General features: G+C 42.1%; 4 protein-coding genes across 6 annotated transcripts; 3 read left to right on the top strand and 1 right to left on the bottom strand.

Annotated features, from left to right (window-relative positions):
* Positions 1 to 27752: 27752 nt before the first annotated feature.
* On the top strand, positions 27753 to 31785 carry LOC115104788 (potassium channel subfamily K member 13-like). Its single transcript, XM_029626128.2, has 2 exons — positions 27753 to 28092; positions 28675 to 31785. Exons 1-2 carry the CDS (start codon positions 27753 to 27755, stop codon positions 29688 to 29690), a joined length of 1356 nt encoding a protein of 451 aa, XP_029481988.1. The 3' UTR covers positions 29691 to 31785.
* A 5174-nt stretch (positions 31786 to 36959) lies between these two features.
* LOC115105709 (protein phosphatase 1A-like) lies at positions 36960 to 46950 on the bottom strand. 2 transcript variants are annotated; one of them, XM_029628016.2, is made up of 6 exons: positions 46051 to 46949; positions 45070 to 45641; positions 38601 to 38718; positions 38326 to 38440; positions 38133 to 38196; positions 36960 to 38017 (listed from the first exon to the last, which is right to left on the bottom strand). In XM_029628016.2, the coding sequence occupies exons 1-6, from the start codon at positions 46445 to 46447 to the stop codon at positions 37988 to 37990; spliced, it is 1296 nt and encodes a 431-aa protein (XP_029483876.1). In that variant the 5' UTR covers positions 46448 to 46949; the 3' UTR covers positions 36960 to 37987. The 2 variants fall into 2 exon arrangements, 1 of the variants encoding a protein (XP_029483876.1); XR_003859906.2 differs by having other exon boundaries at positions 37998 to 38017; positions 38310 to 38440; positions 46051 to 46950.
* An 8240-nt stretch (positions 46951 to 55190) lies between these two features.
* On the top strand, positions 55191 to 64065 carry LOC115105707 (reticulon-1-A-like). The gene is made up of 7 exons (XM_029628015.2): positions 55191 to 55340; positions 60966 to 61176; positions 61389 to 61527; positions 62221 to 62290; positions 62497 to 62543; positions 62661 to 62719; positions 62961 to 64065. The coding sequence occupies exons 1-7, from the start codon at positions 55328 to 55330 to the stop codon at positions 63061 to 63063; spliced, it is 642 nt and encodes a 213-aa protein (XP_029483875.1). The 5' UTR covers positions 55191 to 55327; the 3' UTR covers positions 63064 to 64065.
* A 711-nt stretch (positions 64066 to 64776) lies between these two features.
* On the top strand, positions 64777 to 71850 carry LOC115105706 (ras-related protein Rab-4B-like). 2 transcript variants are annotated; one of them, XM_029628014.2, is made up of 8 exons: positions 64777 to 64947; positions 65262 to 65342; positions 65620 to 65734; positions 66211 to 66273; positions 66404 to 66558; positions 68086 to 68181; positions 70765 to 70927; positions 71139 to 71850. In XM_029628014.2, the coding sequence occupies exons 1-7, from the start codon at positions 64932 to 64934 to the stop codon at positions 70881 to 70883; spliced, it is 645 nt and encodes a 214-aa protein (XP_029483874.1). In that variant the 5' UTR covers positions 64777 to 64931; the 3' UTR covers positions 70884 to 70927; positions 71139 to 71850. The 2 variants fall into 2 exon arrangements, with proteins under 2 accessions (XP_029483874.1, XP_029483873.1); XM_029628013.2 differs by having other exon boundaries at positions 71096 to 71850.
* Positions 71851 to 72068: the final 218 nt, after the last annotated feature.

The following is a 72068-nucleotide window of genomic DNA, read 5'->3' as shown; positions in this document are numbered from 1 at the left end:
GCCAGCCACTGGGCTTGCTTTTGATCACCATATTTGGTGGTGAGTGGTAACGCCAACCGGATGCTTCAGATTTACACATCTGGTAAAAAGTTTGGCTCATTATGCTCATCTGTGGTAGTGTGTGTTAGCAATATTCTCCTTGTGCTGTTTAAGTTGTAGCTAAATAGGTTATTAATGAAAGGTTCAGAGTTGATATGAGACGCACTTCTTTGTTAAAGACAAGCGAAGCTTTTTTCGAAGTTGACGCTGACTATCAAGGTAGGTCAGCTGGCTAGCTAGCAGTTCTAGCTAATTTACCCCTGTAAGGCTACGCTAACTATCTAGCTAATTGACTTTAACCCATATTGTGGTGTTTCGGGTATCAGTCTATATGTAAAATGTGTTGTAAAGTTTTCCTCTGTTGTTCGTATAGGTCAGTCAGAAAGCGCGCAAGCTAGAAGTTCTCCGATTTTATTGATGTGACTCACTGATATAATACTGTTGCTGTACTGACCATACTTTATTAATCGTCAGGGATAATAAGGTTCATGGGCTGTCATCAAATCAAATTGTATTCCTCACATACTTAATAAACAACAGGTGTGGACTAACAGTGAAATGTTTAGTTATGGGCCCTTCACAACAATGCATAGATATATATTTTTTGGGGAGAATAGAAAAGTAAAACACATTATAAAAGTAATAATCGATAACTTGGCTATATACAAGCGCAGCCCGGTTCAAGACTTTTGGGGACCCTAAGTAAAATGAGGTCGGGGGGCCCTCCACCTCATGATAAAACATTATAGTGGCCCCCTTCTTGACGGTGGAGAGAAATGAATGTTTTCCTGCAATGCTACTCATTTTGCCATCGGGTGGAGAGACATTTTTGCAGTTTTGAAGCTGATTTCCTGCAATTCTACACATTTTGTAATGACTTATGTTAATATGATATCTGTGAGAATGACTTGCAAAAGGAATAGGGGCCCCCTGGAGGTCAGGGCCCTGGGCACTTGCCCTGCGTGTCGGTCGGTATTCGGCCATGAATACTACAAGTTTAGTTAACTGGCTAGACTAACTAACAATCTAAAAGTTGTTAGCTGACATGGCTAATTGAGTGACTGTCAGTGACTGATATAACAAGAGCAAAACTGCTGATGCACAACCAAATTTCAAAATTGCACCTGGTGTATTCTACTATTCTTACTCTAGTCTAAATAGTAAGTTTAGACCCTGACGGAGTTCCTTAGGGTCCCCTAGCAGCTGGGGACCCTAAGCGACTGCTTATGTCGCTTATGCCTGGAACCGACCCTGTACAAAGGGTACCGAGCTAATTGAGGTTGATATGTACATACAGTTAATTCGGAAAGTATTCAACCCCTTCCCTTTTCCACCTTTTGTTACATTACAACCTTATTCAAAAATGTGTTAATTTCCTTCATCAATCTACCGTAATTTACCGCTCATTTTTTTCCCGCGCGCTCAAACTTCCCATCATTCTGATTACGGTAGTCATTTTGTCACCCTCATCATGGCAAAGACACGGAGAAATGCATATGATGCAGCTTTCAAGTTGAAGGCGATCGATCTGGCTGTTGGAAAAGGAAATGGAGCTGCTGACAGCGTGGAGCATTGTCAAAAAATCCACTATCATCAACGGGTTTCGAAAGGCTGGACTGCTGCGTGTTGAAGAGGGCAGCGATCCAACATCGGATGAAGCAATTCTGAGGCTATTCAACTCCGACACCGAAGGAGATGACTTCAGTGGTTTCAGTGCACAGGAGGAGGAAGATAGTGACCATTGACTTTCTCGGTAGGCTACTGTTTAATTTGTTACAAGCCGTGTTTCGTTAAAGCCTATTTATTTTTGTTACAAGCCGTGTTTCGTTTAAAGGCTGTGTAAAGTTAATTTGTTTCAATGTACTGGTAGGCACCTGCGGCTTATAGACATGTGCGGCTTATTTATGTACAAAATACATATTTTTAAATAATTCAGTGGGTGCGGTTTATATTCAGGTGCGCTTAATAGTCCAGCAATTACGGTACATACAATACCCCATAAAGACAAATCAAAAACAGGTTTTTAGAATTTTTTTGCAAATGTATAAAAAACATTACCCTTATTATCATAAGTATTCAGACCCTTTGCTATGAGACTTCAAATTGAGCTCAGGTGCATCCTATTTCCATTGATCATCCTTGGGATGTTTCTACAACTTCATTGGAGTCCACCTGTGATAAATTCAATTGATTGGACATTTTTTTTTAAAATGTTTTATTTCACCTTTATTTAACCAGGTAGGCAAGTTGAGAACAAGTTCTCATTTACAATTGCGACCTGGCCAAGATAAAGCAAAGCAGTTCGACAGATACGACACATGGAGTAAAACAAACATACAGTCAATAATACAGTATAAACAAGTCTATATACAATGTGAGCAAATGAGGTGAGAAGGGAGGTAAAGGCAAAAAAGGCCATGGTGGCAAAGTAAATACAATATAGCAAGTAAAACACTGGAATGGTAGTTTTGCAATGGAAGAATGTGCAAAGTAGAAATACAAATAATGGGGTGCAAAGGAGCAAAATAAATAAATAAATTAAATACAGTTGGGAAAGAGGTAGTTGTTTGGGCTAAATTATAGGTGGGCTATGTACAGGTGCAGTAATCTGTGAACTGCTCTGACAGTTGGTGCTTAAAGCTAGTGAGGGAGATAAGTGTTTCCAGTTTTAGAGATTTTTGTAGTTCGTTCCAGTCATTGGCAGCAGAGAACTGGAAGGAGAGGCGGCCAAAGAAAGAATTGGTTTTGGGGGTGACTAGAGAGATATACCTGCTGGAGCGTGTGCTACAGGTGGGAGATGCTATGGTGACCAGCGAGCTGAGATAAGGGGGGACTTTACCTAGCAGGGTCTTGTAGATGACATGGAGCCAGTGGGTTTGGCGACGAGTATGAAGCGAGGGCCAGCCAACGAGAGCGTACAGGTCGCAATGGTGGGTAGTATATGGGGCTTTGGTGACAAAACGGATTGCACTGTGATAGACTGCATCCAATTTGTTGAGTAGGGTATTGGAGGCTATTTTGTAAATGACATCGCCAAAGTCGAGGATTGGTAGGATGTTCAGTTTTACAAGGGTATGTTTGGCAGCATGAGTGAAGGATGCTTTGTTGCGAAATAGGAAGCCAATTCTAGATTTAACTTTGGATTGGAGATGTTTGATATGGGTCTGGAAGGAGAGTTTACAGTCTAACCAGACACCTAAGTATTTGTAGTTGTCCACGTATTCTAAGTCAGAGCCGTCCAGAGTAGTGATGTTGGACAGGCGGGTAGGTGCAGGTAGCGATCGGTTGAAGAGCATGCATTTAGTTTTACTTGTATTTAAGAGCAATTGGAGGCCACGGAAGGACATGATTTGGAAAGGCACACACCTGTCTATATAAGAACCCACAGTTGACAGTGCATGTCAGAATGCCAAGTGTCACATCTGGAGGAGACCTGGCACCATCCCTGCGATGAAGCATGGTGGTGCCAGCACCATGTTGTGGAGATGTTTTTCAGCGGCAGGGACTGGGAGACTAGTCAGGATCGAGGGAAAGATGAATGGAGCAAAGAGATCCTCAATGAAAACCTGCTCCAGAGTACTCAGGATGTCGGACTGGGGCGAAGGTTCACCTTCCAACAGGACAATGACCCTAAACACACAGCCAAGACAACGCAGGAGTGGCTTCGGGACAAGTCTCTGAATGTCCTTGAGTGGCCCAGCCAGAGCCCGAACTTGAACCTGATCGAACATCTCTGGAGAGACCTGAAAATAGCTGTGCAGCAACGCTTCCCATCCAACCTGACTGAACTTGAGAGGATCTGCAGAGAAGAATGAGAGAAACTCTCCAAATACAGGTGTGCCAAGCTTGTTGCATCATACACAAGAAGAATTGAGGCTGTAATCACTGCCAAAGGTGCTTCAACATAGTATTGAGTAAAGGGTCTGAATACAGTTTTTTTGCTAGGTAAAGCTCCGCCTAATCTCAGCTCACTGGTCACCATAGCAACACCTACCCGTAGCAAGCGCTCCAGCAGGTATATTTCACTGGTCATCCCCAAAGCCAACACCTCCTTTGGCCGCTTTTCCTTCCAGTTCTCTGCTGCCAATGACTGGAAGGAATTGCAAAAGTCACTGAAGTTGGAGACTTACAGTGGGGCAAAAAAGTATTTAGTCAGCCACCAATTGTGCAAGTTCTCCCACTTAAAAAGATGAGGCCTGTAATTTTCATCATAGGTACACTTCAACTATGACAGACAAAATGAGAAAAAAATCCAGAAAATCACATTGTAGGATTTTTAATGAATTTATTTGCAAATTATGTTGGAAAATAAGTATTTGGTCAATAACAAAAGTTTGTCAATACTTTGCTATATACCCTTTGTTGGCAATGACAGAGGTCAAACGTTTTCTGTAAGTCTTCACAAGGTTTTCACACACTGTTGCTGGTATTTTGGCCCATTCCTCCATGCAGATCTCCTCTAGAGCAGTGATGTTTTGGGGCTGTTGCTGGGCAACACGGACTTTCAACTCCCTCCAAAGATTTTCTATGGGGTTGAGATCTGGAGACTGGCTAGGCCACTACAGGACCTTGAAATGCTTCTTACGGGCGTTGTGTTTGGGATCATTGTCATGCTGAAAGACCCAGCCACGTTTCATCTTCAATGCCCTTGCTGATGGTAGGCTTTGTTACTTTGGTCCCAGCTCTCTGCAGGTCATTCACTAGGTCCCCCCGTGTGGTTCTGGGATTTTTGCTCACCGTTCTTGTGATCATTTTGACCCCACGGGGTGAGATCTTGCGTGAAGCCCCAGATCGAGGGAGACTGTCAGTGGTCTTTTATGTCTTCCATTTCCTAATAATTGCTCCCACAGTTGATTTCTTCAAACCAAGCTGCTTACTTATTGCAGATTCAGTCTTCCCAACCATGGTGCAGGTCTACAATTTTGTTTCTGGTGTCCTTTGACAGCTCTTTGGTCTTGGCCATAGTGGAGTTTGGAGTGTACTGTTTGAGGTTTTGGACAGGTGTCTTTTATACTGATAACAAGTTCAAACAGGTGCCATCAATACAGGTAACGAGTGGAGGACAGAGGAGCCTCTTAAAGAATAAGTTACAGGTCTGTGGGAGCCAGAAATCTTGCTTGTTTGTAGGTGACCAAATACGTATTTTCCACCATAATTTGCAAATAAATGAATTAAAAATCCTACAATGTGATTTTTCTGGATTTTTTTTCTCATTTTGTCTGTCATAGTTGAAGTGTACCTATGATGAAAATTACAGGCCTCTCAAGTGGGAGAACTTGCACATATGGTGGCTGACTAAATACTTTTTTGCCCCACTGTATCTCCTTCACTAACTTCAAGCATCGGCTGTCAGAGCAGCATACCGATCGGTATAGCTATACACAGCCCATCTGTAAATAGCCAATAGCCTCCTTACTTAATTTGCACACACTGTATACAGATTTTCTATTGTGTTATTGACCGTATGTTTGTTTATCCCATGTGTAACTCTGTTGTTTTTGTCGCACTGCTTTGCTTTATCTTGGCCAGGTCGCAGTTGTAAATGAGAACTTGTTCTTAACTGGCCTTCCTGGTTAAATAAAGGTGAAATAAAAAATGTAAAACTATGTAAGTGTAATTTTTAATTTTAAAACATTTCTAAAAACCTGTTTTTGCTTTGTCATTATGAGGTATTGTAGATTGATGAAAAAACATTTTTTTAATCCATTTTAGAATAAGGCTGTAACAAAATATGGAAAAAATCAGGGGGTATGAATACTTTCTGAATGCACTGTTTAGCTAGGAATAAAGTGAAAGATAATAAACAGTAGCAGCAGCGTATGTGATGAGTCAGCCTTTTTGCACAAACTTTAAATGCAGGTAGTCCAGGTAGCTATTTGGTTAACTATTTAGCAGTCTTATGGCTTGGGAGTAGAAGCTGTTTTTTATTTATTTAACTAGGCAAGTCAGTTAAGAACAAATTCTTATTTACAGTGACAGCCTAGGAACAGTGGGTCAACTACCTTGTTCAGGGGCAGAACAACAGATTTTTACCTTGTCAGCTCGAGGATTCGATCTAGCAAACTTTCGGTTACTGGCCCAGCGCTCTAACCACGAGGCTACCTGCCGCCCCATTCAGGGTCCTGTTGATTACAGACTTGGTGCATCGGTACCGCTTGCCGTGCGGTAGCAGAGAGAACAGTCTATGACTTGGGTGGCTGGAGTCTTTGATCATTTTAGGGCCTTCCTCTGACACTGCATGGTATAGAGGTCCTGGATGGCAGGGAACTTGGCCCCAGTGATGTACTGGGCCATACTCACTACCATGTGTAGCGCCTTGCAGTCGGATGCCAAGCAGTTGCCATACCAAGCAGTGATGCAGACAGTCAAGATGCTCTCAATGGTGCAGATGTACTACTTTCTGAGGGCCCATGCCAAATCTTTTCAGCCTCCTGAGGGGGAAGAGGCATTGTCATGACGCTAATACATTATTTTGGACAGTAGTTATAGTTGTATCTTAAGCAATACACCTAGCTATAACCATAAGAGAAGATTTATAACATGGCCAGATAAGATCCTTGTTTCACCAGCAACTATGTCTTTCCCCCATAGGTTTAGGAGACACTTCATCTACACTCTGATGCATTTGTGACTTAGTCAACGGTGAGACTGCTTAATCTTTCGGTTAGTCGTCCTCCCTTGTCAACTGTGTTGCTGTTGCCCTGTGTTCCACACCATGGCACGCCACAGTAAGCTGCAAAAACAGGTGTTGTCTCTGTACCGCCAGTTCCTGCGTGCTGGCCAGGACAAACCAGGCTTTCTACCCAGGATCCGGGATGAGTTCCGAGAGAACTCCAGCATCAAGAAGACTGATGTCATGCACATAGAATACCTTTACCGGCGCGGACAGAGACAGCTAGACCAGCTGAAAGATGTGAACACAAAGCAACTAGGAACTTTCTCCAAACCTAAGGCAGAGCGATAACCAGCACTATTTCCGTCTCCACACCCTCTGTTGTAGCTACCTCTAGTTATGTGGATAATACACCGTTATCCATTGTGTTACATTCATCATTCACTAGTCAGATTACTACTTTCAATCTGCAGCTGAGTAAGTGCAGTCATTGTCCTAAGCAATGGCCATTGTTCTGAACTGTATGACAGTACCAATGCACTGTACTCTTTCATAGAGCTGGATACCACTGATGATGATGATGATGATGATAAATGTTTAAGTCAATCTCTGGCCAGTGAGTTTGTTGGGTTGAGCAGACCAGTTGCTCTGGTCATTGTTGTAAAATACTTACTTTCATCTTGCTACATTTACCTGTTGAGTGTTTTGGATTAAAGACTTTTATCATCAGTATGGGAAGTGAATTTGACTATTATGTAAAAGGTACTATAATACTATTATATGCTTACGTGTCACAGGAGGTCAAGTTATGGAATCTTATATTTTATAATACTTTTAAAAATAGAAATGGTGTACTCTTACTGCATTGTTAGGTCGTAACATAAACATTTTTCTGCACCAGCTATAACATCTAATAAACTGTGTATGCGACCAATAAACTTTGATTTGATTTAATGCTCATGAAATATACAGTCAATTAGAAATGCCTGAGTAATTTAGACACTGCCAGTCAGCAACAGACAGTAGACAAATCTAATGGTCCAATCCCAAATTGACCCCTTGACCCTACGCCCTATCAGAGAGGAATAGGTGAAGCAAGAGGTGGTGAATCTCTCGCCAAAATCTGTCCAAAATAGATTTCAAATAGAGCCATGACTACATGGATCTCTGCCACCCCAGGTAACTCAAGCCAGCAATAAAACCAATTTCAAATAACAGATAAAAGAATACCTTACTGCACAAAGGGGACTGTGAAGAGACACAGACATTTTATATACTGTATAATTTATTGTAATTTGCACTGTAATATTAGACTTATATATTTTGTGTAAAATGGTTATGTATGTTGGCCATGTACCCCTGACTGCAATGTGCAGTTTGGGGTGGGGCTCAATGTGGGCGGAGTCAAACATTTGACCCCGCCCACTGTGTTTTTTTAATGTCCTCCACAGGTTTGACAGTCACACACTGAATACAAACACACACGTTTGTGCAAGGAACACGTTGAATACAAACATATTTCCTTTTTGAAGATCGTAAGAAATATTATATAATGTTGTATCAGCACATATGTTGAAACACTTTTTGCTTCATGCTATATTTGAGACAAGCTACTGATATTGTTGCGGTGAACAGACTTGTTATGTACTGTTAAAATTGTGTTGATAAATGTTATAACTTTGTAATTATATTATTTAATTGAGAATAAATATGCAGTTACTAGCTATCCTGATTTATATAATGCTATTTACTTTCCTCATCAGTATGGAGACAGACTATACCATATAGACAAGCTGAATGTGCTTTGTACATGAAGTTATACCAGCTCCAGTAAAGAGATCAGAGACTCGGGGGACTTCTAAGTCATCTTTACTAAACAACATAACACAATTAACAAATGAAACAAATAACACAGCAGACAAAAACAAGGTTTGACCACTCCTCAAAAATTGCTTCACTTCTTCTCCTCAAAAGAGGCAAAGACAGTCATTTTTTTTGTTGTCAACTGCCTCCACATAGAACATCTAATAATCTCTCTGTAACTGGAATGAGAACATGAATGGTTTATTGAGAAGAATATTTTCCTCCTCATCCAGGCCATCATACAACCGTAGTTCTTTAAGGGTTGTAATACGGTCTTCCCCCTCCATCCCAATTACACCAGGGAGGGAAATGGTGCCTTTAAATGTTTGGCGTTCGCACCACCTTGCTGCTTCCTTGATGAAAAAGGAAGAATAAATATTAAGAGTTGTGCCTCATTGGGTGATCAATTAAAGGTTTTACAATACCACCATGCAAACAAAAGCCACTAAACCCCCCTTAAAAGACCTAGATGCACTATTGTAAAGTGGCTGTTCCACTGGATGTCATAAGGTGAAAGCACCAATTTGTAAGTCGCTCTGGATAAGAGCGTCTGCTAAATGACTTAAATGTAAATGTAAATGTATTACTAAAGAGGTTTTCAGTGATATCTATAACTACTCAACAAGTCTATTATATCTTGCCATGCATCAAGCCTTCAGCATTACACACAGTAGACTACAAACACAGTTCACAGCTCCCAGTTCGCCGTGCATTTTGTTTTCAGTATTGTCTAGAAAGAAAACAGATTGTTGTCATTAAGTAATGTAAGGGAACCTCTAGGGATGTGTGTACAGGAATGCACCTTACTTTAGCTAATAGTCTATACAGTACCTGATCCTGCAGAGCTGGAGGCTGATGTGACATGCTGTGACTTCTTGGGGGAGAGTCATATACATCATCCTGAAATATATTGGAGGGGGGGGGGGTTAAGTCTTTAAACATTTGTTTAAGACTATACCACTCATCATATGATACCTCCTACCTGTGTTTTGTTTTCGCCTCCTTTTTCGATCTTTCAACCTCACTTCAGACCTTAGTGAGTGAATGACGTACATTACATACATAAAATATATTCAGGTCAGTCTGGCTACAGTGAAACAAATGATTTTAAGGAAGCAAATGAAAAGTTTGTATAATGTTCAAGACTTTGGGGCAGCAGGGTAGCCTAGTGGTTAGAGTGTTGGACTAGTAACCGGAAGGTTGCGAGTTAACCCACTGTTCTTAGTCTGTCATTGAAAATAAGAATTTGTTCTTAACTAACTTGCCTAGTTAAATAAAGGTAAAAACAGGCAGTTAACCCACTGTTCTTAGGCTGTCATTGAAAATAAGAATTTGTTCTTAACTAACTTGCCTAGTTAAATAAAGGTAAAAATTAAAAAAGACTTAAGACATGGAAAGTTCTGCAGGAGAACTAGGCACCACAATAGTGTGCTTCAAGCACAGAAATAATAATTGTTCATATGTTATAACAACAGAAAATATGACTAATATAAAATACTGAATAACCAGCATCTTACCATCAAAACAAACACCCCACATTTGTTTGAGAAACTTTGCATTGGTAGGCCCTGTGGTGTGAACAAGGTACAATTTTCAATAAAGGAATGACAATCAAATGGTTCAGTGGAATCATTTCAAGAAATATCTAACCTGAACATCATCCACACCAAAAGTCCTCCAAGGTCCAGGGGACAAGATTCGAGCAATGTTTCTGTGAACACAGTGTATGTGAAAGTTAAGAAAAAGTACAATTCAACAGCTTTTTATACTCCAGCATGCATAACAGTTTTGAACACAGTTGGAACTGAATTTGCCCAAAGGCTCGAACTCAATTTTTTTAAGGGGTCATAATGAGTTCAAAGAGAACTGCCCCACTGATAATGTTGTCTATGGTTTTGTTTCCATCTGTTTAAGACATTCAAGGTGGCTGTATGCAAGTACAAACATATTTTACATATTACATTTTACTTCAAATTAAACAGAGCCATAGTTTTTTAAACTGCACTACCACTATCCAGATGGGATGAAACCGGGTGGATGAAACCGGGTGCCCGAAAAACCTGAATGGTTGGGTGCGACTTTTCTCTCCAGCCAGTGCCATGGAGGGGATCTAGAGAGAACATTTCCCTAGCTTGTGGCCTCAGTATCTGTTAAATGTGTTCAAATATGAACAGACACACTTTGACATACAACTTTCAAACCTATGACTTTAAAATAGTAGGATTTATACTGAAAAACTATAGCTATAACGCATTGTAATTATAGAAAAGAATAAGAGCGGCAATGAGCAACTTCGTTTTACAGTAAACAAACAATAACAAAGGCTAAACTAAATTGACTAACACCTAATGTCCAATGTGTTTATCCATGTAACTAGATTAAATTCGATTAAGACTCGCTTTCGTTGACGTTGATACCTTCGACGTGAACCAAACTATTTAGGTCACCCGAAAGGAGGGGTTCGGATTAAACGCGTTTGACTCCGCCCACATTGATCCCGGCCCGGAACTGCACACTGCAGTCAGGGGCTTCTCGGTTTTATTGCTTAATTATATTATTGTTATATATTACTATGTAAGATTCTCGCTATAGCCACAAGGTGGTGGTAACTTGCGTAGCAGATCTTAGCACACGAAGTAGCGTAGTTAAATGTAAACAGGAAGTGGATACACGGGGTTCGTTCTTGGCCTGTGAGTCTTTTGAGATTGAGACTACATTTTTGTTCATTTTAATCGGATAATTACATATCTACAGAATTATTGTTATAGTAGCTTGTATATTTGTTTTACGTAAAATATTTGAACATGTCCGGATCATCGAGGCCAGGTGAAATGTCCAATTCGCAGTTGTTCCAGCAGGTCAGTATTTTCGATTGATAAAGCCTGGACGTATTTAGTTTACAAATTATAATATATATAATGTCATGCAGATAGATTGGTTAGTCAGAGCCATAGCTATATTTAGATGTATCTTAATACATGGCTCTGGTCATAGGCATATACATTATTGGTTGGAGCCTGTTTGATCTGTTCAATGACTATTTAAATTAATGATATCCCTAGCGCTACATTCATTGGCAAAACCGGGCAGGGTACTTCATATAGCTTTTTTCTTATTCCATTATATCCCAAAATACAAGGTTATTTTACTCAGATGGTTATAAACAATGTCAGTTCTTGCGTCTATCGGTCCGTCTTTGAATTTGAGAGTGGTTATTTATCCAGTCCCATAGCTCAGCTATAGTAAACTAAGTGGGAGGGCAGGGCTTTCGTTTGGCTGAAAAACGCATTAAGAATTGTGCTGTAAGATTAAAGATGTGGTTGCTGTAACATGTACTCAGCTGCTAACCTGCCCTCTCTTTTCCCAGTTAGCGCTTTTGGGCTGGCTCGGTTCAGACAGCGAAAAAGACAAGGAGATCTTAATGGCCATCACAGGCATTCAGGTGGCACGAGAGCTCATGAACCGTCTCACAGGACAAAGAGAAGTGGACGCTTTTAAGGTGAATTGATTAAACAGAATGGAAAGACAATTCTTATAGTCTATAGGAGCAGTCTACATACTAAACAATCTTGGCAGAAGTTGTCAAACATATTCTAGTCAGGCCCTGCTCGAGGATGACATGCCTAAGGGGGCATTTTAAGTCCATGGTCATACACATCAACAACCTTTGTTGTATATAATAACACAAGAAATATATGCACCCCACTAGACATACTAGTGTATCCGAAATGCAGCCGTAGCTGTCTAAGGCCTACACATAATTTGTGATTACCAACACATACAGATCAGCTCGACAGAATGAGCACCACTAGGCTATCAAAGATTCTTACAGGCTTCATAGCATCAACTTCAATCATTACAACTATAGGCTACATTGCTGTTGAATTTGTGACACTACCAAATAAGCATAACCAAGCTGCCACTTCTCCAGGTGCACAATATTTTCTGTGTGGGAGAGTTTCTCACAGTTTCTCACACACACACACACACACACACACTATAGCAAGAGAGCAGGGAGGGGGGTGAAAAAGTAGGCTGTGTGTCGTTTTCATGGTATTGACATCACCTTTACAGTAGCCTATCACACAATGACTGTGTAATGCAAATGAATGATACGAGTGAACGTTTGCCTGCTTCTTTTAGTAGGCTACACATGATATTGGTCCTAATACTGAGACATACAAAATGTAGGCCTATCTGAAATGCAGCCATATACACAACACATGTCATTTTGCACACAAGAAAGCATGTGATGTTGAAGTGGACAGCCAGGACAACAGGAGCACTGCGCCAAGGCTCACCTCATAACACAACCAATTAGGCTACATTGGTCATTGTCCTTATACCCTTCAAATAACTCAAAGCTGTATATCTATCATTAGCAATTAGACCCGTAAAAGCAATCGATGACATTAAGAATCACAGATAAATCTAAAAGATGCATAGAAGAGTTGCAGTCTCCTCGATGCTATGTTTAACCTCTCATCCTCTCAACCTTTCATTCTCCTTCCTGGAAAAATATACTTCAGTTATTTTTTGTATTATATTAGGATCCCCATTAGCTGTTGCCAAAGCAGAAGCTACTCTTTCTTGGGTCCACATGAAACATGACATAATTCAGAACATTAATAGACAAGAACAGCTCAAGGACAGAACTACATACATTTTTTTTTAAAGGCACACGTAGCCTACATATCAATACATACACACAAACTATCGAGGTCAAATAAGGTACAGTGGGGAGAACAAGTATTTGATACACTGCTGATTTTGCAGGTTTTCCAACTTACAAAGCATGTAGAGGTCTGTAATTGTTATCATAGGTACACTTCAACTGTGAGAGACGGAATCTAAATGCAATAAAATGCAAATTAATTACTTAAAAATAAATCAATGTGATTTTCTGGATTTTTGTTTTAGATTCCGTCTCTCACAGTTGAAGTGTACCTATGATAAAAAATTACAGACGTCTACAGACATGCTTTGTAAGTAAACACTGCCGATTTTGCAGGTTATCAAATACTTGTTCTCCCCACTGTAGAGGCGTTGTGCCGTGAGTTGTTGCTTTATCTGCTTTTAGAAACCATGTTTGCTGTTCATTTGAGCAATATGAGGTCCCTCTCAAAGGCTAGCTGGATAAGCTGGCCTTCTCATTGATGTAACATGCTCTGTGTTCACTGACTATGTTCTTTAGGGTGGAGAACAAATTTTCACACATTGCTGTAGATTCCCCAAAAATGTTAGTCATGTTTCAGTGCCAACAGCACAGTAGGCACTGCTGACAAAGGCCCGCCATATTGAAGAACACTGATGGTGGTGGGGCCTGCAGGCTGGTCGGTGAGCTTGGCATCACTCTCGACTAGAGGTCGACCGATTCTGATTTTTCAATGCCGATACCGATTATTGGAGGACCAAAAAAAGCAGATACCGATTAATCGGTCTATTTTTTAAAACTTTTTTGTTGTTGTAATAATGACAAATACAACAATACTGAATGAACACTTATTTTAACTTAATATAATACATCAATACAATCAATTTAGCCTCAAATAAATAATGAAACATGTTCAATTTGGTTTAAATAATGCAAAAACAAAGTGTTGGAGAAGAAAGTAAAAGTGCAATATGTGCCATGTAAGAAAGCTAACATTTACATTCCATGCGCAGAACATGAGAACATATGAAAGCTGGTGGTTCCTTTTAACACGAGTCTTCAATATTCCCAGGTAACAAGTTTTAGGTTGTAGTTATTTTAGGAATTATAGGACTATTTCTCTCTATACCATTTGTATTTCATGAACCTTTGACGATTGGATATTCTTACAGTGCCTTGCGAAAGTATTCGGCCCCCTTGAACTTTGCAACCTTTTGCCACATTTCAAACATAAAGATATAAAACTGTATTTTTTTTGTAAAGAATCAACAACAAGTGGGACACAATCATGAAGTGGAACGACATTTATTGGATATTTCAAACTTTTTTAACAAATCAAAAACTGATTTTTGATGCAAAATTATTCAGCCCCTTTACTTTCAGTGCAGCAAACTCTCTCCAGAAGTTCAGTGAGGATCTCTGAATGATCCAATGTTGACCTAAATGACTAATGATGATAAATACAATCCACCTGTGTGTAATCAAGTCTCCGTATAAATGCACCTGCACTGTGATAGTCTCAGAGGTCCGTTAAAAGCGCAGAGAGCATCATGAAGAACAAGGAACACACCAGGCAGGTCCGAGATACTATTGTGAAGAAGTTTAAAGCCGGATTTGGATACAAAAAGATTTCCCAAGCTTTAAACATCCCAAGGAGCACTGTGCAAGCGATAATATTGAAATGGAAGGAGTATCAGACCACTGCAAATCTACCAAGACCTGGCCGTCCCTCTAAACTTTCAGCTCATACAAGGAGAGGACTGATCAGAGATGCAGCCAAGAGGCCCATGATCACTCTGGATGAACTGCAGAGATCTACAGCTGAGGTGGGAGACTCTGTCCATAGGACAACAATCAGTCGTATATTGCACAAATCTGGCCTTTATGGAAGAATGGCAAGAAGAAAGCCATTTCTTAAAGATATCCATAAAAAGTGTCGTTTAAAGTTTGCCACAAGCCACCTGGGAGACACACCAAACATGTGGAAGAAGGTGCTCTGGTCAGATGAAACCAAAATTGAACTTTTGGCAACAATGCAAAACGTTATGTTTGGCGTAAAAAGCAACACAGCTCATCACCCTGAACACACCATCCCCACTGTCAAACATGGTGGTGGCAGCATCATGGTTTGGGCCTGCTTTTCTTCAGCAGGGACAGGGAAGATGGTTAAAATTGATGGGAAGATGGATGGAGCCAAATACAGGACCATTCTGGAAGAAAACCTGATGGAGTCTGCAAAAGACCTGAGACTGGGACGGAGATTTGTTTTCCAACAAGACAATGATCCAAAACATAAAGCAAAATCTACAATGGAATGGTTCAAAAATAAACATATCCAGGTGTTAGAATGGCCAAGTCAAAGTCCAGACCTGAATCCAATCGAGAATCTGTGGAAAGAACTGAAAACTGCTGTTCACAAATGCTCTCCATCCAACCTCACTGAGCTCGAGCTGTTTTGCAAGGAGGAATGGGAAAAAATTTCAGTCTCTCGATGTGCAAAACTGATAGAGACACCCCAAGCGACCGGGGGCAAACTACCTGCCCTCCAGGACACCTACACCACCCGATGTTACAGGAAGGCCATAAAGATCATCAAGGACAACAACCAGCCGAGCCACTGCCTGTTCACCCCGCTATCATCCAGAAGGCGAGGTCAGTACAGGTGCATCAAAGCTGGGACCGAGAGACTGAAAAACAGCTTCTATCTCAAGGCCATCAGACTGTTAAACAGCCACCACTAACATTGAGTGACTGCTGCCAATACACTGACTCAACTCCAGCCACTTTAATAATGGGAATTGATGGGAAATGATGTCAAATATATCACTAGCCACTTTAAACAATGCTACCTAATATAATGTTTACATACCCTACATTATTCATCTCATATGTATACGTATATACTGTACTCTATATCATCTACTGCATCCTTATGTAATACATGTATCACTAGCCACTTTAACTATGCCACTTTGTTTACATACTCATCTCATATGTATATACTGCACTCAATACCATCTACTGTATCTTGCCTATGCCGCTCTGTACCATCACTCATTCATATATCTTTAAGTACATGTTCTTTATCCCCTTACACTTGTGTGTATAAGGTAGTAGTTTTGGAATCGTTAGCTAGATTACTTGTTGGTTATTACTGCATTGTCGGAACTAGAAGCACAAGCATTTCGCTACACTCACATTAACATCTGCTAACCATGTGTACGTGACAAATAAAATTTGATTTGATTTAATGTTGCCTGCTAACCTGGATTTCTTTTAGCTAAATATGCAGGTTTAAAAATATTGATATTGATTTTAAGAAAGGCATTGATGTTTATGATTAGGTACACATTGGAGCAACGACAGTCCTTTTTCACGAATACGCACCGCATCGATTATATGCAACGCAGGACAAGCTAGATAAACTAGTAATATCATCAACCATGTGTAGTTAACTAGTGATTATGATTGTTTTTTATAAGATAAGTTTAATGCTAGCTAGCAACTTACCTTGGCTTACTGCATTCGTGTAACAGGCAGGCTCCTCGTGGAGTGCAATGTAATCAGGTGGTTAGAGCTTTGGACTAGTTAACTGTAAGGTTACATGATTGAATCCCCGAGCTGACAAGGTAAAAATCTGTCGTTCTGCCCCTGAACAAGGCAGTTAACCCACCGTTCCTAGGCCGTCATTGAAAATAAGAATGTTTTCTTAACTGACTTGCCTACTTAAATAAAGATGAAATAAAGGTGTAAAAAATGAATAAAATAATTGGCCAAATCGGTGTCCAAAAATACTGATTTCCGAAAACTTGAAATCGGCCCTAATTAATCGGCCATTCCGATTAATCGGTCGACCTCTACTCTCGACATGGTGGTCATCAGTTTTTTTGCTCTTGGTAGTGCCCAGCCATTTTTGGATATCCATGCTGATAAAAGCTTAACCAACTAGCTATAATTATTCAGCGCGCCATTACCAAAACTTAACAAAGCTACTAGCTAGGCTATTATTAGCTGCCGCTGTCTGCAAAAGTGAATAACTTTTTCCCCCTCTCTGTAAAAAAATAAAACTGACCCTGGGATCCAATGAGCTTCCTAAACAAGGCAATAAATGCAGTACCTTGTGACATTGCATGGCTAGGTGCCCAATTGAATGCATTTTAAAATTTTAAATACTAAATATTACATTATTGCATACCCCCTCCTCAGATCATGAGCGTACACCCGGCATATAGCCTCTGTCCCGGTCTGTGTCTCTGGGAGGCCTGGCAAAACCGGGTAGGGTACATATACCATTTGTTATGTTTATGGGGAAACAAAACTGGGGGGTGTCCATGCCCGGCTTTACCAACCCGTAGAGCCGGCCCTGACTAGTGTTCATGTGGTTCATGTTTATGTGTCTGGGTAGACACTTACTGACCTGCTTGCTTTACTTCTGTCCTCACAGAAAGAATGTATCCTGAGCATTGCAGACTTTGTGCAGAAGAATCCACGTGCCTCACAAAAGGAAATCAACACAGCAGTTGAGAAGCATGTCTTGCTTTTTGCTGCTCGAGTACAGGCCCTTGATTCTGCACCCCTACTATGAGTCCCACACAGCTTACACACAGCTCCTTTATTGTAGCTCACTATCGCTGACTGACCACTGTTTCTGAATAGAAAAGCTTCTAAAATTATGAAATGATTACACCAATCAAGGTATGCCTACACACATGGGTTCTATCTGCGCTCTCTCTCTCTCATGCTGTATTGCAAACAACCCTATTGCAATGTTGTGCTACAGTACAAAGAATACTGGATAAAAAGATTTATGTCATGGACCAGGAGATGACCAGACAACTGTACATTTTGGTAACATTCCAATAATTCCACCAGTCAGTCTGTTTAGATTGTTATCGAACCGAATTTAATCTAAACCATGTTTTTGATATAATTTTCATAACGTAGATAGCCTTATCTAAGGCAGATGTAATTGTTGTCTATCTGTTGTATGTTGTCTTCATATATTGTCTAATATTATACATATTGCCTTATTTTAATTATTGTAATGAATTGATATTAAAAGGGAGACGCTTCTGATGCTTTTTTTGGCAAATTATTGAACACAGGATAAAGAAAAGGAATGGGTTGTATGATTTGGGGATATTGCCATGTTTCATTCTGTGCATAACAGCATGATAAGTGTCAGTGTGGTAAGTGACACATGAGCATTTTAAGACGAAAAATAATGGATGCAAAAAAACTTCTGAATGCAAGACTACAGCACCAAACTTGTGCTAGCAGATATGCTCTTAAAATAGGCTTTCCTGGACACATTGATATACGATCTGAAATCACTAAAAGAAGTGTCAGTTGAAGGGTATTTTGTACAGCGCCTTCAGAAAGTATTCATACCACTTGACTTATTTCACATTTTGTTGTTATAGCCCGAATTCAAAATGGATTAAATATTTTCTCACCCATCTACACACAATACCCCATAATGACAATGTGAAAACATGTTTTTAGATTTTTTTTCTAATGTTTTGAAAAGGAAATGCAGTGATTTTGGAAAGTATTCAGACACCTTGACTTTTTCCACATTTTTGCAAGTTAATTTCATTTTTTAAACTTAAATATCACTTTTACATAAATGTTCAGACCCTTTACTCAGTATTTTGTTGAAGCACCTTTGGCAGTGATTACAGCCTCAAGTCTTCTTGGGTATGACCCTACAAGCTTGGCACACCTGTATTTGGGGAGTATCTGCCCTTCTCTGAAGATCCTCTCAAGCTCTGTCAGGTTGGTTGGGGAACATCGCTGCACAGCTATTTTCAGGCCAGAGATGTTCAATCTGGTTCAAATTCAGGCTCTGGCTGGGCCACTCAAGGACATTCCGAGATTTGTCCCGAAGCCACTCCTGCGTTGTCTTGGCTGTGTGCTTAGGATTGTTGTCCTGTTGGAAGGTGAACCTTCGCCCCAGTCTGAGATTCTGAGTGCTCTGGAGCAGGTTTTCATTGAGGATCTCTTTGTACTTTGCTCCATTCATCATTCCCTCAATCCTGACTAGTCTCACAGTCACTGCTGCTAAAAAACATCCCCACAGCATGATGCTGCCACCACCATTCTTCACCGTAGGGATGGTGCCAGGTTTCCTCCAGACGTGACACTTGGTATTCAGGCCAAAGAGTTCAGTCTTGGTTTCATCAGATCAGAGAATCTTGTTTGTCATGGTCTGAGAGTCCTTTAGGTGCCTTTTGGCAAACTCCAAGCGGGCTGTCATGTATCTTTAATTGAGGAGTGGCTTCTGTCTGGTCACTTGACCATACATGCCTGATTGGTGGAATGCTGCAGACATGGTTGTCCTTCTAGAAATGTCTCCCATGTCCACAGAGGAACTCTGGAGCTCGGTCAGAGTAACCATCAGGCTCTTGGTCACCTCCCTGACCAAGGCCATCTTCCCCCGATTTCTCAGTTTGGCCGAGAGGCCAGCTCTAGGTCTGAATACTTTCCGAATGCACTGTATATGTAATTTAGATAAGTATTCACACCCCTGAGTCAATACATGTTGGAATCACCTTTGGCAGTAATTACAGCTATGTGTCTTTCTGGGTAAGTCTCTAAGAGCTTTGCACACCTGGATTGTACAATTTTTACACATTCTTTTTAAAATTCTTCAAGCTCTCTCAAGTTGGTTTTTGATCATTGCTTGACAGCCATTTTCAAGTCTTGCCATAGATGTTCAAGACAATTCAAGTCCAAACTGTTTCTAGGTGACTTAGGAACATTCAATGTTGTCTTGGTAAGCTACTCCACTGTATATTTGGCCTTGTGTTTTAGGTTATTGTCCTGCTGAAAGGTACATTTGTCTCCCAGTGTCTGGTGGAAAGCAGACAGAACCAGGTTTTCCTGATTCAGGATTTTGCCTGTGTTTTGCTCTATTACGTTTATTTTTATTCCACAGAAAATTCCCTAGTCCTTGCCGATCACAAGCATACCCATGACATGATGCAGCCAACACCATGCTTGAAAATATGAAGTGATATTCAGTGATTTGTTTTGTTGGATTTGTCCCAAACATAACGCTTTATATTCAGGCCAAAAAGTTTATTTATTTTCCACATTTGCAGCAGTTTTTCTTTAGTGCATTACTGCAAACATTATGCATATTTTTGAATATTCTGTGCCGTCTTCCTTCTTCTCACTCTATCATTTAGATTAGTATTGTGGAGTAACTACAATGTTGTTGATCCATCCTCAGTTTTCTCCTATCACAGCCATTGAACACTGTTCAATGTCACCATTGGCCTCATGGTGAAATCCCTTAGCGGTTTTCTTCCTCTCTGGCAACTAAGTTAGCAACGATGCCTGTATCTTTGTAGTGACTGGGTGTATTGATACACCATCTGAAGTGTAATTAATAACTTCACCATGCTCAAAGGGATATTCATTGTATGATTTGTTTTTACCCATCTACCAATAGGTGCCCTTCTTCGTGAGGCATTGAAAAATCTCCCTGGTCTTTGTGGTTGAATCTGTTTTTGAAATTCGACTTACAATTATCTGTATGTGTGTGGTACTGAGATCTGGTACTCATTCAAAAATCATGTTAAACTCTATTATTACACACAGAGTGAGTCCATGCTACTTATCATGTGACTTGTTAAGTACATTTTTACTCCTTATTTAGGCTTGTTATAACAAAGGGGTTAAATACATATTGACTCAAGACATTTCAGCTTTTAATTTTGAATTCATTTGTAAAAATGTCTAAAACCATAATTCCACTTTGACAGTATGGAGTATTGTGTGTTGGCCAGTGTGTCACGAATCCCGCCGAAGATGGTGCCTCTTCCTGTTCGGGCGGCGCTCGGCGGTCGTCGTCGCCGGCCTAGTAGCTGCCACCGATCCCCTTTTCTGTTTCATTTAGTTGTGTCTGATTAGTTGCACCTGTTTTGTGTTTAGGTTTTGATTGTGGGCTATTTAAACCCAGTAGGCCCGCCGGCTGTTATGCCGGCTTGTTTCTCTGTTCGTTTTGTGGATGTGGTATTTTTGTATTTCTCCGGACTGTTTGTGGCCTGTTTTTGGGCCGGTCATTGTATGCGCCTGGTGTTTTGGCGTGACCTACTTTTCTCCGGAATAAATACAGTTGTGCTTTACCCTCTGCTCTCTGCGCCTGACTCCGCACCCACTACTCCTAGAAGTCGTAACATAGTGACAAATCTAAATGGAATCAATTTTAAATGCAGGCTGTAACACAACAGAATGTGGAAAAAGTCAAGGGGTATGAATACTTTCTGAAAGCACTATAGGTTGTTGTGGAAATTCTACACAGGGACTCTCAAAGTCAATATTAAATTAATCATCCTTTATTATCAGTGAGCTGGAGAGGTTCCAACCAACTCAATGCACAAAGTACACCAAATTATTTAACTATATTTCAAACATTTTAAAAATGTTGTGTATCAGGATTACATTGGGTTTTTCAGTACATTTCTTATCACGAGAATTTACATGTGTGCAACCAAAACTCCGACATTAGATACTTCAGAGATGTTCCTTTGTGTGCCCTTTAAGCTGCATCCTTTCCTCAGGAAGTCTTTCAAAGGGAGTAATACAGAGAATTATTGTTAAATGTAAAAATAAAACTTGCTAGCGGCCATTCCATCAGTGCTGGAAGAAATAAAATAATTATGTATATATTTTTCATTACGCTACATTTTATTCAGTCTTAAAAATTCTTAACCATTAATTGAGTTTACTGCATCTTGAGCAATAAAACCATGTGTATACAGAATTATACTTCATACACATTTATACTTCAGACGCATCAAATGATACGGTGTCCCATAAAGCTGAATTAGGCTAAAGCCTTCTAAACCTTCGAAAGTAAACAATTCCAGAGCCCCTCTCTCGTAATCTTAATCTGTTGTTTAACACATCTGCTAGGACCTTCAAAAAGTTGGTGCAGGTTTATCAGCTCAATATTCGGTACCTACATTTTTACTTGGTTCTACTTCTAGACACAGTTCCACGTAACAGATTATTGTTTTAGATGACATTACATACGTAAATCGCTGGACACAGTTCCACTTAATGGAAACAGATTATTGTTTTAGATGACATTACCTTCTTACTTAAATCATTTGTGCTACCCAAACTATAGAATTGAGCAATAAGTTGTCAAAAATGTGTGTTATTCAATTATTCATACCTCTGTCCCAAATTTCCCCACTGTGTCCCTTACCCCCACTGTGTTCCTTACAGCCTGTTTGAGTTCAGTGTGTACGATCTATTGTTCCACTGGAGGCTTATCTCTTACCCAAACACAAGATGGCACCCTCATACCTCTGTTCATCATGTGATCTTGTATTAAAACATTTACTTCTTCAAATTACTAAGATATTGCATTATTAGAGTGCTATCTGAAAGCCAATGACCATTCGCTTTGTTACTTTCACTAGTCTCCATATGTTTCCTTCAACTAGGACTCCCTTCTTCCCAATAGGAAGACCATCTCAATCTACTACTTCTAATACACAAGGATCACTCTCAAACAACGTTCTGCTTTTCCCCCTATTGCAAGGTTTAAAACAAAACAAACATAACTTTCTCCATATTGGAAGGCATTGTTTTAATTTGAGTCTACCCTAACAATGCTCTATTTTTATTACCAATCTCTGTTGGATATTCACTTTCTGCTTCACACTTATTAAATGTCTATTACTTTAAGATTCATATGTAATACTTTGGAGGGATCAATATGTATTAAATGGGCTGGCACTGTCTATTAGTCCCATGTAGAGGGTGGTGATCTATCCATAATAAGTCTCTACCATAGCAAGTTATACGGTTGAGTAGGTGAATACAGAAAATCAATGGGTCTTTTTAACAGGGCATGGGGTTTATTTACAAGGGTGGCGGAAATCTCATAAGTGTTTATAGTTGTATTGGTTAGGGGTAAGTCAAGTCCCGTACAATGCTTTAAACTTATCTTTATCAAATTATTCATAAAGTGACCACTGAACATTTCTCAGAATACATTTTACACCACTTACGTACGTCTACGTGTGGGTAAGTTATTATTATTATTTCTATTGTTACATCATCAGATCTGTAGTAACCCATTTTACTCAATATTATCTTACTTTATCTCTAGTAACCCATTATAAATGTGTGTTACATCACAAATTCCTCCTCTACACAAGTGTTCTATTCATACAGGAGTTTAAATAGGCTCCGGAGTGGTGCAGCGGTCTAAGGGACTGTATCTCAGTGCTTGAGGCATCATTATAGACCCTGGTTCGATCCCAGCTGTGATCAGTAGTCCCATAGGGCAGCACACAGGGGAGGGTTTGGCCGAAATAGGCCGTCATTGTAAAATAACAATGTGTTCTTAACTGACTTGCCTAGTTAAATAAAGGTGTATATATATATATATATATATATATATATATATATATATATATATATTCACGTTAGAGTTCTATTTAACAGCATATTTGGGAATATTACTTTCTCCTTCCATATCTCCATACAGAATCCCTTTATATCGTTATAGATCTTTAGGTTTTGACATCCACATCATGAGCAACGATTACAACACAGCAGCCCGAGAGGTACACAATGGCTTCTCCGGTCAGTGCTCACTACCTGTAGCTCGACGGGCAGTAGAGGACACCATATGTATCTTCAACGCTTCCAGTGGTTCTCGACCACGTGCACACTTCTCTTATAAATGGCTACAGACAATTTCTTTGCAAATCTGCCTAGAAGGCCAGCATCCCGGAGTCGCCTCTTCATTGTTAATGTTGAGACTGGTATTTTGTGGGTACTATTTAATGAAGCTGCCAGTTGAGGACTTGTGAGGCATCTGTTTCTCAAACTAGACACTCTAATGTACTTGTCCTATGCTCAGTTGTGCACCGGGGCCTCCCACTCCTATTTCTATTCTGGCTAGAGCCAGTTTGCGCTGTTCTGTGAAGGGAGTACTACACAGTGTTATATGAGATCTTCAGTTTCTTGGCAATTTCTCGCATGGAATAACCTTCATTTCTCAGAACAAGAATAGACTGACGAGTTTCAGAAGAAAGTACTTTGTTTCTCGCCATTTTGAACCTGCAATCGAACCCACAAATGCTGATTCTTCAGATACTCAACTAGTCTAAAGGCCAGTTTTATTGCTTCTTTAATTAGCACAACAGTTTTCAGCTGTGCTAACATAATTGCAAAAGGGTTTTCTAATGATCAATTAGCCTTTTAAAATGATAAACTTGGATTAGCTAACACAATGTGCCATTGGAACACAGGAGTGATGGTTGCTGATAATGGGCCTCTGTATGCCTATGTAGATATTCCATAAACAAATCAGCCGTTTCCAGCTACAATAGTCATTTACAACATTAACAATGTCTACACTGTATTTCTGATCAATTTAACCTCCTCCACCACAGCCCTGTTGATGAGAATGGGGGCGTGCTTGGTCCTCCTTTTACTGTATTCCACAATAGTCTCCTTTGTCTTGATTGTGTTGAAGGAGAGGTTGTTATCCTGGCACCACACTGCCAGGTCTCTGACCTCCTTCCTATAGGCTTTCTCATCATTGTCAGTGATCAGGCCTACCACTGTTGTGTTGTCGGCAAACTTAATGATGGTGTTGGAGTCGTGCTTGGCCATGCAGTCATTGTTGAACAAGGAGTACAGGAGGGGACTGAGCACACACCCCTGAGGTACCCCTTGAGGATCCCATATGCATCTTCAACGATTCTCTTGTCGTTACTTGTTATATACCATATGTATCTCCTATATATAGATATTAACACCTCGTGTTATTGTTAGTGGCTGCGGACCATGTAGTCACTTCTTATAAATGCATACAGACAGCTGTCAGTGGGGCTTTTCATCGTACCATTACACCCTCCTTCTAGTCTTCTCATTAGACTAGTAAATAGCCTTCTCTCTATAAGACTATGAGTACCTTTTTATACGTTACTCACCTTAATTTGATTGATTTTATCAGTTGCCGTCCCTCAATTGTTTGCAGTTGATGTGTCTCCTCCTGGGCAGCTCACTGTAAGGGTCTAGCCTGGGCGGATCTCATCTTCTTTTGGTCAGTGGGGAATGTCCCTCATGCTTCATAAAATGCACCACCGGTTTTCCTCATAGATCCCCAGTGGAAAGCTCCGCAGGCAGCATCAATCATCAACATCGTGACGCCAAATTGTTGTCAAAATTCTACTTAGGGACTCTCAAAGTCAATATTAAATTAATCAACTTTTATTATCAGCGTGCTGGAAAGGTTCCAACCAACTCAATGCACCAAGTACACATGTCAATCAGGAGCTCTACTCGGGGCAGTCCCGTTAGTTCCTTAAATACTGGTTACAGACATGTTACATAGGCATAGTTCGTAGGGTTGGTACCGGCATGTATCTGGCACCATCTCCTATCTTAACTTATAGAACATATTCTGGGCATTCTGCCAGATTTGATTTTTTACCAGGTAAGTTGACTGAGAACATGTTCTCATTTACAACAACGACCTGGGGAATAGTTACAGGGGAGAGGAGGGGGATGAATGAGACAATTGTAAGCTGGGGATGATATGAGGGAAAGCTTGGGAATTTAGCCAGGACACCAGGGTTAACACCCCTACTATTACAATAAGTGCCATGGGATCTTTAATGACCTCAGAGAGTCAGGACACCCATTTAACATCCCATCCTGAAAGACAGCACCCTACACAGAGCAGTGTCCCCAATCACTGCCCTGGGGCATTGGGATATTTGTTTAATTTTTTTTAGACCAGAGGAAAGAGTGCCTCCTTCTGGTCCTTGAACACCACTTCCAGCAGCATCTGGTCTCCCATCCAGGTACAAACCAGGACCAACCCTGCTTAGCTTCAGAAGCAAGCCAGCAGTGGGATGCAGGGTGCAGATGGTCCTAAGGAGGAAGAGTTCCCCCCCCCCTCATATCTTTACCAAGCACAGGCAGGAACCAATAATTATTTATGACACTAAGACAAGATGAACATTTTCAAGACTGTCTCTTCACATTTCCATCACAAGGTGTAAAGGCCGGTGTCTCTCATTCATGCACAGCCTCTTTCTTCTGCACCTGGATACTCAGTACTTCAGTGTCGTAGCATGAACCAATGCCCCTCTAGTACCCCTCAGCCCTCATCCAAGATTAAAGGCAGACGGACAAACACAAAAGAGCAGTCAGGAACAACCAATCCATCCCTCCCACACAAACTATAACAGAGAGGAGGCACACCTTGTACCTGAGACACTTGGTACTAAACCAAAGGAGAGAGGAGAACATATCTGGTTGTCTGAAAATTAGACTCAGTTAATCACTTGGTAAAGCCTGATAAGAGTATAATCAATGAGCTGTGAACCACCTCAGAAGACCTCTGAAGGTCTGACGTATTTGAATTCCACATTTGCAGTCAGATGTTGCATGGATAAATACCATGCACATAAGAAGTTGCTGTGTTTTAATCAGTTTACAGCTCAAATCCAGTGTTTTAATTCGTTTAGATACAGTATTTGCATATCAATAATATATTGAAGACCATCTGTTACTGTCTGCCCAGTGAGAGAGAATATTAGATTGAATGTTGATTACAGGTTGGAGGACATGAATAGAAAAGCTTCTAAAATCAAGAAATGATTACACCAATCAAGGTTTGCTTGCAAACATGGGTTCTATTTGCGCTCTCTCTCTCTCTCTATCTCTCTCGCTCGCTCCCGCTCTCTCTCGCTCTCATCTCACTACTCATTACACATACATGGTCACTGATCATCAGATCGTTGGAAAAGCACGCTCGGTGCAGGTACCTTAAACCGCAGATCAAGTCTCACCATGGCCATGTGCAAAAACTGTTTGAATAAAGTGTGAAATTATCGGATTAATCAAGATCTCAAAAATCAGGTATGTTTTGTCTCTCTTTATTATTCAGATAATATGTGATGTGAATTATCGAAAAGCTTTATGAGCAATTTGTGTAAAAAAATAAAAATATGAGAGGTGTAGGTTTTGATGATACTCTCTGATATTCAGGAAAAGTAAATAGCTCTAGTGATTCATGATAGTTTTACTTTACAAGACAGATGTCAGTAAATTAATATACACATTTTGAGAAAAGATCGAAAAAGGGATTTCTACTTGTTGATTGAAAACAATTCCAATACCAAGTTAATTACCCAGTAGTACCTGTATCTTGTTCACAGACCAGTTCAGGATTTCATAGTCATAAACTGTGACCATACAGTCAGGAGTCCTCTTCTATCAGTGGGCACATCATCAGATTCAGAACTCATAGAGGTGAATGACCACTCAGGACATTACAAACACATTGAGAGCGTTCTGGATGGATCAACCATCAACATCCCCTGGCATCGGGGGGCAGCTGTGTGTGTAGGTTCTCTGTGTGGGTACCCACTTTTTTGTTAGCATATTAGGGTATGTTAAGCTTGTATTTTTGTGTCTGTGCTGTAGTTTGGTGTGTGTGATGTATGTGTAGTGAGTGGTGTAAATAAGGCAGGCTCAGACAGGCAGTGTATGTTAGTGCGGTGTTGTATCTGTGCTGGGCTAGCTGCACTCATGGCTCGTAAACGGAGTGGAGGCTGCTGCCCCCGGCCGCCCCTCAATGAGGACAATGCCCGCTTCTGCCTGCTGGCAGGGCTTATCCTGCTCTACCTGCTGTGTGGGGCGGCTGTGTTCTCCGCCCTGGAGCGCCCCTCTGAGCTCCGTGCCCACCACCTCTGGGACCAGCAGCTGGCCAACTTCACCCTGAGTCACCAGGTAAGCCTGGGAGCCTTGCACGTGCTTCTGCGACAGTATGAAGAGGCCAATGGGGCTGGGATCAGAGTGGACGCTCTTAGGCCCCGCTGGGACTTCTCTGGAGCCTTCTACTTTGTCGGCACGGTTGTGTCCACCATCGGTGAGTTGGACAGCTGCTCTGTGTGAGGGTCAGATTCAGGGTATTTAAGATGCAAAGTTATTTTCTGTCATGTAGATGCAAACTGAACACAACTGTTTCAACAGATACACAGTATAATGTAGAATATTTATTTGAGTAGATGAAGGGGATGACAAGAGAGAGGAGAGGAAGCTGGGACAGGATTAGATTTATGATCGGCGAGACTCCGAGGCATTATTTGTCAAATTAGTTCAATTTCAATGTACATCTGGGCATGTGAGGTCAATTTACATTTCTGGGACTTTAGCGTTTTGTTATGCGATCACTACTCATCCCTTCTTTCTCTCAGCTTCTGTTTTCATGACTCATTCAGTCTCTCTTATTTTGAGTTTGTCAACATAAAGTGTCCAGTACTGTAAAATGATGATCCCTTACTCTAATATAAATTGCATTCATGGTATGAAATGAAAAGACCTATATCAATAGCCACTCCACATCTTTTATCATCTCGACATCTAGTGCTAAGTAAGAACAAATGTAAAGGCACTTATTTGACAAACAATTGGCACATTGACCCTTCTCTTTTGTACTCTTTCCCACCAGGCTTTGGTATGAACACCCCAGCTACCATCCCTGGTAAAATATTCCTGATCTTCTACGGCCTCATCGGCTGTGCCGCCACCATCCTCTTCTTCAACCTCTTCCTGGAGAGGATCATCACCATGCTAGCCTACATCATGCGCTGGTGCCACGAGCGGAGGATGAGGCGCTCAGGGGTGGGGCCTGTGTCTGGGGTCGGGGAGCCCCGCAGTGAGGAGGACAGTCTGGAGGGTTGGAAGCCCTCTGTCTACTACGTGATGCTGATCCTGGGAGTGGCGTCTGTGCTGATCGCCTGCAGTGCCTCCTCTCTGTACTGCTCCATGGAGGACTGGAGCTACATGGACTCCCTGTACTTCTGCTTTGTGGCCTTCAGCACTATCGGCTTCGGGGACCTGGTGAGTAGCCAGAGGGAGCGTTATGAGGCCCAGGATGCCTATCGCCTGGGCAACTGTCTCTTCATCCTCATGGGCGTGTGCTGCATCTATTCCCTGTTCAACGTTATCTCCATCATCATCAAACAGACTCTCAACTGGATCCTGACCCGGTTGGCTTGCCCAGGCCGGCGCTGTCCCTGCTCTTGCCCTAAGAGGGGCCTCTGCCGGCGGCTCTGCTGCCCCTGCCTCCCTAACAAACACGCCGGCTTGAGGCCTCCACCCGCACGGCTCCGCCAGCAGTGGCTCAAACGCAACGCTGTGCAGCCCACCCCATCCCACCCCCCTGTGAGGCGACACCGCTACACAGACGCCTCGGTGGAGACAGTGTGTAACAGCGAGACAGACGCTGGGATGGGGGTGGATGGGGTCGCTGGAGGCCGGCGTCTCTCTGGGGAGATGATCTCGGTGAATGACTTCACAGCGTCCAATAAGGTGTCTCTAGCGCTGCTGCAGAAGCAGCTGTGTGAGACAGCCCACCAGGGGCCCCGTCAGAGCCACGTTCCTCGTCACAACGGCTTCTCTGGAGGGGTGGGCGCATTTGCCATCATGAACAACCGCCTGCAGGAGACCAGTGTGGACAGGTAATCACACCTGGCCCCAGTCACACTAACTCACAGAAATAAAGCACTGTTTTCTGAGGGTTATTGTAATATTACCGAATGGTAGACTGGATGCTGGATCCTCTTCTGTTATTCCTAGAAAACTAGTGACGTTTCATCCTCAGAATTAGCATTGTTTGTAGATCAAAGTACAGTAGTGAAACAGAACAGTTGGATGCTACAGCTGGACATACATATTTGCCAAATGTAAATATATTCACATAAAACTCATTCATTTTCAATGTAACTCATGTTGAGGGTAGCTAGGTTCTTAGTTCTAGACATGATGATAGCCCAAAGCAGACCTCTATTCCGTCTGACAGCTTTTCAGAATGCCAGACATTCATGATGATCACTGACAATGGTCCCTCTAAACTGCGCACTGGTGCACAGACTGCTGCACAGATTGAACTTTTCTCAACTTTCTAGAGTTTTCCCCTTCTGTTAACACTATCAACGTTTCGCTCTGCTGTGGGAATTGTGCTCAAATCAACATAATATTAGCCACATTCAATGTAACATTTCGAAACAAAATGAACTATGCAAAGCTAACTGTGCAAGAGATGTTATTGTAGGCAGCACGCATTGGAGTAGGATTCTGTTGCATTGACATGCATGACAGAGGCCCTTACTCTCCGCAGGCCATTGTGCCATAACCAATCAGAGCTGCAGTAGACATATTGGCTCCATGAGGGTCGTGGGTAGATGCACTTGTTTTGAGATCAAAGCGAGAGCTGTGTAGCCACCTGCGCACATTTGTTCATATTCTTTGCTAGTTTGTGAGTTATTAACCGAGTTATAGTGAATTCCTAGTCAATAATTTGGGAGTGGTTGCTTCCAAAATGTGTGCATTTCTAGCCATCTTTGAAAATCAAGTCAGGTAAAGAGCTTTTTTTATGTCTTAAAGGGGCAGTGTTATATTTTGAGACGGTCTTGAATAAGCTAAATAGTCAATAGGAAGAGGGTAGCATAATTTGTCTGATTCTCTGTAATAATGGTATGGGAATAACAATGAATTTTATTTTGTAAAGTGGTTTCTTGCATCGAACAACACAACTGTTCAGTCTCCTTGTCTGAAGAACAAGTGGATAAACAGGTTAATGTCAAGCCCTGCATGTTTTTTTCAAAAATATTATGGAATGTAGGCCTACATTGAACAACCATGTTATGGGATGCATATTTCTCCATTGTTTTCGATGGTAGGCCACTCTGGTAGGCCTACATTATGAACAAATAGCCACAGTAGCCTACTTGGCCACTGTTAAAACTGTAACTGAAAGAAGTAAATGCACGCCAGAAGTTGCACAGAATTCTCACAATGTTCAAGTTTGCGCTCAGCAGACCTGAAATTTGCTCAGTGATGAAAAAAATTGATGGAACATTGATCACTGATCTCCTATTAATACACTGCTTGAATGTTCCTGTTTGGTTCAGTGGTGAGATGCAATGGACAGATGCCTTTCATTTAAACAGCGTCTGTCTGGAGATGGGTTTGAAATGCTCAAGTGATTGGCTCAAATACAATGCTGAATGCAATCAGGCTTTGTGTGGAGTATGGAGACGTGGAGGGCCTCTTGAGAAGACCCACTGATTTATGAGAGCTTTGCAGATGTGTCCTGAGCTCCACCACAACACAATGGATTTGTATGGGGTGGTATCCGGGATCAGTGAACATAGATATGTATCCATATTATGTATATGCATCCTCGGTCACCTAATGTCTAGGCCTCTGGTAGAGAACCTGTTGAATATGTATCACAGTTGAATTGTGTTGCATTAATTAGATAGAAAGCCCTCAGACACACAGTATGAGAGCTGTAAAAGGGAAAACAAAACCTATTCATCTTCATCAAATATAATCTAGCCCTGGGAAAGGTATTTATGTCAATAAACGGGATGAAAGTGTGACATCCACAATAATCTGGAGTGAGTTACGTTTTGCCAATATTCTGTGCTCATTTTCACAGTGCCTAACTGGTTCGGGCCCCCTCATACCTATGCAAATATTTCCCTCAAGCATGACCTTGTTCATCCATAGTTATCTCTTTACCATTTTCCTGTACCATACCACATTATCATTACCAGTGGTGTAAAGTACTTCATTAAGTTGTCTTTGGGGGGGGGATCTGTACATTACTATTCATATTTTTTACAACTTTCACTTTTACTCCACTTTATTCCTAAAGAAAATATGTAGTTTTTACTCCCTGACACCAAAAAGTACTCATTACATTTTTTATGCTCAGGATGGACAGGATTATGGTGCAATACACGCACCTATCAATATAACGCATTGCCATCCCTACTGCCTCTGATATGTCGGACTCACTATACACAAATACTGCGTTTGTAAATTATGTTGGAGTGTGCCCGTGTCTCTCCGTATACAAGAAAAGAAAATCATGCCGTCTGGTTTGCTTAATACTTTTTACTTTTTACTTTGACAATTGAGTACTTTTTCTACCACTGTACTTAAGTACATTTAAAACCAGATACTATTAGACTTTTACTCAAGTAGCATTTACTGGGTGACTTTTACTTTTACTTTAGTCATTTTCTATTAAGGTATCTTTACTTTGACAATTTAGTACTTTTTCCACCACTGTTCATTACCAGTGGCAACCATTCATTCAGGGCAGGTAGGGCAGAGCCTGTTTGAGCCTGTTTGAGCCCCACTTATTTAGCTAAAAAATATATATTTATATATGTGTATATTTTTTTGGTTGGCTGTTTTGCATGTTATTTTGCCATTAATTCTTGTCACATATCAGTTTGCAAACAATGTAAAAATAAAGCCACATACAAACAAGGTTTCTTTCTTGCTTTCTTGAGGAAGGCAGCTCCAAAAAGAAGGTGTTTCAGCCAAGCTCAGTGCTTTCTGTGGTGGATGGGCAATCAGCGGAAAATACATAGTGTAGGCGATGGTAATCTTCTCTAGCTGCGCCATGATTGACTTAGTGTTCTGTCACTCATTGGGACACTACGTCATCGCAGGATCTACAGGGAGAGCTAGGCAGTTCAAGCCCCCTTGGGTGCTGCCATAGATTTAAATTAGAAGTGGCCATCGAAGAAAGCTCAAGGTCATTGGCCACAGTTAAATTCCGTCAAATCATGTTATATTTCCTGTAGCTTTGACTGGACTGATCATAACATCATACTTTCAAAATCTTAGCTATCAAGCTAGACAAGCAGTCATCATCATGAATCACGTCAACAATCTACTGGCAAATCCTTTTCAATCCTTGTCATATGAAGAGAAATTATAGATAAAACGTATCAGTGCTCATCGGCCATTGGACATAAACGTTACATAACAGATCATTGCCTCGTTTTGTATCACATTCCAATGATAAAACTGGGGGGAGGGGGGGGGGGACATGTCCCCCCGTCCCCAGTGAAAGTTGTGCCCCTGGCCTATAGCCTGTTTTAGAGAAATGTCATAATTAAATATTGTAAGAGTTTTTTTTGTCTGATTTTATGCCCCCTTTATTTATCCTACGGTTTTGACTTGGTGTAAAGGGAGAATACTGTAAGAACGTCCCTTGTTCTGAAATCTGTCACTGTACACTTCATACGTGCTGAACAAATAGTTATATTGACTACGTCCATCTTAGCTTGCTCATTAATGTTTTAATCGAAATTACGGATTGCCTCTGATACGCTCATCGTTCCCTTATGCCATAGTGTGTACATCTCAGTTGATATAGGCCTATTGCTTATATAGGTCTATCTCATTAGTAACTTATTCATCATTTTTCATTGTTTTGCTTTCTTTGTGTATTATAATTAGCTCATGTGCTTTTCTTGACGAGAAGGCGATACTATATAATGTTGTTGGGTCTGTAACCATGTTTGCCAGGGACTCTTTCCATTCAAATATTTGTTTTCAGCAAAAAGTTCAGTAATAGACCAATGTAATTCCAGTTGATATTTCGAGTGTTGTTTTGTTTGTGCAATGCGCTGTCTGTGCGCTGTGCTGTAAAGGGTCAATGTGCAGCAGGTGGGACGGAATCAGGCGCAGGACACAGAGGATGAGTAATAACGCACTTTTACTCAAGAAGACAGCAAAATAAATTCCACGCAGGGAAAACAATCCAGCTCACAAAATGGTAGCGACTGCTAAACACAGAACAAACACGCACAAAACCATGTGGGAAAAGAGGATTAAATAGGGAATAAATAATAATGGAATGGAAACCAGGTGTGTACAATAAAGATAAAACAAATGGACAATGAAACGTAGATCGGTGGAGGCTAGAAAACCGGTGATCTCGACCGCCGAACGGCGCCCGAACAAGGAGAGGCACCAACTTCGGAGGAAGTCGTGACAGCGTCAGTATGTTGTATATAAAAGTGGATTCTCGTGATTGTATTGTCCTTCCTTTTTAGACTACATAGGCCTAATAAAATACAGTCTCTCCCTCTCTCTCTCTCTCTCTCTCTTTCCTTCTGTGTGGTGACTTAAAGAAGAGCAAAGTTAAGGCCTCAACATCTCGCTGAATTTATCTGAACTAACATCTATCTGAATTTCTGTCATGTCCATTTTGAAAGTGCTGAACGAATAGGCCTACATCGTCGCAGCTCTTTTGCTTGCAATTGCTTGCAATTGCTTATACTTAGAGCTAAGTGTTAATGATATAATAATAAACTTTATGAATTTACTGAAAATAAATGTAATAATGTTTGTGTATGGTTCAAAAGTGAAAACTAATTTTGGCATTCCTTTTTATTTAAGGAGAATGCCCTTACAAATTAAAACTGCAGTAAAAGTGCAGCAACTGCAGTCGGCTGTGTAATTGTAGAAAAAAGACGGCTAAAGTAATTGTAGAATAACTGTAGTGTATTGCAGTTGAACTGCAGTTATACTGCACTCCAACTGCAGTTACACTGCAAAATTACTGCAATAAAACTTATTTTGGATGCAGTGTTTGCAGCATACTGCACTCTAACTGAAGTTGTACTGCCATTATACTGCACTATTACTGCAATCTTTTTCATAAGGGTTATCGACTTACACAAATCTACAAGGAGTGAGTAGTAACCACATTTGTTTAAGCAAGTCAGCCATATCAGCTATGTTTTTTTTAAAGCAGTAAATGAGGCTGAATGAACTGTTTCTCTGACAGACAAGTCTCCGATAATAGCCAGGTGTAGCGGTGGTAAGGATTCACTCCATGGTGCTGAAAGAAAAGCTATGCTGTTGGGACAGATTACCAGTGGGGCAAAAAAGTATTTAGTCAGCCAACAATTGTGCAAGTTCTACCACTTAAAAAGATGAGAGAGGCCTGTAATTTTCATCATCGGTACACTTCAACTATGACAGACAAAATGAGAAAAAAAATCCAGAAAATCAAATTGTAGGATTTTTAATGAATTTATTTGCAAATTATGGTGGAATATAAGTATTTGGTCAAAAACAAAAGTTTATCTCAATACTTTGTTATATACCCTTTGTTGGCAATGACAGAGGTCAAACGTTTTCTGTAAGTCTTCACAAGGTTTTCACACACTGTTGCTGGTATTTTGGCCCATTCCTCCATGCAGATCTCCTCTAGAGCAGTGATGTTTTGGGGCTGTTGCTGGGCAACACAGACTTTCAACTCCCTCCAAAAGATTTTCTATGGGGTTGAGCTCTGGAGACTGGCTAGGCCACTCCAGGACCTTGAAATGTTTCTTACTAAGCCACTCCTTCGTTGCCCGGGTGGTGTGTTTGGGATCATTGTCATGCTGAAAGACCCAGCCACGTTTCATCTTCAATGCCCTTGCTGATGGAAAAATCAAATTTTTCACTCAAAATCTCACGATACATGGCCCCATTCATTCTTTCCTTTACACGGATCAGTCGTCCTGGTCCCTTTGCAGAAAAACAGCCCCAAAGCATGATGTTTCCACCCCCATGCTTCACAGTAGGTATGGTGTTCTTTGGATGCAACTCAGCATTCTTCGTCCTCCAAACACGACGAGTTGAGTTTTTACCAAAAAGTTATATTTTGGTTTCATCTGACCATATGACATTCTCCCAATCTTCTTCTGGATCATCCAAATGCTCTCTAGCAAACTTCAGACGGGCCTGGACATGTACTGGCTTAAGCAGGGGGACACGTCTGGCACTGCAGGATTTGAGTCCCTGGCGGCGTAGTGTGTTACTGATGGTAGGCTTTGTTACTTTGGTCCCATCTCTCTGCAGGTCATTCACTAGGTCGTCCCCCCCCCCCCGTGTGGTTCTGGGATTTTCGCTCACTGTTCTTGTGATCATTTTGACCCCACGGGGTGAGATCTTGCGTGGAGCCCCAGATCGAGGGAGATTATCAGTGGTCTTGTATATCTTCCATTTCCTAATAATTGCTCCCACAGTTGATTTCTTCAAACCCAGCTCCTTACCTATTACAGATTCAGTCTTCCCAACCATGGTGCAGGTCTACTATTTTGTTTCTGGTGTCCTTTGACAGCTCTTTGGTCTTGGCCATAGTGGACTTTGGAGTGTGACTGTTTGAGGTTGTGGACAGGTGTCTTTTATACTGATAACAAGTTCAAACAGGTGCCATTAATACAGGTAACGAGTCGAGGACAGAGGAGCCTCTTAAAGAAGTTACAGGTCTGTGAGAGCCAGAAATCTTGCTTGTTTGTAGGTGACCAAATACTTACTTTCCACCATAATTTGCAAATAAATGTATTAAAAATCCTACAATGTGATTTTCTGGATTTTTTTTCTCATTTTGTCTGTCATAGTTGAAGTGTACCTATGATGAAAATTACAGGCCTCTCTCATCTTTTTAAGTGGGAGAACTTGCACAATTGGTGGCTGACTAAATACTTTTTTGCCCCACTGTATGTAGGCCCTAAAAGTTTGTGGGCACAGTTTTTCTCCATTATAGTGCTATAATTTATTATTTAGTGTTGTGTAGTGGCTTTGCTAGCAGGCAACTAAAAATGTTGAGTTTGGCTCACCAAGATTTACATGCTAAAATCGCCACTGTTCATTACACATTTTTTCAAAGAGAAATGTGCTGAACACTTTTATTTTATCTAGAGAAACAAATCCTCCTAGTGGACATGAATGAAATGGAGTCTCTTCGTTGTCTGTGATTTACCGTACGTCAGTAATAATTTATTACACGAAAACATTTAATGGTCTTGCATATCAGTTAATCACATTAACTATAACATATTTTTCATAATAAATAAGTAGCTTGAGTATCCGCATGATGGAGATGTAACTGGATGTTGTGGTGCTCTCTGGTAAATCCTAAACAAGTTCTTAGTCACATAATCTTTATTCTGTCTGAAAACATGAGGAACATGTCATGTCTAAACAGTATGTAACTAAAGCACATACTCATTTAAATCACATTTGATAATATATTAACACATTCATGGATCTACTGACCATTCTTGGGTTTGTCTTGGTCATATGTCATATCACTGTAACATGCTAAAACTAATGACATCAAGGTAAGTAATGCAGCACAGTACAGGTCATGCAAATCATACCAAACACAGGACTGAGAGAGAGAGGTTTGATGACTCTTAAAACTAAACATCAACCTGAAATCCGTAAATAAATGTTTTTAGAATTTTACATTGTTATAGATATTATTGGATGAATATACAGTGGGGAGAACACGTATTTGATACACTGCCGATTTTGCAGGTTTTCCAACTTACAAAGCATGTAGAGGTCTGTAATTTTTATCATAGGTACACTTCAACTGTGAGAGACGGAATCCCTGCTGCAGTGTGTGCAAACCTGGTCAAGAACTACAGGAAACGTATGATCTCTGTAATTGCAAACAAAGGTTTCTGTGCCTGATGTATCAAATACTTATGTCATGCAATAAAATGCTAATTAATTACTTAAAAATCATTTTCTGGATTTTTGTTTTAGATTCCGTCTCTCACAGTTGAAGTGTACCTATGATAAAAATTACAGACCTCTACATGCTTTGTAAGTGGGAAAAACTGCAAAATCGGCAGTGTATCAAATATTTGTTCTCCCCACTGTATATCAGATGGTTTGTCAACTACTGAATCATATTGCTGAGCCAGAATCTCTGTGTTTCAAAGCGCCAGGTCCTATAAAATAAAATGTTCCCCATATTGTATAAATATAAAATCTATAGTTTCAGCTTTCACAAATTGCATTGTACTTGTTACATCAGGATTTTACTTGGTGTGAGGGATGAGAGACGAAATTCCTTTTGTGATTGGTTGAATTGCCACATAATGAAAACAGTTTTTTTTGGCATTGATTGTCTTCCAGAGACGTTTCCCAAGCGACAGAACCTAGACGAGCTTCTCAGAACCACCAAGCCCCTGGAGAAAAATGTAGACTGCTGTGAGGTGATTGTGCATACATTCTGACAAAGTCTGAGATTATATAGTTTTGGTATAGTAACTGAGACAGTTTGATATAAATACAAACCCTTACATTAGGTGTAGTAGGATTGTGTGCCTCTTTCTTTTCGTAATAGGCAGAGATGATACAGTTCCTTCTGCAACACACAGGAAACAGGTTTGAGGACAAGCAGTTTCTCTACTCAGATGATCCTTACTGCACTTTGTTATTTAGTACCTCTTGTACTGTAATGAACTTTTAGCACCATACATTCAGATGAATTTACTTGCTCTGCAGACCGCCTCCAGGTGGTAAGCCTGGGACATCAGTGTTTGCCAGAACAGCGAGGACAGAGAACAGGTTAGGCTCCTTCCCCTGAGTACTCAGTTCCTCATAAATCTCTATCAAAGGAAGAGGGCAGTAGTTACAAACAAAACAATGATTAAAATGCCCTCTCTCAGGGGCAATTAACTATAGCAGTGTAAATCCTGTTGTAAACTCATGGATAAACTGAAGTGGGGGAATATAAGTATGCACACAACGACCGCCACATCACTGCACCTGCCACTTTGGACTCCAGCAGGTCTTCCAGCTCTGCCTCCTGGTGTATTGCTTCTGCTGAGAGCTGGGGGGCGCCAGGGAAGCAGACCAAGATGATACTGATATTGTCCAGACTGCCCTGCAGAGGAGAACAAGCCAACCAAGATTAGTAGCTACAGTTACAGTACACAGAGATGACCTCATGTTAGGGTACAGTACAGACCTGACATGAGTACGTCTTACATTTGTAGACAGGGTTGACTGTTATTAGTGAATCTTAGTGATGTATGCTGACCTCTGAACAGAGTGTGCGATAGGATAATCTTTCCAACCATTATGATAATGGTGAAAATCACCTGCGCTGTAGATGTTGTTGTTGGTCAAGTGCCAAATCAGGTGAGTGCCAAACAAGGCTTACTAGAAAGCTACTAGCAGGATTACAACAGACGCCTGCTCTGAGGGCAGGTGCTAAGTAGTGACCTTTGACCTCCAATTACGACCACTTCTCTTCTGTATTCATCTGATCCTTACGAAATAAAGCCCCTTTTGTCGAAGAGGTCACCCATTCTCAACTGATAGTAGGTGTGTTAGAATAGATTGTTAGCCACAGGTAGCTGTTTTCAGTGACTGATGTTAGCCGTTGGTGACTGTGTTGGCTTTAGATTATGTGTGTCTGTCTGTAAGATGTGAGCAAGCAGCATTGGCTTCCCTGATGTGACCTGAGTGGGCCAATATAAGTCTAATGTACCAATGCTGTAGGCAACCTTAGCCTTTGTTTAACACTGGCCGTCCACAGAGCAAAGCTAAAGCACTGTGTCTCCTTTCAGGAACATGAATAGCCTACTTCCTCCTTCATGCAGAACTGAACTGATTCACGAAATGATTACTAAGGTGAAGTGTGGTGAAGTGTGTGAGAGGGTTAGAAACTGTGACATTGTCAGGTTGTTGGGTAGCACCTCTAAACTAGAACACTGTTATACAACCACAAGCCAGCCCAGCTCAGCTCACTTAGCTTGTGTACACACAGAGTATGTGTTTAATGGGTGTGTGCTGGTGTGTATGTGTTTGTAAAGGTCTTGTGGCACCACACATTCAATTCCAAGTAGTCTGTCTAAACCTGCTGGTATATCCTCAATAATCTTATTTCTTATCGCCATTTTTGACGCCATTTCCGGTCACAACTTGCAGACTCGTTTAAGTGTTGCTGTGCGTTTTGTTGCCAACCTTACTTTGCTACCTGACAACTTTACCGTTTTTACTTTTTAATAACCGTTTATATTTTTGTTTTTTCCCTCAATTCGTCAGGACCTCCAACAGCCGAAGCTAAGTAGTAACATTAACATGATGCTTTATCTGGACATGGTTCATCAGGACCTCCAACAGCCGAAGCTAAGTAGTAACATTAACATGATGCTTTATCTGGACGTGGTTCATCAGGACCTCCAACAGCCGAAGCTAAGTAGTAACATTAACATGATGCTTTATCTGGACGTGGTTTGTCAGGACCTCCAACAGCCGAAGCTAAGTAGTAACATTAACATGATGCTTTATCTGGACGTGGTTCGTCAGGACCTCCAACAGCCGAAGCTAAGTAGTAACATTAACATGATGCTTTATCTGGACGTGGTTCGTCAGGACCTCCAACAGCCGAAGCTAAGTAGTAACATTAACATGATGCTTTATCTGACAGAAACTTTCAACCGGTTTTCCCATTAAGCAACGAGTCGGAGCCAGATGCCGAGCCTTCTCTGGTCTCTACTCCTCCCGTTAAGGGGTCTGAGACGCCAAAGCTTCCCACCATTAGCTCTGACAAATTGAAAACTCTAGTCATTGGCGACTCCATTACCCGCAGTATTAGACTTAAAACGAATCATCCAGCGATCATACAGTTTACCAGGGGCAGGGCTACTGACGTTAAGGCTAATCTGAAGATGGTGCTGGCTAAAGCTAAAACTGGCGAGTGTAGAGAGTATAGAGATATTGTTATCCACGTCGGCACCAACTATGTTAGGATGAAACAGTCAGAGATCACCAAGCGCAACATAGCTTCAGCGTGTAAATCAGCTAGAAAGATGTGTCGGCATCGAGTAATTGTCTCTGGCCCCCTCCCAGTTAGGGGGAGTGATGAGCTCTACAGCAGAGTCTCACAACTCAATCGCTGGTTGAAAACTGTTTTCTGCCCCTCCCAAAAGATAGAATTTGTAGATAATTGGCCCTCTTTCTGGGACTCACCCACAAACAGGACCAAGCCTGACCTGCTGAGGAGTGACGGACTCCATCCTAGCTGGAGGGGTGCTCTCATCTTATCTACCAACATAGACAGGGCTCTAACTCCTCTAGCTCCACAATGAAATAGGGTGCAGGTCAGGCAGCAGGCTGTTAGCCAGCCTGCCAGCATAGTGGAGTCTGCCACTAGCACAGTCAGTGTAGTCAGCTCAGCTATCCCCATTGAGACCGTGTCTGTGCCTCGACCTAGGTTGGGCAAAACTAAACATGGCGGTGTTCGCCTTAGCAATCTCACTAGGATAAAGACCTCCTCCATTCCTGTCATTATTGAAAGAGATCATGATACCTCACATATCTCACAAAATAGGGCTACTTAATGTTAGATCCCTTACTTCAAAGGCAATTATAGTCAATGAATTAATCACTGATCATAATCTTGATGTGATTGGCCTGACTGAAACATGGCTTAAGCCTGATGAATTTACTGTGTTAAATGAGGCCTCACTTCCTGGCTACACTAGTGACCATATCCCCCGTGCATCCCGCAAAGGCGGAGGTGTTGCTAACATTTACGATAGCAAATTTCAATTTACAAAAAAAAACAAAAACATTTTCGTCTTTTGAACTTCTAGTCATGAATTCTATGCAGCCTACTCAATCACTTGTTATAGCTACTGTTTACAGGCCTCCTGGGCCATATACAGCGTTCCTCATTGAGTTCCCTGAATTCCTATCGGACCTTGTAGTCATAGCAGATAATATTCTAATCTTTGGTGACTTTAATATTCACATGGAAAAGTCCACAGAACCACTCCAAATGGCTTTCGGAGCCATCATCGACTCAGTGGGTTTTGTCCAACATATCTCTGGACCTACTCACTGTCACAGTCATTTTCTGGACCTAGTTTTGTCCCATGGAATAAATGTTGTGGATCTTAATGTTTTTCCTCATAATCCTGGACTATCGGACCATTACGTTTGCAATTGCAACAAATAATCTGCTCAGACCCCAACCAAGGAGCATCAAAAGTCTTGCTATAAATTCACAGACAACACAAAGATTCCTTGATGTCCTTCCAGAAAATTGGAACGGAAATGGCGCCACACGAAACTGGAAGTCTTCCGACTAGCTTGGAAAGACAGTACCGTGCAGTATCGAAGAGCCCTTACTGCTGCTCGATCATCCTAATTTTCCTACTTAATTGAGGAAAATAAGAACAATCTGAAATTCCTTTTTGATACTGTTGCAAAGCTAACTAAAAAGCAGCATTCCCCAAGAGAGGATGGCTTTCACTTCAGCAGTAATTAATTCATAAACTTCTTTGAGGAAAAGATCATGATTATTAGAAAGCAAATTACGGACTCCTCTTTAAATCTGCGTATTCCTTCAAAGCTCAGTTGTCCTGAGTCTGCACAACTCTGCCAGGACCTAGGATCAAGAGAGACACTCAAGTGTTTTAGTACTATATCTCTTGACACAATGATGAAAATAATCATGGCCTCTAAACCTTCAAGCTGCATACTGGACCCTATTCCAACTAAACTACTGAAAGAGCTGCTTCCTGTGCTTGGCCCTCCTATGTTGAACATAATAAACGGCTCTCTATCCACCGGATGTGTACCAAACTCAATAAAAGTGGCAGTAATAAAGCCTCTCTTGAAAAAGCCTAACCTTGACCCAGAAAATATAAAAAACTATCAGCCTATATCGAATCTTCCATTCCTCTCAAAGATTTTAGAAAAGGCTGTTGCGCAGCAACTCACTGCCTTCCTGAAGACAAACAATGTATACGAAATGCTTCAATCTGGTTTTAGACCCCATCATAGCACTGAGACTGCACTTGTGAAGGTGGTAAATGACCTTTTAATGGCATCAGACCGAGGCTCTGCATCTGTCCTCGTGCTCCTAGACCTTAGTGCTGCTTTTGATACCATCGATCACCACATTCATTTGGAGAGATTGGTCTACACGGACAAGTTCTGGCCTGGTTTAGATCTTATCTGTCGGAAAGATATCAGTTTGTCTCTGTGAATGGTTTGTCCTCTGACAAATCAACTGTAAATTTCGGTGTTCCTCAAGGTTCCGTTTTAGGACCACTATTGTTTTCACTATATAGTTTACCTCTTGGGGATGTCATTCGAAAACATAATGTTAACTTTCACTGCTATGCAGATGACACACAGCTGTACATTTCAATGAAACATGGTGAAGCCCCAAAATTGCCCTCGCTAGAAGCATGTGTTTCAGACATAAGGAAGTGGATGGCTGCAAACGTTCTACTTTTAAACTCGGACAAAACAGAGATGCTTGTTCTAGGTCCCAAGAAACAAAGAGATCTTCTGTTGAATCTGACAATCAATCTTAATGGTTGTACAGTCGTCTCAAATAAAACTGTGAAGGACCTCGGCGTTACTCTGGACCCTGATCTCTCTTTTGAAGAACATATCAAGACTGTTTCAAGGACAGCTTTTTTCCATATACGTAACATTGCAAAAATCAGAAACTTTCTGTCCAAAAATGATGCAGAAAAATTAATCCATGCTGTTGTCACTTCTAGGTTAGACTACTGCAATGCTCTACTTTTCGGCTACCCGGATAAAGCACTAAATAAACTTCAGTTAGTGCTAAATACGGCTGCTAGAATCCTGACTAGAACCCCAAAATTTGATCATATTACTCCAGTGCTAGCCTCCCTACACTGGCTTCCTGTCAAGGCAAGGGCTGATTTCAAGGTTTTACTGCTAACCTACAAAGCATTACATGGGCTTGCCCCTACCTATCTCTCTAATTTGGTCCTGCCGTACATACCTACACGTACGCTACGGTCACAAGACACAGGCCTCCTAATTGTCCCTAGAATTTCTAAGCAAACAGCTGGAGGCAGGGCTTTCTCCTATAGAGCTCCATTTTTATGGAATGGTCTGCCTACCCATGTGAGAGATGCTAACTCGGTCTCAACCTTTAAGTCTTTACTGAAGACTCATCTCTTCAGTGGGTCATATGATTGAGTGTAGTCTGGCCCAGGAGTGTGAAGGTGAATGGAAAGGCTCTGGAGCAACGAACCACCCTTGCTGTCTCTGCCTGGCCGGTTCCCCTCTTTCCACTGGGATTCTCTGCCTCTAACCCTATTACAGGGGCTGAGTCACTGGCTTACTAGGGCTCTTTCATACCGTCCCTAGGAGGGGTGCGTCACTTGAGTGGGTTGAGTCACTGATGTGATCTTCCTGTCTGGGTTGGCGCCCCCCTCCTTGGGTTGTGCCGTGGCGGAAATCTTTGTGGGCTATACTCGGCCTTGTCTCAGGATGGTAAGTTGGTGGTTGAAGATATCCCTCTAGTGGTGTGGGGGCTGTGCTTTGGCAAAGTGGGTGGCCCTGTCCGGGGGTGTCATCGGTGTCATCGGATGGGGCCACAGTGTCTCCTGACCCCTCCTGTCTCAGCCTCCAGTATTTATGCTGCAGTAGTTTATGTGTCGGGGGGCTAGGGTCAGTTTGTTATATCTGGAGTACTTCTCCTGTCCTATCCGGTGTCCTGTGTGAATTTAAGTATGCTCTCTCTAATTCTCTCTTTCTTTCTTTCGCTCTCTCTGAGGACCTGAGCCCTAGGACCATGCCCCAGGACTACCTGACATGATGACTCCTTGCTGTCCCCAGTCCACCTGGCCATGCTGCTGCTGCAGTTTCTACTGTTCTGCCTGTGATTATTATTATTTGACCATGCTGGTCATTTATGAACATTTGAACATCTTGGCCATGTTCTGTTATAATCTCCACCCGGCACAGCCAGAAGAGGACAGGCCACCCCACATAGCCTGGTTCCTCTCTAGGTTTCTTCCTAGGTTTTGGCCTTTCTAGGGAGTTTTTCCTAGCCACCGTGCTTCTACACCTGCATTGCCTGCTGTTTGGGGTTTTAGGCTGGGTTTCTGTACAGCACTTTGAAATATCAGCTGATGTACGAAGGGCTATATAAATACATTTGATTTGATTTTATGATTATTTTACAGGATTGAGATTATGAAATAGAAAATAAAGCCTCTGCTCAAATAATGTAATCACAGATTGTTTAACTAACAACATGTCCGTGTGGCTCATGTTTAACCAGATCATAGAATGTTGCCCTGTCTACATTAAGGAAAGTGCATCCACATTTTGACAGTGAATTGATACACTTATGCTCCAACATGTACATGTAGGCATTATTTATAAAGGTCAGTGATGTGGTCCACATGCACTGATCTACAGGTGATCTATGACAATGAGTACTGACCTTGTAGAGGCAGAGGTCAATGACCTGGGAACAGACATCTCTGAGGTCAGTGCAGACGCGCAGCCGACTCTGGATGAAGGCACATAGCTCCTCGTTGGAGACCGTGTCCCACACCCCATCACAGGCCAGCACCAGAAACTCATCCCCGGGCGACCGCTCCACCACACACACCTCTGGCTCCGGAGACACCATCTGTTGGGTGGGCAGCCGGTTCACTGTCCCCTTGTAGCTGAAGTCTCCCAGGGCTCGGGACACGGCCAAGGAGCCGTTGATGCGCTGCAGGGACACGGAGCCGCCGGCGCTCTCGATGCGCGCCCTCTCCAGAGGGCTGTAGGGCTTGTGGTCCTCAGTGGAGAAGCACACCTGCCCTGCCTGGCACAGCATGGCACGCGAGTCTCCACAGTTGGCGAAGTAGATGTATCGTGGTGAGATGAGTGTGGAGGTCACGGTGGTGCCACCCCGCTCCCAGCCCTCACGGCGGGCTGCAGTCAGCAGGTGTTTGTCTGTGTGTAGGAAGCCATCTGTGAAGCTCCCTCTCACCCGATCAGGGTGATCCTCTGGCCCGATCCCTCCTACAAGACACAGACAGTACAGTAAGTACACCCATGCAGTAAGCATAAATAGGCAGTAAGTACACACAGGAAGTTAGTTCACAGTGCACACAGGCAGTATAATTTATATAACCACATCAACACTGGCAAGATAAAATGGCAGTCGCCAGTAATATTATTCTAAAATGTAGTGATCTTTTATAGTTATTACCAGGTATAAACCTCTCTCTAACACACTATTTAATGCATATTTGAGGAGTCACATGCTTTACTCCTAAGAGTATAATGCTGCATATAAATATCTGCTCTCGAATGAGCCATCATTGTTTCAAGATCTGTTCATGCATCTATTTTGAAGCAAGCATCTTTTTAAACTAAGAGATAAAACTGTCTGGTAAGTAACATGATAAGTCTGTCAAAAAATGTTCACCTGTAGCTAGGACCTGATCCAGCAGGTGTTGTGAAACGTACTGTGCCACTTTGTTTCCCGCGTGCCCGTCAAACACAGCAAAGAAGCTCCAGTCTGCCAGCCCTGCGCCCAGCTGAGGCACACAGTTGTGGTAGTCCTCCATGTTTGCCCTCCAGCCCTGCATGCTGCACAGAGCGTAGGTCAGGCCCCAGCAGGAGCAACCCTCCTCCGTCAACTTGTCCAGGATGGGACGGTCCAGGTAGGGGCTGGGGATCACCTCCTCTCTTTCCCCGTCTGTGTGCTCTGCCCCTCCATGCCCCCCTTCTTTGAAGAAGGAGCTGACCCTCTTCTCTGTCTCCTTCACCAGCTGCCGGACAAATGCAGGCATCTCCATGCTCCCCTTCCGTGCAGTCCTCATGGCTACAGCAGCTGACAGTGTGGACTGGGCGTCTTCTCTCCCTCCTGTGGGCCGTTGGCTAGGCCTGTGCCCTGCTGTGTGCTGCCTGTATAGGCCCGTTGCTCCAGGCCTTTCAGAGTATGGGTGCCCAGGTTGATGCTGTTGGTCTGGCTGACGTATTTTCTCTGTGTTGATGCTTCTAGCTGCTCACCCCCCTCTCTCTCTTCTCTCTTCCTGTTTTCTCTGGAAATCTCACTGATCTGCACTCTCTCCCATTTTTATACCTTCTCTGTCTTTGTTAGCGCTGCCTCTACTCTGTAGTCTTTTGATTTTACCTTCTCTATCTTTTTTTCATAGCTCTTCCCTTTCTCCATATTTTCGATAGCCTTGTTATTTTCACTGCCTCCTCTGTGATTGCTTGGCTATTTATGTTCACCAATCCCAGAGCAGCATAGCTCATCCATGTCATGCATGCACTGTCACTCTCCCTCTCTCCCTGCCTGTCTTCCTATCTGTGCCTCTGTTTTTCATTCCTCCCCTTCCAGCTCTCTGCTAATCTCAACCTTTAATGAGTCTGGATTATCAAGCTTCTACGCCTGCAGATTAAAGGAGTGTCAGCCTTTTATAATAGCAGCACAGACAGCATGTGAGAGGGTGGAACTGGGAGAGAGAGAGGGACTGGAAGTAAGGAAGTGAAGGAGGCAGGGAAAGAGAGAGACAGAAAGAGAGAGCGAAAGAAGGCCACTTTACATTATGCATTGATGCTCCCTTTGAAACCCATTATGAGCCATGGGACGGTTCATTTTTTGTGTTTTACTTTGCCTTAAACTGAATCTGTGAATGACGCACTTAGCTCTGGCCTTGGCCAGTATTCATTTAGAACTTGCCTGACACTATTCATACCCATTATTCATATGCAAATAAATACTGAACCCTGGTGTAGACTAGATTTGATTGATTCAAATCAAATCAAATGTTTTGTCACATGCGCCGAATACAACAGACGTAGACCTTACAGTGAAATACTAACTTACAAGCCCTTAACCAACAATGCAGTTTTAAGAAAATACCTCAAATAAGTCAGCTATAAGAATAATAAATGATTAAAGAGCAGCAGTAAATAATATCAAATCAAATTTCAAATCAAATCAAATTTATTTATATAGCCCTTCGTACATCAGCTGATATCTCAAAGTGCTGTACAGAAACCCAGCCTAAAACCCCAAACAGCAAACAATGCAGGTGTAAAAGCACGGTGGCTAGGAAAAACTCCCTAGAAAGGCCAAAACCTAGGAAGAAACCTAGAGAGGAACCAGGCTATGTGGGGTGGCCAGTCCTCTTCTGGCTGTGCCGGGTAGAGATTATAACAGAACGTGGCCAAGATGTTCAAATGTTCATAAATGACCAGCATGGTTGAATAATAGTAAGGCAGAACAGTTGAAACTGGAGCAGCAGCATGGCCAGGTGGACTGGGGACAGCAAGGAGTCATCATGTCAGGTAGTCCTGGGACATGGTCCTAGGGCCCAGGCCAGTTGAAACTGGAGCAGCAGCATGGCCAGGTGGACTGGGGACAGCAAGGAGTCATCATGTCAGGTAGTCCTGGGGCATGGTCCTAGGGCTCAGGTCCTCCGAGAGAGAGAAAGAAAGAGAGAAGGAGAGAATTAGAGAACGCACACTTAGATTCACACAGGACACCGAATAGGACAGGAGAAGTACTCCAGATATAACAAACTGACCCTAGCCCCGACACATAAACTAATGCAGCATAAATACTGGAGGCTGAGACAGGAGGGGTCAGGAGACACTGTGGCCCCATCCGAGGACACCCCGGACAGGGCCAAACAGGAAGGATATAACCCCACCCACTTTGCCAAAGCACAGCCCCCACACCACTAGAGGGATATCTTCAACCACCAACTTACCATCCTGAGACAAGGCCGAGTATAGCCCACAAAGATCTCCGCCACGGCACAACCCAAGGGGGCGCCAACCCAGACAGGCCGACCACAACAGTGAATCAACCCACCCAGGTGACGCACCCCCAGGGACGGCATGAGAGAGCCCCAGTAAGCCAGTGACTCAGCCCCCGTAACAGGGTAGAGGCAGAGAATCCCAGTGGAAAGAGGGGAATCGGCCAGGCAGAGACAGCAAGGGCGGTTCGTTGCTCCAGAGCCTTTCCGTTCACCTTCCCACTCCTGGGCCAGACTACACTCAATCATATGACCCACTGAAGAGATGAGTCTTCAGTAAAGACTTAAAGGTTGAGACCGAGTTTGCGTCTCTGACATGGGTAGGCAGACCGTTCCATAAAAATGGAGCTCTATAGGAGAAAGCCCTGCCTTCAGCTGTTTGCTTAGAAATTCTAGGGACAATTAGGAGGCCTGCGTCTTGTGACCGTAGCGTACGTGTAGGTATGTACGGCAGGACCAAATCAGAGAGATAGGTAGGAGCAAGCCCATGTAATGCTTTGTAGGTTAGCAGTAAAACCTTGAAATCAGCCCTTGCTTTGACAGGAAGCCAGTGTAGAGAGGCTAGCACTGGAGTAATATGATCAAATTTTTTGGTTCTAGTCAGGATTCTAGCAGCCGTATTCAGCACTAACTGAAGTTTATTTAGTGCTTTATCCGGGTAGCCGGAAAATAGAGCATTGCAGTAGTCTAACCTAGAAGTGACAAAAGCATGGATTAATTTTTCTGCATCATTTTTGGACAGAAAGTTTCTGATTTTTGCAATGTTACGTATATGGAAAAAAGCTGTCCTTGAAACAGTCTTGATATGTTCTTCAAAAGAGAGATCAGGGTCCAGAGTAACGCCGAGGTCCTTCACAGTTTTATTTGAGACGACTGTACAACCATTAAGATTAATTGTCAGATTCAACAGAAGATCTCTTTGTTTCTTGGGACCTAGAACAAGCATCTCTGTTTTGTCCGAGTTTAATAGTAGAAAGTTTGCAGCCATCCACTTCCTTATGTCTGAAACACATGCTTCTAGCGAGGGCAATTTTGGGGCTTCACCATGTTTCATTGAAATGTACAGCTGTGTGTCATCCGCATAGCAGTGAAAGTTTACATTATGTTTTCGAATAACATCCCCAAGAGGTAAAATATATAGTGAAAACAATAGTGGTCCTAAAACAGAACCTTGAGGAACACCGAAATTTACAGTTGATTTGTCAGAGGACAAACCATTCACAGAGACAAACTGATATCTTTCCGACAGATAAGATCTAAAACAGGCCAGAACATGTCCGTGTAGACCAATTTGGGTTTCCAATCTCTCCAAAAGAATGTGGTGATCGATGGTATCAAAAGCAGCACTAAGGTCTAGGAGCACGAGGACAGATGCAGAGCCTCGGTCCGTTGCCATTAAAATGTCATTTACCACCTTCACAAGTGCCGTCTCAGTGCTATGATGGGGTCTAAAACCAGACTGAAGCATTTCGTATACATTGTTTGTCTTCAGGAAGGCAGTGAGTTGCTGCGCAACAGCCTTCTCTAAAATTTTTGAGAGGAATGGAAGATTCGATATAGGCCGATAGTTTTTTATATTTTCTGGGTCAAGGTTTGGCTTTTTCAAGAGAGGCTTTATTACTGCCACTTTTAGTGAGTTTGGTACACATCCAGTGGATAGAGAGCCGTTTATTATGTTCAACATAGGAGGGCCAAGCACAGGAAGCAGCTCTTTCAGTAGTTTAGTTGGAATAGGGTCCAGTATGCAGCTTGAAGGTTTAGAGGCCATGATTATTTTCATCATTGTGTCAAGAGATATAGTACTAAAAGACTTGAGCGTCTTTTAATAGCGGGGCTATATACAGGGAGTACCGGTACAGAGTCAATGTGCGGGGGCACCGGCATCGAGGTACATATATGTAGAGTTATTAAAGTGACAATGCACTTATAATAATAACAGAGAGGAGCAGCAGCGATCAAGAGGGGGGAGTCTAAGGAGGAGTCTTATGGCTTTGGGGTAGAAGCTGTTTAAAAGCCTCTTGGACCTAGACTTGGCGCTCCGGTACCGCTTGCCATGCGGTAGCAGAGAAAACAGCCTATGGTGGCTGGATTCTCTGGATTCTTTGACAGTTTTTAGGACCTTCCTCTGACACTGCCTGGTATAGAGGTCCTGGATGGCAGGAAGCTTGGCCCCGGTGACGTCCTGGCCCGTACGCACTACTCTCTTTAGTGCCCTGCGGTCGGAGGCTGAGCAGTGATGCAACCACAGCTGCTCTCGGTGGTGCAGCTGTAAAAGCTTTTGAGGGTCCGAGGACCCATGCCAAATCTTTTCAGTCTCCTGAGGGGGAATAGGTTTTTTCGTGCCCTCTTCACGACTGTCTTGGTGTGCTTGGACCATGTTAGTTTGTTGGTGATGTGGACGCCAAGGAACTTGAAGCTCTCAACCTGCTCTACTGCAGCCCCCCGTCGACTAGAATGGGGAGTGCTCGGTCCTCCTTTTCCTGTAGTCCACAATCATCTCCTTTGTCTTGATCACTGTTACGTTCCCCAGTTTCTGTGTTATAGCTTGTGTATTTGAGTGTGTGTTTCAGGAGACGGCTTCCTGAATTCTCCCCAAGCAGCTGATTGGTCGACTCCATGGCTAATTGGAGAGCTGACCCCGCCCCTTCGTCAAGACGCAGCTGTCGCCAATTACCCATTACTTCTGAAGCTATATAAAAGCCAGTGTTCTGTTCAGAAGAGAGATCATTGCAGAGAGATTGATTGTGATATAGATCATTGCTGAGAGGAGGTTGAGGGCTGAGGGGCATGTATAGCATGTTGGTCGTTGGTATGTACTATGTTAGTTGTTGTTGGTAGCAGTTTTGTTATGTTCTGTGTTTGTTGCTTTGTTAGAGCTTTAATGGCCTGAGTTAGTTTTTTCTCAGTTTTGTTGTGAAGTGGATTGTTTAATATTCTGTTTCATTTGTTCCCAGGGGGGAAAGGGGAAGGCACCTAGGGAGTGCTTAGGCAAGAGGCCCGCGGGCATACATATACCCGTAGTATATTCATTGTCTAGGCACACTAGGTAAGACCTGGGCGGACCACCCCCTGTATTTTGGTTAGTGCACCAGGTGGTGCTAAATTAGGTAAGTAGTGGTTAGGCAGGTAAGAGGAGAGGGGGCTTTGATATTTACTTTCTTTGCTTTGGTTCTGTCCAGCCCATCTTACCGTGTGAAGGAATAAATTCTTAGTAAGTGGTCAATTCTGCCTTGTCATCCTTACTCGCACCTACAGTCCATACCTCTTTCGCTTCACGGAGAGTTGAGTTGTAGCAGGGTAGTGCGTTCCCTCAGAGGCGTGCGTAACAATCATGTTGAGGGAGAGGTTGTTGTCCTTGCACCACGTGGTCAGGTCTCTGACCTCCCTATAGGCTGTCTCATCATTGTCGGTGATCAGGCCTACCAGTTGTGTCATCAGCAAACTTAATGATGGTGTTGGAGTCATGCCTGGCTGTGCAGTCATGAGTGAACAGGGAGTACAGGAGGGGACTGAGTATGCACCCACATGTTGAGGATCAGCGTGGCAGATGTGTTACCAACCCTTACCACCTGGGGGCGGCCCATCAGGAAGTCCAGGATCCAGTTGCACAGGGAGGTGTTTAGTCCCAGGGTCTTTAGCTTAGTGATTAGCTTTAAGGGCACTATGGTGTGGAACGCTGAGCTGTAGTCAATGAATAGCATTCCTTTTGTCCCGGTGGGAAAGGGAAGTGTGGAATGCAATGGAGATTGCATCATCTGTGGATCTGTTGGTGCAGTATGAAAATTGAAGTGGGTCTAGAGTTTCTGGGATAATGGTGTTAATGTGAGCCATGACCAGCATTTCATGGCTACAGATGTGAGTGCTACGGGTCAGTAGTCATTTAGGCAGGTTACCTTAGTGTTCTTGGGCACAGGGACTGTGGTGGTCTACTTGAAACATGTTGGCGTTACACTCGGACAGGGAGAGGTTGAAAATGTCAGTGAAGAAACTTTCCAGTTGGTCAGCGCATGTTCGGAGTACACGTCCTGGTAATCCATCTGGCCCTGCAGCCTTGTGAATGATATTCTGTTTAAATGTCTTACTCACATCGGCTCCGGAGAGCGTGAGCACACAGTCGTCCGGAACAGCTCATGCTCTCATGCATGTTTCAGTGTTATTTGCCTCGAAGTGAGCATAGATGTTATTTAGCTCATCTCGTGTCACTGGGCAGCTCTAGCAGTCATTTTAAGCAATAATTAATGGGAGGACTTTTAAGCTGGTGATATTAACCCTTCTCTTTCACAAATTATCACAACAAAACATTTTTATTTGTGAGATTCACAGTGCCTTGCAAAAGTATTCAGACTCCTTGGATTTCTTCACATTTTATTGTGCTACAGTCTACACAAAATACTCTAATGCCAAAGGGGAAGGAAAATTATATATTTTTAAAGAGATGTATACATATTTAGCTCCCTGAGTTAAACACTTTTGGCATCGATTACAAATGTGATTCTTCTTGGGTAAGTCGGTAAGAGCGTTGCACACCTGCGCAATATTTGCCCATTCTTTTAAAAATTCTTTCAGCTCTGTCAAGCTGTTGGGGATCATGGCTACACAGCAATTTTCAAGTCTTGCCATAGATTTTCTAGCATATTTAGGTCAAATCTGTAATCCACCACAGAACAAAAACATTTGTTCATAACTCCCCTATTATGTCATCCTGTCTGAGCTGACAAGGTAAAGATAAAACCTAATGCATTGGGACCAGCTCCTTCACAACATGGCTCAATTATTATACTAATGGCGACTCAAGAACATTCACTGTCTTCTTGGTAAGCAACTCCAGTTTAAATTTGGCATAGTGTTGTAGGTTATTATCCTGCTGAAAGGTGAATTCCTCTCCCAGTCTCTGGTGTAAATCAGACAAGCAGGTTTTCCTATTTTGCCTGTGCTTAGCTCCATCCTGTTTTTTTTTTTTAAATCCGGGAACTCTCCAGTATTTGCCAATGTCAAGCATACCCATACCATGATGCAGCCAGCCACCAACACTCTAGGAAAATAAGGAGGCAGTTACTCTGTGATTTGTTGTTGGATTTGCCCCAAACATAAGGCTCTGCATTTAGGCCAAAAAGCATGTTCCTTTGCTGTTTTTTCCCCCCTCATTAATTACTTTAGTGCCTAATTGCCTACAAGATGCATGTTTTGGATATTTTTATTCTGTACATTTGCATTCTTCTTTTCACTCTCATTTAGGTCATTATTGTAGAGTCCCTACAATGTTGATCCATCCTCAGTTTTCTCCCATCACAGCTATTGAACTCTGTAGCTGTTTTAAAGTCACCAATGACCTCATGGTAACATCCTTGAGCAGTTTCATTCCTGTCCTGTAGCTCAGTTCAGAAGGATGCCTGTATCTTTGATGTCTGGGTGGTTTAATACATCATCCACAGCATACATATTAACTTGACGACGCTTAAAGAGATCTTCAATGTCTGAATTGTTATTGTTACCCATCCACCAATCACTGCCCTTCTTTATGAGGCTTTCGAAAAGCCTTTGTATTTGAATCTGTGCTTGAAATTCAATACTTGACTGAGGGACCTTACAGATGTTGTATGTATGGGGGACAGAGGTAGGAGTTGGTCATTCAAAAATCATGTCAACCCCTATTATTTCATACAGAGTGAGTCCAAGTAACATATGTGATTTGTTAAGCTGAATTTTACTCCTAAACTAATTTAGGCTTGCCTAAACAAAGGGTCTGAATACTTATGCAACTACTATATTTGAGTTATTAATGTTTTATTTATCAAAAAATATATAATAAACACAAAATGTGTAGAAATCAAAGGGGTCTGAATACTTTTGCAAACACATGATATAGCATTTATTTCATTTGTAATTTTGTAATAGAAAAATACACAATGATGAAGGGGAATCTTATTTTGTCTTCACGAGAGTGCTTTTGTGTATGAATGTAACATTTTATTTATTTTATTTAACTAGGCAAGTCTGTTACGAACCAATTCTTATTTACAATGACGGCCTACCAAAAGGCCTCCTGCGGGGACGGGGGATTATTTAATAAATACAAATATAGGACAAAACACACGTCACGACGAGAGAACACAACACTACATAAAGAGAGACCTATAAGACAACTTGGCATTAACACAAGACAACACAGCATGGTAGCAACACATGACGACATGGTAGCAACACAATATGGCAGCAGCACAACGTAGTTGCAGCACAAAACAAGGTGCAAATATTATTGGGCACAGACAACAGAACAAAGGGCAAGAAGGTAGAGACAGCAATACATCACACAAAGCAGCCACAACTGTCAGTAAGAGTGTCCATGATTGAGTTTTTGAATGAAGAGATTGAGATAAAACTGTCCAGTTTGAGTGTTTGTTGCAGTTGCTAGCTGCATCAAACTGAAAAGACGAACGACCATAAGGGCTTTGTTTTATATGGGTTATGTATTCTTAACATCCTAAAATCAATCAACCCGTAACTCCTATAAGGATTAAATGCCTATACATAAATACTGACCTCTGGTAGAGTGATAGGCCTATGTTGAAAACCTGTTCCTATGATTGGCTTAGGGATCATGTTTTGTATAACAGACAGGCCAAGGAACCAAGGGTCTCTCTGGAGACTAAGGAACTGTCTGCACTTAAAAACATGCAGACGTCTTAGGTTCCCCACGTTATGTGGATGTGCAAGTGTGTGGCTGTGTGTGTGCCTGTGTGCCCTTAAAGAGGGGGTATCCAATTGGCAGGATAAAATTAGGCCAGCAAGGCCCTATACTGCTGACGGGGCTGGTAGGGCCAAAAAAAGATCCTAGCGAGGACCATAGGAGTGCAGGGGGTTCTAGGAGAGCAGCGAGCAGCAAGAGGAAGCGAGTTGGGTGGGTTGTTTGCACAGCAATCAGCTGCTAAAATGGCCATCAAAGGTAAGGTGGTGTAAATATGTAACTTGGTCTTAGGTAGACTTGACTTATGTGTATGGGCTGAGGTCTCCAGCTGGTTTGGGACCAGTGAGAGGGGCTCTACTACTGGGCAGGTGGAGAATTACAGGGCAGGAAGATTAATTCTGATCAGTTCTCTGATAGAGAGCTACAGTTGGTGGAGATAGGGATAGACAACAAAAACAAAATGAGTTGCTGACAGAATGGTGTTTAGCAAGCCTCTTTCTTCTTATATACCTGTGAGGAGTGATGACTCAGAGATTTAATCTGTTTTGGCGAATGTTGGTGAATCATTATGGGCATAGCTGTTGGGTATTTAGGGTCAATGGTTGGGGATAGGAGGGAACTCAGCTCCATCTATGAAACATTCCTGGATGTTAGTTGTAATCAGATAATTGCCTTCTAAATTTACACTGGTGTTAGTGAGCTCACTGGAAGTTTCAGCTGTCACCGAAACGACATGTCAGTTTCACTGCAGATCTGCTGTGCATTTGAACTCTCTACTGTCTAATGTATTGTGTAAGTGTGTGTGTGTGTGTGTGTGTGTGTGTGTCGCCTCACCACCCTATGAACTGATGTGTTGTGAACAGAACCATAAAGACAGTACATGGGTTTCTGTAACACTACATAAAGAGAGACCTAAGACAACAATATAGCAAGGCAGCAACACATGACAACACAGCATGGTAGCAACACAACATGACAACAAAATGGTAGCAACACAACATGTTTGCAGCACAAAACATGGTGCAAACATTATTGGGCACAGACGACAGCACAAAGGGCAAGAAGGTAGAGACAACATATCACGCAAATCAACCACAACGGTCAGTAAGAGTGTCCATGATTGAGTCTTTGAATGAAGCGATTGAGATAAAACTGTCCAGTTTGAGTGTTTGTTGCAGCTCGTTCAAGTTGCTAGCTGCAGCGAACTGAAAAGAGGAGCGACCCAAGGATGTGTGTGCTTTGGGGACTTTTAGCAGAATGTGACTGGTAGAATGGGTGTTGTATGTGGAGGATGAGGGCTGCAGTAGATATCTCAGGTAGGGGGGAGTGAGGCCTAAGAGGATTTTATAAAAAAGCTTCAACCAGTGGGTCTTGCAACAGGTATACAGAGATGACCAGTTTACAGAGGAGTATAGAGTGCAGTGATGTGTCCTATAAGGAGCATTGGTGGTAAATATGATGGCTGAAAGGTAAAGAACATCTAGCCGCTTGAGAGCACTGTCATGATGTTGCCCTCTTTGGGTACAATGAGCACCATCCCCCTCTCTCTGTCTCTTACACCCAGGCTGCTGTGGTCAGAGAGGTCGTACATTCCTGGAGGAGATTATCTCCTCATGGCCACAGTATAGAGAGATAGTGAGTTTTCATATAGAGAACAAAGGTATTTCTTCCACCTCACAAAACTTGAGGTCCGAACAACATTTATGTTCTGGAGAAGGTATAAAAGATCGGCGAAGAATCCAGCTACGAACTGGTCCATTTGGTACAATTTTGTGAAACTCATGGGAGACAATATGGCCACATTACCATAACGTTGTTTATACAATAGCCTCAGATATGAGGCTTACATCTAATTGTTGTATAAGATGAATGAGGGAGGATGATACTGTTTGTGAAATTTTGTAATGTGATTTTGGACTGTTTAATGAAGGAAACTCCAATTCCCTTAGTTTAACTAAATCAGAGGACTAAATTAACTAAATCAGAGGACCGGCCATGAGCACAGTTATGGTCTTGCATCCTGGGATAGGCCCTTTTCTGCTCTTCCAAATAAAATCCCCACCCGGGTTTACTATCAAGAGACCATGTATCTCTCAATTACAGAGAGGACTAAGGTTGAGACCAGTTTACCTCACCACAAGGGGGCCAAGGTTTGAGACCAGACCAGTTTGCCTCCACACGTGGTTAAACTCTTAGACTATCGATACAGACAGAACAAATCTTGATACTAAGTTTTTGACTAAATCATTGTATGAAGCCAATATTTGCCTTATGTTAAATAAAGGCAGAGAGATTTAAATAAAGGCAGAGAGGTAACAGATCCTGCTAAATATAGACCTATAGCATTGCTTAATTTCGACCAAAGTGCTTGCTAATATGTTGAACAAACATGTAACAGCCATTATTCCTCCGGATCAGACAGGGTTTATCTCCGGCAGGTTCTATTTTTCTAATGTGCGTAGGCTGCTTAACAGTCTATATGCAAATCATGGGAAAGGCTTCAAGGCGGCTATTATATCGCTAGATGCTCAAAAGGCGTTTGACCAAATAGAATGGTCATACAAGTTCAAGCAATCAGTAGGTTCGGATTTGGCGACTCATTTATCGTCTGGGTCAAAATGCTTTATGTCTGTCCAACAACCTCTATTCTGACCAACAGAGACAAATCAAGTCCCTTTGGGCTACCCACTCAGTCCTCTGCTCTTCGCTGTCGCCCTTGAACCCCTAGCGATACAAATAAGGGATCATCCTAATATCCAAGATCTTAAAGTTCAAGTAGGAAACATTGAAAGCCTCATTTCGTTATGCGCAGACGGTGTGCTTCCTTACCTCTCGGACCCAGTAGCATCCATCTCTAACCTACTAGACTTAATCAATTCATTTGGCAAACTATCTTGCTATTCAATAAAGTGTGAGAAAGCATCTCACGTGTATCTCAGATAATATTACAGCAAGTGAGCTGGAGAGGATACCATTTAAAGTGGTGCATGACCACTTAACTTACCTGGTACCAAAAATACCTAGAAATCCACAGCTCATCTTCAAGCTTAACTAAAGTGAGCAGGTTGCAAAGCTAAAAAAAAAATAGAGAGCTGGATAATATTTCCTCTTTCTATGACGGTGCACATTAATGCCATAACATGTTTTTCTCTTCCCAGGTACCTTTAGCTTTGCCAGAATCTTCAAATGTTTCTTACCTCTTCATATTTTAAGAGATTAGACTCGCCAATCTTGCCATTTGTCTGGGGTTACAAAAAACATCGTATTTGTAATGCTCACTTGGAAAAGCCCAAGGAAACTAGCCTACCCATCTTTAAACATGAACTTACTGGGAACTGTGTTTTCCTGATAAGTTGGACATGGATGTCCGTCCCCCTGTGGCTACATATGGAAGTCAAGTCTGTAACATTCCTCTCTTCCAGCCTTGCATTTCTCTAAAGCAGAGTGCCCAAACAAACTGACAGGCAACAACTTTGTTTTGAGAAAGTCTAAACCAGATGAACCAGAAGAATTCTGAACCAGATTAAGCATGTTTATAAGGTGCCTGATACCTCTGTATACACCCTGATATTCTTTAATAATTATTTTGTTCCATCTCAGTCTGATAAGGTGTTTGTTGAATGGAGGGAGAAGGGTCTGACCACAATTGAATAGTTATACATAAATAAGCAATTAGTATCAGTCATCAACATGTTTCAAGCAGACCACCATAGTCTCTGTGCCCGAGAACACTAACGTAACCTGTCTAAATGACTACCGACCCGTAGCACTCATGTCTGTAGCCATGAAGTGCTTTCAAAGGCTGGTCATGGCTCACATCATCCCAGAAACCCTAGACCCACTCCAATTTGAATATAACATATCCACAGTTGATGCCATCTCTATTGCACTCCACACTGCCCTTTCCCACCTGGACAAAAGGAACACCTGTGTGAGAATGCTATTCATTGACTAAGTCTAAGCGTTCAACATCATAGTGCCCTCAAAGCTCATCACTAAGCTAAGGACCCTGGGACTAAACACCTCTCTTCTGCAACTGGATCCTGGACTTCCTTACGGGCCGCCCCCAGGTGGTAAGGGTAGGTAACAACATATCTGCCACGCTGATCCTCAACACAGGGGCCCCTCAGGGGTGCGTGCTCAGTCCCCTCCTGTACTCCCTGTTCACTCATGACTGCAGGGCCAGGCACAACTCCAACACCATCATTAAGTTTGCCGATGACACAACAGTGGTAGGCTTGATCACCGACAACAACGAGACAGCCTAACGGGAGGAGGTCAGAGACCCGGCCGTGTGGTGCCAGGACAACAACATCTCTGTCAACGTGATCAAGACAAAGGAGATGATTGTGGACTACAGGAAAAGGAGGACAGAGCACGCCCCCATTCTCATCGACGGGGCCGTAGTGGAGCAGGTTGAGAGCTTCAAGTTCCTTGGTGTCCAATCACTAACAAACTAACATGGTCCAAGCACACCAAGACAGTCTTGAAGAGGGCATTACAAAACCTATTCCCCCATAGGACACTGAAAAGATTTGGCATGGGTCCTCAGATCCTCAAAAGGTTCTACAGCTACACCATCAAGAGCATCCTGACTGGTTGGTATGGCAACTTCAAGACTTCAACCACCCGAGTCAAAGACTGTTCTCTCTGCTACTGCGTGGCAAGCGGTACTGGAGTGTCAAGTCTAGGTCCAAGAGGCTTTTAAACAGCTTCTACCCCCAAGCCATAAGACTCCTGAACATCTAGTCAAATAGCTACCCAGACTATTTGCAGTGCCCCCCCCCCTTCCCCTCTTTACACCACTGCTACTCTCTGTTGTCATCTATGCATAGTCACTTTAATAACTACATGTACTTTAATACCTACATGTACATACTACCTCAACTAACCGGTGCCCCTGCACATTGACTCTGTATTGATACCCCCCTGTATATAGTCTCGCTATTGTTATTTTACTGCTGCTCTTTAATTACTTGTTACTTTTATCTATTATTCTTATTCATATATTGTTTAAACTGCATTGTTGGCTAGGGTCTCGTAAGTAAGCATTTCACTGTTCACCTGTTGTATTCGGCGCATGTGACTAATAAAATTAGATTTGAATTAAATAATACATTCAAACTCTTCCATTCACTTTTTTCCCTGTTATTTACAAGTCAGACACTATATCAAAGGGAAAATTCAAAATGTTGACACCCTCCCTGTGCAACATTATTTTGTATGATTTGCTACAGTGTCCTCCCAACTCAAAACACCTCATCTCAGTTAGTCTCCTTTTTTCCAACTGTACAGAGGCTTTTACTAGTCATTTCAAGGAGACCTGGAGTAAATAGTTAAATATTGAGATCTCAGATGATCTATGGGGAGAAGCCCTTTCTAGAATTCACTCCTGTTCCATCAATACCAGATATCAATTGATACAATACAAAGTCATGCATAGACTTCACTACTCCAAAACCAAATTGCATAGACTTTACCCCCAGGTCTCCCCGCTGTGTGACAAATGCAAAGCCTCAGAGGGTTCATTTTAACTCATATTTTTTGGCTCTGCCCCTACTCAATAATTTTTGGAGAAACATCTTTGGTATTCAAAGGTAAATGAGAGGGCCATTGAACTTGACCCAGAACTTTCTCTCTTTGGCTGCTCAGAGTCTGTTCTAAGATCGTCCTATGAGGAACAACAGACTCTGATGTTTGGAATGGTGGCTGCAAAAAAATACAAATAAAAATCCCCACAAAATGGAAGTCACTTATTAATCTCTACGACTCATCTATCTCTCCATCTCATTCACTTATTGTCTTCCACCACTTATTAATGAATGAATAAATAATGGACTTAATTATCTATACCCGCTCCATCCTCTCACTGTCTCTTTGCAGTAATGGACCTGATCTACTGGCGGGATGTGGGGAAGACAGGGCTGGTGGTCACAGGGCTGGTGATAGGCCTGGCTAGCCTGTCCCAGCTCAGTTCCGTCACCATGCTGTCCTACCTGTGTATCTCCATCATGTGTCTCACCTTCCCCCTACGCCTCTACTACAAACTCCTAGAGCTGATACGGAAGATCCCTGAAGGAGTTCACCCCTTTCAGTAAGCACAGTTTACAGCAGTTATGATGCTGTAGTTTAGAGAAACATGATTCAACCTCAATATGTAATCATTGGAGCATGAAAAACCAACATTCATCTGTGAATGGCTCTGTGCATCTGTTGGTAGAACATTCTTATTGAAACTAGGTATTTGTTTGATGATGTGTTTGTGCACGTGTCTGTGTGTGTGTGCGTGCGTGTGTGTGGTACTAGGTCTTATATAGGAGACGACAGCTCTCTGACAGATGAGGAGACTGTGTTGGTGGTGGAGGAGGTCGTGCTAATGATGGCCTTCGCCATCACAGAGATCAAACGCCTGCTCTTCATCGACAGCATCATGGACTCCATCAAGGTCAGGGGCCTTTACCAATGTCCCTCAGAAAACTAAGAGAAAATTCAGTGTATTACTGTACTATACCGTAATGAGGTCTCTTCAGTCCCTAAGTCCAAAACAGACTACGGAAGGTGCACAGTACTATATAGAGCCATGACTACATGGAACTCTATTCCACATCAAGTAACTCATGCAAGCAGTAACATTAGATTTAAAAAACAGATAAAAATACACCTTATGGAACAGCGGAGACTTTGAAGCAACACAAACATAGGCACAGACACATGCATACACAGAAACAATAACATACACACACCTACACATGGATTTTGTGTTGTAGATATGTGGTAGTCGTGTAGTGGCCTGAGGGAACACACTTAATGTGTTCTGAAATCTGTTGTGAATATATTGTAATGTTTTAAAGATGGTATAACTGCCTTAATTTAGCTGGAACCCAGGAAGAGTAGCTGCTGCCTTTTACCATAAATAATACAAATACAAATGTGTGTGGGGACTAGGGAGGAAGGTAGAAGTCAAAGTCACATAATCACCAGCACTTGAATCAGACAACATAACTGGTTCTCCTGAGCTCCTACATCAGTAACATTAAACAATACATCAACAAAACATAATCATTGCTTCATAAACTCACATGCTATCGCTTCTGTTGCCAAACAATGCCAATCTAAAAAGCTGTTGCTCTGTTTTCAGTTTGTGGTGCTGCTGTACGTGTTGACCTATATGGGCATCATGACCAATGGTCTGACCCTGGTGATAGTTGGTGAGACCCTACTAATCCACTCAACACCTGTCTATCTGACTGTCTTACACCACACGGTCCTACAGAACCATCCTCATACATCTGATAATCATCTCCTAATAAGTCCTGTTTCATTCATACTTGAAACTCCCCTAACTGCTCTGATCTGTAAATAATAACGTGAACATAGTTTGTTGATCTGATTTCCTTCTCTGTCTCTTTCGCAGGTGTCATCTGTGTTTTCTCTCTTCCTCTGTTCTACAAACAAATGCAGGTGAGGCAGTGAGCTCCTGTTGTTCATAGACTATTTGTTGAGAGATTATTATAATGTAATCCACATAACAGCAGCAAACAAAGGACTGTGTCTAATCTACACGTGTTTGGATGACAGGGGCGAATGAAAAGGATTAGCAAAGCGGTCAGAGGCCTCCTGAGGAAAATCAAAAACTTGTAAGTGCTGCACAAGCCTGTTCAAATGACTGATATGACTGTTCTCATTTTTTATATGGCTAATTTTATCACTAAACCCTACAGGGACATTTAATATCCTGTTCTAGAACATTCATGTCACAATAACCCAACAAACCTTTGCTAGCCACATTACAAATATCTCTTAATGTATGTCATTTTTTGACGCCATTCAAAAAACACTGACTTCCCCATTTTGAAAGGATCCCTTTTGTCTTTGCAGGTTTAAGATGTTGTACAGTAAACTGAGACCCTCTCCTGCGACTACATCTGCCACAACCCCCACTCCCACCCTGGCCCCAAAACACAAACTCAAGTCAAAGTGATGAGACAGAGAGAGGGGGATCTATGGGAAAAGAGGGGGGTCACTCATACTTCTTATCTTATCATGCCACCTGGGATCAGGGGCTAGGCAACTCTGACGAGGGGAGTTGGGGTACGGGGGGGAGATTTGGGAGGCTACTGGTGCTTTTATATTTCCATATTTCCATTTTTTTGTGGTGTCTGTGAATGGAAGCAAGATTTCAAATCCAGTGTTTGGTCTTGGTACATATAGGCCTACTGAAGATGTTTACAGACAAATGCATCATTCTTCGTCACAAATCTTGTTCTCGAGGCACTAGCTGACAGCCACAAAGTCATAAAATCAGATTTTAAACCTAACCTTAACCACACTGCTAACCCTAATGCCTAACACTAACCTTAAATTATGACCAAAAAGTACATTTTTGTTTTCGTTCATTTTTAAAATAAATTATAGTCAATTACAACTTTACAGCTGGCCTATCTAAGAGGAAATCGCTCACTTATGACTCCAGGTCAAGACAGCAGGATTTAAAAAATGTAAATCTAAAAGACAACAAGCTTGCCTTGTCATGAGTCAAATATTTGTTTTTATACCACACATAACGCATGCCATCTTAAGACAACACAGGGTGAATACTGGCTATCTAACCACATGCCCAAAACTGTAATTGACTTTGAGAGTACACTCAAAGTGTGAAAATGGGTACTTACTCAAAGTAAGTGTGAGAATGGGTACTTCTCAAAGTAAGTGTGAGAATGGGTGAATGGATACTTACTCAAAAGTGGCAAACTTTGGGGATTTTTGTTTAAATTGTTGAATAAATGTTTCACAATTTCTAAACGGCTCCTATTAATTCATATTTTTTGGCATCTCAGAATGTCACTGTCAAAGGATGAGGACAGACAGAAAGACGACAGACAGACAGGCAGATAGACAGACAAACACACACGCACATTAGGCTATATAGTTTAATTATTCATAAAAATAAATAATTCTACAACATTTTATGATTATGTAGGCCTAAATAATTATCAGAAATATTTTTTGCTATTTTATTTCACCTTTATTTAACCAGGTAGGCCAGTTGAGAACAAGTTCTCATTTACAACTGCGACCTGGCCAAGATAAAGCAAAGTAGTGCGACACAAACAACAACACAGAGTTACACATGGAATAAACAAACGTACAGTCAATAACCCAATAGAAAAGTCTATATACAGTGTGTGCAAATGAGGTAAGATTAGGGAGGTAAGGCAATAAATAGGCCGGAGTGACGAAGTAATTACAATGTAGCAATTAATATAACTGAATGATCCACAAATAATAGCTGAATACATGTTATCATCAAAAGTATTGCAACTGACAGGTTGAGTCAGCGTAAAATATAGATCAAACAGCTACAGGCAACAGAGGCTATGTCCAAGATTATGCACCACAGTTATCTTGACACCTCTCTGAAAACGGTCGTCACGATTTAGCACAGCCACAGTCATAAACCCCGCCTATTTTACAATGAATGTTCTTAAAATCTGATTTTAAATCTAACCTTAACCACATTTCTAGCCTTATGCCAAACCGTAACCTTAAATTAATACCAAAAAGCTACTTTTTGTTTTTATGAATTTTAACGATATACAATTCTGACTTTGTGACTGTGGTAACTTGTCACAACCTCGGTAAACAAATCATTTTACGTAGCTAGAGCGTTGCAATTTTCGTCATCACGTCCTGTCAACCCTATGCCTCGGTCTTGGATGGTAAATGAGATGAACTCTTCTGATTAAATGGGATTTATGCCAATTTGTGAAATATAGTCTTCATATTTGATAAGAAAATAGTTTGTAATTGACATTGCGGCATTTGAAGAGCTTGAAGACATCAAAGGAAATGACAGAAACGTATGGTAAGCAAAGCAATATCTGTCTCCTAACCTTAATGTCCGTTCTTTCGTCTGGGACAAGAAACAAGATGAAGCTTGCAAGCTAGACAGCCGCCTATAGCAAGTTGTCAACCATTACTTACAACATCTAGTTGTCTAAATCTTTATCAGTCGTCGCCAGGAACCCTAACCACTGCTTCTGTTTAAATTGTGAGAAAATTACATTGCTAGTGGCTTTCAACAACACCCTGCTCTTGGCTTCCGCCTTGTGGTCAGTCTGTCGTCGTGTGATGTAGTAAATGTATTATTGATTTTTTCCCCCCATTATTCTTTTCCAGATTTCCTTTTTAAATTCTTGGTGATTGGAAGTGCAGGATCAGGGAAATCCTGTCTTCTCCATCAATTTATAGAAAACAAGTGTAAGTCAAATTGTTATTATAGTGATTATGTTGAACTTCCAGAAAGAGGTCATGCCTTAAAGATCACTGCCCCCACGGACATGGTACTGTAATGTTAACGTAGGGTACTGTAATGGTATTCACTACCAGGTTTCTGGATAAGTTTACTCTACTTTTACATTAAGCTGTATCACACAACATGAAAGATGACAGCAATGCTCCTCTACCAAATGTAACAGAGAGTGTAATTAACTATGGTGTCTATACTGTACTGTATTTTCTGTTCTGTACCATGTAGTCAAGCAGGACTCCAGCCACACCATTGGGGTGGAGTTTGGCTCCCGGGTGGTGATGGTCGCCGGTAAGACGATCAAGCTGCAGATCTGGGACACAGCTGGACAGGAACGATTCCGGTAGGTAGCTTTACTGGGCTCCTGAGTGGGGCAGTGGTCTAAGGCACTGCATCTCAATGCTAGAGGCGTCACTACAGACCCTGGTTCAATCCCAGGCTGTATCACAAGCTGCCGTGATTGGGAGTCCCATAGGGTGGCGCACAATTGGCCCAGCGTTGTCCGGGTTAGGGTTTGGCCGGGGTAGGCCATCATTGTAAATAATAATTTGATCTTAACTGACTTGCCTAGTTAAATATTTTTTTAATTTAAAATAAGTTAAATAGTGCACATTAACAGGAAGCATGTTATCTGTGCATGACTGTCTAATGTTATCTCAGCAGGATGTTCATTTGATCGGAGAGAGGTTGTTACTGGGGTCATTTGAGAGACATTCAAATGACTGGGATGAGATCATCAGATAGATTGGATTAGATCATGAGATAGTATTTGTGGATGTTCTAAGAGTCTGCTCTGACTCTTTCCCCCCATACTTTCAGGTCAGTGACTCGCAGTTATTACAGAGGGGCAGCAGGGGCTCTCCTGGTTTATGACATCACCAGGTAAGACCCTGATTTAGACCAATTCCAAGTCAACAGTCACAGTTCATAATATTACTTTATTCCATTGCAGCCATGTCAGTGAATTTTAAACATAATTATACCTCTGTGTCTATCTGTCTGTGTAACCAAGTCGGGAAACATATAATGCCCTGACCAACTGGTTAACAGACGCTCGAACGCTGGCCAGTCCAAACATCGTCATCATCCTGTGTGGGAACAAGAAAGACCTGGAGGCTGACAGAGAGGTCACCTTCCTTGAGGCGGCCCGCTTCGCCCAGGAGAACGGTAATGTAGCCTAATGACCATGCACTGTGATAATGTAGCCTGATGACTATATAAGTCTGGGACCAAAAGGCATCTGAACAGCTTCTACCCCCAAGCCATAAGACTGCTGAATAGTTAATCAAATGGCTAACCGGACTAATGCATTGACTCTTTTTTGCACTGACTCTCTTACACTGAGTCAATGCACACTCACTGGACTCACTGCACACAATAACTCACACAAAACACACACACACACACACACATGCATATTAACGCCACACACACTTTCACATACTCCACATACGCTGCTGCTAATCTGTTTATTATCTATCCTGATTGCATAGTCACTTTTATCCCTACCTACATTACCTCAATTACTTCGTACCCCTGCACATTGACCCGGTACTAGTACTCCTTCTATATAGCCTCGTTATTGTTATTTATTGTGTTACTATTTTCAATTTTTATTAGTACATTTTCTTCGTTTTTAAGTTTGCAATGTTGGGAAAGGGCTCGTAAGTAAGCACTTCACGGTAAAGTCTACACCTGTTGTGTTTGGCGCATGTGACAAATATAATTTGATTTGACCCTGCGTAGTGATCGAAAGACGGGTTGATGTTTGCGACTTTTTAAAATTTATTTATTTTACTAGGCAAGTCAGTTAAGAACAAATTCTTATTTTCAATGACGGCCTAGGAACAGTGAGTTAACTGCCTGTTCAGGGGCAGAACGACAGATTTGTACCTTGTCAGCTCGGTGATTCGAACTTGCAACCTTTCGGTTACTAGTCCAACGCTTTAGCCACTAGGCTACCCTGCCGCCCCATTGTGACTATAAAGACAGGTGATGTTTGTGACTATAAAGACGGTTGATGTTTGCGTCTTTAAAGACGGGTGATGTTTGCGTCTTAAAAGACGGGGGATGTTTGCAACTATAAAGACGGGTGATGTTTGCGACTATAAAGACAGGTGATATTTGTGACTATAAAGACAGGTAATGTTTGTGACTATAAAGACGGGTAATGTTTGTGACTATAAAGACGGGTGATGTTTGTGACTATAAAGACGGGTGATGTTTGTGACTATATAAAGACGGGTGATGTTTGCGACTTTAAAGACGGGTGATGTTTGCGACTATAAAGACGGGTGATGTTTGTGACTATAAAGACGGGTGATGTTTGTGACTATAAAGACGGGTGATGTTTGCGACTTTAAAGACGGGTGATGTTTGCGACTTTAAAGACGGGTGATGTTTGCGACTATAAAGACGGGTGATGTTTGTGACTTTAAAGACGGGTGATGTTTGTGACTATAAAGACGGGTAATGTTTGTGACTATAAAGACGGGTGATGTTTGCGACTATAAAGACGGGTGATGTTTGCGACTATAAAGACGGGTGATGTTTGTGACTATAAAGACGGGTGATGTTTGCGACTTTAAAGACGGGTGATGTTTGCGACTATAAAGACGAGTGATGTTTGTGACTATAGATAAAGGAGATTGGTCCTTTTATCCATGTTGTCTCTCTTTGTTGTTATAAAAACAGAACTGATGTTCCTGGAGACGAGTGCCCTCACCGGAGAGAATGTGGAGGAGGCCTTCCTTAAATGTGGTCGCACCATCCTCAACAAGATAGATTCAGGTAATAACACACACACTTACACTCACTTCTTACTAATAGCTGCACGAGGAGCCATGTTTTGCACTAGGGAATTGCATGCAAAACATCCTGTGGCGTTCTGCATTAGCATTGAATAGCCCCCGTGATATGCAACTTTTCAGGGAAGTTAGGAATCAATATACACAGGCAGTTAGGAAAGCTAAGGCTAGCTTTTTTAAACAGAAATTTGCATCCTGCAGTACAAACTCAAAAAAGTTCTGGGACACTGTAAAGTCCATGGAGAAAAAGAGCACCTCATCCCAGCTACCCACTGCTCTGAGGCTAGGAAACACTGTTACAACCGACAAATCCACTATAATTGAGAATTTCAATAAGCATTTCTCTATGGCTTGCCATGCTTTCCACCTGTCTTCCCCTACCCCAGTCAACTGCCCAGCACCCTCCACAGCAACCCGCCCAAGACCCCACCAATTCTCCTTCACCCATATCCAGATAGCTGTTGTTCTGAAAGAGCTGCATAATCTGGACCCCTACAAATCAGCCGGGCTAGACAATCTGGACCCTCTCTTTCTTAAATTATCTGCCGAAATTGTTGCAACCCCTATTACTAGCCTGTTCAACCTCTCTTTTGTATCGTCTGAGATTCCCAAAGATTGGAAAGCTGCCGCGGTCATCCCCCTCTTCAAAGGGGAAGACACTCTAGACCCAAACTGCTACAGACCTATATCTATCCTACCCTGCATCTCTAAGGTCTTCGAAAGCCAAGTTAACAAACAGATTACTGACCATTTTGAATCACATCTTACCTTCTCCGCTACGCAATCTGGTTTCAGAGCTGGTCATGGGTGCGCCTCAGCCACGCTCAAGGTCCTTAACGATATCATAACCGCCATCGATAAGAGACAGTACTGTGCAGCTGTATTCATCGACCTGGCCAAGGCTTTCGACTCTGTCAATCACCACATTCTTATTGGCAGACTCAACAGCCTTGGTTTCTCAAATGATTGCCTCGCCTGGTTCACCAACTACTTCTCTGATAGAGCTCAGTGTGTCAAATGGAGGGCCTGTTGTCCAGACCTCTGGCAGTCACTATGGGGGTGCCACAGGGTTCAATTCTCGAGGCGACTCTCTTCTCTGTATACATCAATGATGTCGCTCTTGCTGCTGGTGATTCTCTAATCCACCTCTACGCAGATGACACCATTCTGTATACTTCTGGCCCTTCTTTGGACACTGTTTTAACTAACCTCCAGACGAGCTTCAATGCCATACAACTCTCCATCTGTGGCCTCCAACTGCTCTTTAACGCAAATAAAACTAAATGCATGCTATTCAACCGATCATTGCCCGCACATCCAGCATCACTACTCTGGACGGCTCTGACTTAAAATATGTGGATAACTACAAATACCTAGGTGTCTGGCTAGACTGTAAACTCTCCTTCCAGACTCACATTAAGCATCTCCAATCAAAAATGTAATCTAGAATCGGCTTCCTATTTCGCAACAAAGCTTCCTTCACTCATGCTGCCAAACATACCCTCGTAAAACTGACGATCCTACCGATCCTTGACTTCGGCGATGTCATCTATAAAATAGCCTCCAACACTCTACTCAGCAAACTGGATGTAGTCTTATCACAGTGCCATCCGTTTTGTCACCAAAGCCCCATATACTACCCACCACTGCGACCTGCACGCTCTCGTTGGCTGGCCCTCGCTTCATACTCGTCGCCAAACCCACTGGCTGGTGGGTTATCTACAAGTCTCTGCTAGGTAAAATTTGTAAGTCGCTCTGGATAAGAGCGTCTGCTAAATGACTTAAATGTAAATGTAAATGTAAAGCACCTACCTATCTCAGCTCGCTGGTCACCATAGCAGCACCCACTCGTAGCACACGCTCCAGCAGGTATATCTCACTGGTCACCCCCAAAGCCAATTCTTCCTTTGGTCGCCTTTCCTTCCAGTTCTCTGCTGCCACTGACTGGAACGAACTGCAAAAATCACTGAAGCTGGAGATTCCCATCTCCCTCACTAGCTTTAAGAACCAGCTGTCAGAGCAGCTCACAGATCACTGCACCTGCTCATAGCCCAACTGTATACAGCCCATCTATCTACCTCATTCCCATACTGTATTTATTTATTTTGCTCCTTTTGCACCACAGTATCTCTACTTGCACATCCATCTTTTGCACATCTACCATTCCAGTGTTTAATTGCCATATTGTAATTACTTCGCCACCATGGGTCATTTATTGCCTTAACTCCCTTATCCTACCTCATTTGCACTCACTGTAAATAGACTTTGTTTCCTTTTTTTTATACTGTATTATTGACTGTATATTTTGTTCATTCCATGTGTAACTCTGTGTTGTTGTATGTGTCGAACTGCTATGCTTTATCTTTGCCAGGCCGCAGTTGCAAATGAGAACTTGTTCTCAACTAGCTTACCTGGTTAAATAAAGGTGAAATAAAAAAATGCATTCACATGACCTAAAGTGACAACTGTGTGTGAACTGTACTGAACTGTGGAACTGTGAACTGTACTGTATATCTATTAAAGGATTTTCTCATGTGTTTAATATGTGGATGTGTCTTGTCTGTAGGTGAGTTAGACCCGGAACGGATGGGCTCAGGGATCCAGTATGGTGACACAACGGTGAGGCAGCTTCGCCAGTCGCCACAGGCTGGCTCAGCACAGGGCAGAGATCAGTGCAACTGTTAAAGGCTAATGCTAACCTCTAAGACACACAGAACCCATGTCTCCAGGTAAGTAGTTAATTTCGTTAAACCTGTACTGATAACAGTGTGGCTGTTTGCAATTACATGTGTATTTCAAGTGTTGAGTGTTCCTTCAATTGATCATCTGCTGTGATTTCCTTGATTTATGATTTTTAGAGCACTTAAAGATAGGTTAACAGTTACATCTCTCTCTAGGACCCGATGTAAATCTATCTTCTAACCGTCTCTGCACACTCAGGCCTTTGGAGGACTGCCCTGTGACTCTTGACCCCTGCACTTGGACTACTTCTGGAGAGACCCTGTGTAAAAATGTGGGCTGGGTTGTCACGGAGCTATCTGGGTTGTCACGGAGCTACTCTCCTCCAGGCCTTTCTCTCTCTGACTACTGCTCCAGTCCGTGTTGCCAGGGAATTACAAGTGACATCAGCAGAGAGGACTGATCAGTCACAGAGCCAGGCCAATGGACACACACAGGACATTTGTTTTCAATGTCTTTACTCAGAAGCAGCCACAGCAGCTCACAAACCTCTCACTGTTCAAACTCTGATGGGACCGACATGGTGTAAGGAGAACATCAGACGTTAATTTGTGTCCAATCTCTATAAAAGTTAAGCCTATTTATTGGTTGTGTTGAAAGCTGTAAGATATTGTAAATATATCAAAAGGAAATATAACATTTATGTGATATTTGTGTACAATGTTTTAAGAGACTGAAAAAAAGCTGGGGACTTGTGGTAGTCACCGTGTACACATACTGTAATGTGTGAATGTGTGTGTGAAAATTGTTACAACGTTAAAGCTGGAATCCTTATCGGTGAAACGTCTTGTTTGCTCTATTACAACAACAAAGAAGTTACTTCAAACAATGAACACTGTTTTTTTCCCCTCAGACATCATTGCATGGCAGAGGAGGCTGGTGGGAGGAGCTGTAAGAGGATGGGCTCATTGTAATGGCTGAAATTGAAAGAATGGAACAGTATCAAACATATGGAAACCATATGCTTGACTATGTTCCATTGACTCCATTCCAGCCATTACAATGAGCCCATCCTCTTACAGCTCCTCCCACCAGCCTCCTCTGCCATGCAATCATGATGGAACGGCAGGTTTTATTTTTACCACAATGCTGGATGCTCATATCCTCTGTTTCAAAATCAAAACAATAACA

This window comes from Oncorhynchus nerka, linkage group LG22 (assembly GCF_034236695.1).
Source record: "Oncorhynchus nerka isolate Pitt River linkage group LG22, Oner_Uvic_2.0, whole genome shotgun sequence".
NCBI classification, from domain to species: domain Eukaryota; kingdom Metazoa; phylum Chordata; class Actinopteri; order Salmoniformes; family Salmonidae; genus Oncorhynchus; species Oncorhynchus nerka.
This window is presented reverse-complemented; position numbering and strand designations above follow the sequence as displayed.

Coding starts and splice junctions, on each gene's coding strand:
- LOC115104788 (XM_029626128.2), top strand. CDS start 27,753: ATGGCTCGTAAACGGAGTGGAGGCTGCTGCCCCCGGCCGCCCCTCAAT. Junction 28,093..28,674: donor CACGGTTGTGTCCACCATCG/GTGAGTTGGACA, acceptor CTTTCCCACCAG/GCTTTGGTATGAACACCCCA.
- LOC115105709 (XM_029628016.2), bottom strand. CDS start 46,447: ATGAGGACTGCACGGAAGGGGAGCATGGAGATGCCTGCATTTGTCCGG. Junction 45,642..46,050: donor GGATCAGGTCCTAGCTACAG/GTGAACATTTTT, acceptor TGTGTCTTGTAG/GAGGGATCGGGCCAGAGGAT. Junction 38,719..45,069: donor TTGACCTCTGCCTCTACAAG/GTCAGTACTCAT, acceptor TCTCCTCTGCAG/GGCAGTCTGGACAATATCAG.
- LOC115105707 (XM_029628015.2), top strand. Junction 62,544..62,660: donor TGTTCTACAAACAAATGCAG/GTGAGGCAGTGA, acceptor TTTGGATGACAG/GGGCGAATGAAAAGGATTAG. Junction 62,720..62,960: donor CTGAGGAAAATCAAAAACTT/GTAAGTGCTGCA, acceptor TTGTCTTTGCAG/GTTTAAGATGTTGTACAGTA.
- LOC115105706 (XM_029628014.2), top strand. Junction 65,343..65,619: donor TCAATTTATAGAAAACAAGT/GTAAGTCAAATT, acceptor TGTACCATGTAG/TCAAGCAGGACTCCAGCCAC. Junction 65,735..66,210: donor GCTGGACAGGAACGATTCCG/GTAGGTAGCTTT, acceptor CCATACTTTCAG/GTCAGTGACTCGCAGTTATT.